Source organism: Polypterus senegalus, chromosome 4, assembly GCF_016835505.1.
Source record: "Polypterus senegalus isolate Bchr_013 chromosome 4, ASM1683550v1, whole genome shotgun sequence".
Taxonomy (NCBI): Eukaryota; Metazoa; Chordata; class Cladistia; order Polypteriformes; family Polypteridae; genus Polypterus; species Polypterus senegalus.
Genome location: NC_053157.1, coordinates 171,532,163 through 171,604,251, shown reverse-complemented (window position 1 = coordinate 171,604,251; position 72,089 = coordinate 171,532,163).

The following is a 72,089-nucleotide window of genomic DNA, read 5'->3' as shown; positions in this document are numbered from 1 at the left end:
GAAACGAATCGATGAATGAAACCTGTTATCTTTACAACGATTGACAAACACGGAATGTAACTTGCATACAACACATCCTACAAATACGAACCTGATTGAAAGAAATAATGATAATCAAATCCTTGATGACAGCAACACTCAATAACACTCACAAAACAATTACTGTATATTGACAATCATGTTACATTATTTTTAAAATGTTCCCTTTTCTTTTTCATAATTTCTTTAACACACTACTTCTCCATTGCGATACGTGGGTATATATATATATATGTATATATATACCCCAATCTACATACTCTCAAATAGACAAGCCACATGCTGTGGCGCAATTGTAGAGGCTTTGCCTCTAGCGCTGACATCTGAGGTTCAATTCCTGAGTGGGGATGCACTGAGTATTTACGCGCACTTCCCGATTCATTTTACCCTCGCATCCCCTTGGTTTGAAACGTATGAGAAAATATGCGGTTAACGCAGAATCATGTTACGTTGTTTTTAAAATGTTTCCTTTTCTTAGCACAAGCACAGCTGAGAAGCTTCGATGCATGTACTCCATAACGCGTTAAAAAGTAACGCATTTAATCACACTTTCAATTCCAAGCAAAGGGGAACTTTTGTCAATGCATGATTTCCTGGTATATCGATTACATTGATGCACACATCAGAGCTACAAAAATGTTAGAGTCGGAATAAAGCGCGTTCCTACGACTGATCGGAGGAAAATTTCATTTACTACCCGACCGAAGCCTTGATAAAAGCGTGGTTTTTTGCACAATGAAAAGCAAGCAAAATCAGATGCATTACAGAAAGCGGACTTTGTGGCTCTTACTGGGGATCATTGGACTTCCGTGACCGTTAGTAATTCTAATTACATCTAATTACAAAATGTTCAATGATCACACTGTTTTAGCCTAATGTACAAAATAATTTTGGCTAAGGTTACTCACAGTTTAAAGATGAAGCTGGTCAAATTACCTTTTATGTTTCTGACTTAATTTTTAAGAAGAAAAACTGCACTTTATGTTGAAATTTTGGTAATTATTATTTAAAGACAATACCATTCTGAAAATGTACTTAAAGTACGTAAACTACCACTTTATTTTTAAGTCTGCCCAATTTTAGCCAGGGATGATATTTTTGTTTCTGTTTTGAATTGAAATGCAGTTTAAAAGCATTTTTTTTTCCAGAAATTAAAATAGCTTGAGTTTACAATATTCATGTCCATGTCAATACTTGTATATGTATATGTATATATATATATATATATATATATATATATATATATATATATATATATGATGTGTATATATATATGTTTATATATGTGTGTGTGTGTGTGTGTATTTGACAACACAATTACATTGACGATCATGTTACGTTATTTTCAAAATGTTTCCTTTTCTTTTTTATTACTTCTTTAACACACTACTTCGCTGCGAAGCGCGGGTATTTTGCTATCTATACTAATAAAAGGCAAAGCACTCACTGACTCACTGACTCACTCACTCATCACTAATTCTCCAATTTCCCGTGTAGATAGAAGGCTGAAATTTTGCAGGCTTATTCCTTACAGCTTACTTACAAAAGTTAAGCAGGTTTCATTTTGAAATTCTGCACGTAACGGTCATAATGGTCAATAACGGTCGACAACATGTTGAACTTTCTTATTTACGGCCCCATCTTCATGAAATTTGGCAGGCGGCTTCCCTGCGCTAACCGAAACTGATGTACGTACTTATTTCGATGGTATGACGCCACTGTCGGCCGCCATATTGAACTTTCCAACGTCACTAATTTTCCAACCTCCCGTGTAGGTAGAAGGCTGACCCCATCTTCACGAAATTTGGTAGGTGGGTTCCCTGCGCTAACCAAAATCGATGTACGTACTTATTTCGGTGGTATGACGCTACTGTCGGCCGCCATATTGAACTTTCCAATGTCACTAATTCTCCAACTTCCCGTGTAGGTAGAAGGCTGAAATTTGGCAGGCTCATTCCTTACAGCTTACTTACAAAAGTTAAGCAGGTTTCATTTTGAAATTCTACATGTAACGGTCATAATGGTCGATAACGGTCGAGAACATCCGCCATGTTGAACTTTCTTATTTACGGCCCCATCTTCACGAAATTTGGTAGGCGGCTTCCCTACGCTAACCGAAACCAATGTACATACTTACTTTGATGGTATGACGCCACTGTCGGCCGCCATATTGAACTTTCCAATGTCACTAATTCTCCAACTTCCGTGTAGGTAGAAGGCTGAAATTTGGCAGGCTCATTCCTTACAGGTTACTTACAAAAGTTAAGCAGGTTTCATTTCGAAATTCTATGCGTAATGGTCATAACGGTCAACAACGTCCACCATGTTGAACTTTCTTATTTATGGTCACATCTCCACAAAATTTGGTAGGCGGCTTCCCTGCGCTAATCGAAACCAAAGTACGTACTTATTTCAGTGGTATGATGCCACTGTCGGCCGCCATATTGAACTTTTCAACGGTCTTTGTTACTTATGGGCCCATCTTCAAGAAATTTGCTACGCGGGTTCCCAATGCTAGCTGAATCCTACTTACGTACGTATATTTGTCCATAACCTGCAGCTCGGTCACCGTGTGAGGCGGCGTTGGGTCCCCCACCCCAACGCCTCCCACGTTGTTGGCTGCCTGCCTATATAAGGCCGTCCGTCACTCCGGTCTCTACATTCCCTTTCTTGCTTCGTCACGGGATTCACGTCTCCTTGCTGATAACTACAGCCTTTTTATTTAATCCATGGCTTCTCCGCTGTTTTATTGTTCATTTATTATGATTATAGTTATTGTTTAGGTATTTTAGACTTACTTTACATTGTTCAGGTCCCCATTTCCTTTATCATTCGAACCGTACCCCTATTAACATGTCTGTCGAGGTGATCACCATCGATCAAAGAACTGTCACTTACCGAGTGGTTTCCATGCCCGGAGATGGCACCTGCCTTTTCCATTCTCTGTGTTACATATTGCACGGCCATATCAGGCTCACTCTTGATATCCGGAGGAACATTGTATCTTATGTATTGAATGACTGGGACAGGTTCAAGGTGTGGACTGATGATGGTACAGGAGATAATTATACTACACAGGAACACTAGAAGAGTGAAATGCTTAAGCCCTTCTCCTATGGTTCTGCATGTAAGTTGATGGCTGCCACTGAATTATTCAGTTGTCGCTTTCAAGTGTACCGAAATGGCCAAATTTTTTACACCTTTCAACAACCGCTAATGCCTCTTAAACATCTTAGACTCACAGGTGACGATTTGAGTAGTGGACACTTATTTATTTATGAATGTTTAAACTCTCAAAAGCTGGATGTTAAATTATCGATGAAACTGGTTGTATACTTACACACTTCAACACAAGTCCTACAAATACTGTCGTAATTGAAACAAAGCATAAAACTCAAACCGACAGCAGCAATCCAAGCTGCGAGATTTGAGACAAGGTTACTTTTCACATGGCCAACTGTACGTTGCATGCTCAAGAGTAAGCTCAGCGCACAGCTTGGTCATATTACAACCGGAGGGCCAAACTGACAATGTGGTATACAAAGAGATCCTTAACAAATAATTATTGGTATATTTTCCCTAAGTTTAAAAAGGTTTAATTTTCTTCTTAATAAAAATTTTAAGGCAGTACATCGCCGCTGCGAATCACGGGTATTTTGCTAGTAAGAGATAAAGGGGATAAGGGAATAATCAGAGAAGAATTCTAATAGAAAATATCAATATATGAAGATGATATGGTACTTTAAATACAAGACCCACAAATATCTTTACCATTAGTCTTTAATGCATTAGCAGAACTTAAAAAGACATCTGGACTCTCAAATTAATTGGAATAAAAGTATGCTTTTTCCAGTGTACTCTCTAGCACACCACAATAGATTGGACATCTATCTGTTCATTCTATCAAAACAGTTAAAGTATCTAGGGATAAATATAACTATTAAATATAAAGATTTTTTAGTACAATTTTGGTAACTGCATTGAATCAAACAGGATGTTAACAGACTATCCACCCTCCATCTAACCTTAGCAGAAGGAATCAATACTGTCTAAATGAGAGTCATTCCAAAGCTTCTTTTTTATTTTGGAGCATCACTATATACATTAACAAATTATTCTTTAAGAAACTAGACTGAATTATAACCTCATTTATTTGGAATTTAAGACATCCATGCAATCAAAAGGCAACTCAACAAAAACCAAATGTAGAAGGCAGCATGGCACTACCTAACTTTCAATTTTATTACAGGAAAGCAAATAAACATACTATAAAGACCTGGGGCCTCATGTATAAATGGTTCATACACACAAAAAATGTTGTGTACACCCATTTCCACGATCACATCGCAATGTACGTATAAAAAATAAACTCTGTATGAAGCCATTCACATTCTCATGCCAGCTCAAACCATTACTTGCATGTTTCCAGCTTGGTTTGCAAACTGGCAGCACCCAGCGTTAAAGCAGTGCTGCTGCTCCTGTGTGGTTTTCCTGTGTAGGTTTTCCTTTCTTTTTATAAGGTATCTGATTGTAATCTACCTGTAACAATATAATGGTGCATGGAATGGTCAAACTATTCCAAATACCATAGCTGATTTAGTGTTGTTACTCTCAGTGCACCACTCAGAGTATTTTAACCCACTGTATCTGAGTTTGGAATCACAACTCTACAGCAGCTGACCAGAAAGAGGATAATCAGGATACAACATCTAGCACACGCTGCCTCAGGCATAGACAAAGTCTGTTTGAACTTTTACATGCAGCAAACGCTTCAGAGCCTTTCCTGTAGGGACCTTGCGATTCAGAAACAGTTTAATCCCAAGAACTCTAAACGCACTCAATCAGTCCATCAAGTACTCCCGGTAGAACTGTTTGTACTTATAAGTATAATGACCTCACTGTAAACGTGCACTGCATGCAATTGTAATATTGCACAACCTGAGCCACGTTATGAACCATTTCACTATCTGCACTATATGTACTGTACATGCTGTGAAAGGCGCTATATAGCGCCCGACCCGGCACAGACCACGCAGAGGCACGTGTACAAAAACACACAGGCTTTATTTTTTCTTCAACTGTGTGACACGTCTTCCCCGTGCCACACAGCCCAAACACAGTCCCAAAGCACAAACTCACAGCAAACCACAATTCTCCACCTTGCTCCACCACTCCTCCCAGACAAGCTTCGTCTCCTTCTTCCTCCCAACTCTGGCCTTTTATAGCCCACCCGGAAGCGTTCCAGGTGATTAACCAACTGGTCCTAATTGCACTTCCGGGTGGGGCTGAAAGCTCGTCCAGCCGGGCTGTGGGAAGCAGGCAGCTCCCCCTAGCGGCCATGCCGGGCCCCAACCAAGCTGTGGAGGACTCCATCTCCCATGGAGCCCTGTGGGCGGCTGGGGAGTCACCGTCTGCCAGGGAGGCTGCCACCAAGTGTCCCGGGGGAGGTATTGGACTGCCCATGGCGGCTCCTCCAGAACATAAGTAGCAGGGGCCTCCCTGTGGGCATAGGACTCGGCTGTCCTTCACAATGCATATTGTACTTATGCTTACATATGGTATATTCTTCAGTTTTATTATCATATTGTCTCTCTATTATAAAAAAAAATCCTGGGATAGAAAGACTAGGGAGACGAGACGTGATCTTCTTGTGAAGATCATGGAAGACACTTAAAAGATTCGCGAGACGAAAGAGATTGGCCACGGAGTGTCTCACGGGGATCTTAAACATGAGACTTGGTGCCATGAAATTGACCCAGGACCATCTCGCGGGGACGTACAATATGAGATTCTTGCAAGACACGCCATACTTACAACCAATATCAAATAACGGGCCGCAAAACACCCAGTCGTGTAAAGGCTTTGAACACACACAGATCCAGGGCTCTCAGCGCATATAAATTGTATAAGGACAATATGTTATAGATTAAAAACATCGATGACTAAGCGAAGAAGAAAGAGCAGCGCGAAGAAAAGAGACTCAAAAGTGCTGGAGAGGAAAAAATGTGAAAAAGAATAATCTAGGTGAAAATTCAGAAAATAAGGAAAGTAATAATCAGCCCGGAACAAGTAGAATTGAAAAAAAAGCATGTTCAATTTCAGAATTTAAAGACAAAGTAAAAATTCATAAAGACATTTAAAAACGTTTCTGCTATACGCATGCAGAGCAGGTAAGAGATTATGAAAGCAGTGGAATTTGAAAGGCTCAAAAAAAGTTGCCGCAATACAAATACAGAGAAAGTTAAAGAATATGAAAGTAGGAAAATTAGAAAGTATCACAAAATGAAAGTAAAGATTGCAGTAGCATAAACAAATGGAATTTATTACTCAAAAAAAGGTAAAATAATCAACACGGACCAGGGGCCTAATGTATAACGCCGTGCGTAGAACTCGCACTATAACATGGCGTAAGCACAAAAGCCGAAATGTGCTTACGCACAGAAAAATCCAGATGCAGGAATCTGTGCGTACTCCAACTTCCACGTTCTTCCGTTACATAAATCCCGATTAGCGTGAAAACTAACGCTGCACGCGCATTATGTAACGCCCCAAATCCTCCCAGAATTACGCCTATTTGAATATGCAAATCAATATAAATCGCCCTTAAACGCAGCCTTCTGTGAAAAGACAATGGGAAAAGCACAGGGAAAATATAAGAATTTCAGCGAATACCAAGTGGAGGCAAAGGAAAAACATACTATTTGTTCAAATAAACCGTGGTATAATCAACAAAATGAAGTTGATCGAGTGACATAGCGTGTTGGAGAAACTTGAAAGCTCACATTCACAAAATCGCACAGTCCGGAAATAAAAAAGAAGTCACATATCAAAGTTGCTGTGAAAAGAAGAGTTGTAAGCCCACTGTCTGAGTGTCATATGAAAGTTTATTAGGGTACAGAGAAAAAAGGCACACGGTGGGGAAAAAGCACGAAATGTCAACTTCAATCTCGACATTTCCACTTTAATCACGTAGTTTATTTTGTCATTTAGTAGAACATTATAAACTTCATCTTAAAATCGTTTAATTAACCAGTTTCTCAAATCACATCATAATTAAAGTAGCACGTTAAATGCTTTGTTTTGTATTTGATCTTCTACTTGTATGTGCTCTATGTGTGTGAATCACTACTTGCTTCTTAAACTGTCTCTCTTCCTCCAACTGAACACAGAGTCCATTACATTTGTGATATTACAGCTCTCTGAATAACTAAAATACTGAGATGTATACGTGATGTCATTTTCATGATGATAGGAGTTAAAGCACGTTATTAAACATGTGTTTCACTTCGATGAAATAATTTATTGTCGAAATTTGTCGCTGCGTTTTTAGCTGTGTTGTTATTTTCTCTTTCTGTTTTATATTCAATATATATTGGCATAGCCGTCACTGCAGTCAGTGCTTTTCTTTCCCCAAGTAACCGATCGCCACACAATCAGCTCTGTAATAGACGTTAAGCCATCTGTAAGCTTAGCACCGATTCTTCAAAACGTTTAAAGAACATTGAAATATCTTTGTAGTACATGTTTAATTATTCTATCCTTCACGACACTCCCAGTGAAGAATATAGATTATTTAAATGAAGTTAAAGTTTTATGTGTATAATTTAACAAACATATTTTGCTGCATTTCACCTTAAAAATGATATCGTCATCATATGTAAATACGCGCTTTATAAAGTGGCTCAGGTTGTGAGATATTATAACTGTAGTGCAAGTTTACAGTGGGGTGATTGTACTTATAAGTACAAACCATTCTACAAGGAGCAATTGATTGAGTGCATTTAAAGTTCTTGGGATGAAACTGTTTCTGAACCGCGAGGTCTGTACAGGAAAGGCTTTAAAACGTTTTGCAGTGGCTGAGACAGCGTGTCCTTAAAGCTGTATACCGATAATTCTCTTTCCGATCAGCTGCTGCTGTGATTCACACTCAGATACAGTGATATAAATACTCCGAGTCGGCAGTGAGAGTAATATGGAAAAAGATGATCCGCTGTGGCAACTCCTAACAGGAGGAGCTGAAAGAAGAAGAAGAAGAAGAAGTGAGAGTAACAACGCTAAAGCAGTTATGGTATTTGGAATACTATGGTTGTTCCCTGAACCATTATATTGTTACGAGTTAATTACAATCAGATGCATTACACTAATAAACAATATGCGGTTAGTTTCTGTGTATTTATAAAGCCGCGTCATGAAAATAATGAGTAATCACACAAGAACAGTACCATTGCTTTGACGCTGGGTGCCGCCAGTTTGCAAAACCGAGCTGAGAACTTGCGTACGACAAGGCATGAGGTACCGTGGAAAAGTGCGTGGCTTTACGCCAAGTGTAGGTTTTATACATCGCGATTTGAACGTGGAAAAGTTCTTACGCAACATTTCTGTGCATACGCACTGTTTATACATGAGGCCCCAGGTGTCATTAAAAGCGAGGTCAGAAATAAAAGACAAAGAGTACAAAAAAATAAAAACAGTGGAATTGAAAAGGCTCAAAAAAAACGTAGGCGCGATACACACGCAGAGCAAGATACAGAATATGAAAGCAGAAAAAAACTAAAGTGTCAAAAAAAGAGAGTAAACATCGCATTAGCGCAAACAAAGAGAAATTATTACTTGGAGAAATAACGAAAACGCGAATAGAGATCAAATATATGGACATAGTTGATATGTCAGAAGTATGTAAATATTGTAAGGCTTTGAAGTTTAAGTCAGAGAATTTCAAAAACAGGGTTTACCTCACATGCATTTATTGGTTACTTTGCAAAAAAAATTATTAACTGCTGATGATGTAGATCGCTTTGTCTGTGCTGAAATTCCAAACAGAGAAAGCAATCCAGAATTATGGTATAAAGTCATTAAACACATGTCTCACGGACCTCATTTAAAAGATTGCATGTTGGGACTCGAAAGATTCCAAATATTGTTTTTACAGAAGTTCTGAAATAAAAGTGAAACTATTGAAATAGCAACAATTCAAAAAAAAAAAAAATCTTAAAAGTGTGTATCCAGAAAACCAAAAACGGGGGTTGGCGAATGAAATGAGGAGGGGGAGAAGCCCCCTAGTTATTATTATTATCATTTTATAGGAAAATAAGTTTATGGAGGATTTGCATATTGAATATCATTGTACCATACAATAACAATAAAGGACTTCAAGAGAGCGCGTATTTACAGATGATGATGACTGGCTTCTCTTGGATCTCTTGATATCATTTTTAGAATGAAATGCAGTAAAGTATGTATATAACGATATGCAGATAATTTTTAAACTTAATTTAAATAATGTATACTGTGTGACACTAGAGGGGGCTGTCGCTCCTCAAACCCACACAGACAAACGTCCAAGACACCAAGTAAAATCTAGAAATATTTGAATTCTTTTCTTTTGAAATATATTGTGCTTTAAGCACCTCCACCACCACAATACACAAATCAATAATCAAATATATAATAATACAATCCTCCTCTCCTCCCAGCAGCTCTGTCACACTCCCTTCCAACTCCGGCTCAGCTTGCTGGGTCTTCACCAGTCCTTTAAATAGTCCATGACCCGGAAGTGCTACTGTCCTTCTGTCCATGTGATTCAATAGCACTTCCGGGTTGGATAAAGACGTATATTTTTGTTCAGCCTGGAAGTACTTCTGTTCTTCTGTCCCCATGACTTGGGAGTACTTCCAGGCTACAGGGAAAATAAAAATCCCCACATCTCCCTGCAGCGTCACACGATAGCATCCATGGCATCCAGCAGGGCTGAGAAGCCGAACTCCATCTCCCATGGTGCCCTGCGGGAATCCGGGGCACCTCCATGCCCCAGCGAAGACGCCATCTAGCGGCCTGGACGTGTCGGCCAGGATGAGCTGCTGGCTGTCCAACACAACTGTTAATGATCAAACCTGAGGGCGTGGTGGTGCAACAGTAGCGATGAGCTTGCGCCCCATTCAGGGATTGTTCCTGCCTCGCACTGTATGTTTGATGGGACTGCCGTGACCTTTGGATGGATAGATGGATGGAGTAATTAAATATGTACTACGAAGATATTTCATTGTTCCATAAAAGTTTTGAAGATTCAGCGTTCTAAGCTTACAGATGGCTTGACATTTATTAAAGAGCTTGTGTGGCGATCGGTTACTTGGAGAAGAAAAGGAAGGACAGGAATCAGGGGTTAGTATGTTTGAAAGAGACAGTACTGCTGCAATAAATTATTTCATCGAGGGTCGCACTTGGCACAGCAAGCATCTTGCGGGACACAGGAACGATCTGTGGAGGGGGTGCCATTTTGTTGCTACCACTGCGCCACCATGCCCCTATGTTTAATCCATCCATCCATTATCCAACCTGCTACATCCTAACTACAGGGTCACGGGGGTCTGCTGTAGCCAGTCCCAGCCATCACAGGGCGCAAGGCAGGAAACAAAACCCAGGCAGGGTGCCAGCCCACTGCAGCCTATGTTTAATACATGCTTTAATTCCTATCATCATGAAAATATCAAGTATACATCTTAGTATTTAAATTGTTAAGTGAGCTGTAATATCTTGAATGTAATGTATTCTGTGTCCTGTCAGTATAAGAGAAAGCTCATTCAAGAGTACATAGAAGAATACATAGAATACAAAGCATTTAACGTGCTACTTTAGTTACAATGGGATTTGAGAAACTAGTATATTAAATGATTTTAAGATGAAGTTTATGACGTTCTACTTTAATGACAAAATAATATTCAAATAACCAATCGCCACACAGTCAGCTCATTAATAAACACCAGTTCTTCAAAACTTTTAAGGGACATTGAAATGCTGTATATTCGTAGTACATGTTTAATTATTCCATCCAGCTATCCATCCAGGGTCACGCCAGTCCCAGCAAGCATACAGCGCAAGGCAGGAACAATCCCCGAACGAGGCACCACCTCATCGCTACTGTTGCACCACCACGCCCTCACGTTTAATTATTAACAGTTTAGAATATTTAAATTAAGTTAAAAATGTATCTATATAATGTAATATATATAATTTACTGCAATTCATTTTAAAAATGATATCAAGAGCTCCAAGAAGATAGTGCCTGGAAATATAAATTGACTTAGAAGCCAGTGGTCATCATCTGTAAATACGCGCTCTCTTCTGTTGAATTGAATTGAATTCCTTTATTGTTGGGTACAATGAGATTCAATATGCAAATCCTCTATAAACTTATTTTCCTATAAAATGGTAAAATTACAACAACACCATCTTAATGACAATAATAATAGTAATAATAATAATAAAATGAAAAATATACAATATGAAACTATAAGTGGCTGTAATCCAAGTTTACAGTGAGGTAATTGTACTTATAAGTACAAACACTTCTACCAGGAGCACTTGATGGACTGACTGAGTGCATTTAAAACTCTAAGGGGAAAAAACTGTTACTGAACCGTGAGATTCGTGCAGGAAAGGCTCTGAAGAGAATGAGTAAAGTTCAAATGGACTATGTGCATGGCTGAGGCAGCGTGTGCTAGATGCTGCACCCCGACAATTCTCTCCGTACTTGACACAATCTGCCATAGAACTTTCCGATCAGTGGCTGTACCCACACTCAGATACGGTGGGTAAAAATACAGTGAATGATGCACTATGAGTAACAACGCTACAGCAGCTATGGTATTTGGAATAGTTTGGCCATTCCATGCATCATTATATTTTTACAGGTTGATTACAATCAGATGCCTTAAACTAAAAAACGATATGCTGTGAATTTCAGTGAATTTGATAAAGCTGGGACAAGGATGTAAATCAAATAAATAAAGGGAAACCACACAGGATCAGTAGCACTGCTTTGATGATGGGTGCTGCCAGTTTACAAAACTTATCCGAAAACGTGCGTACGCAATGGTTTGACTTGGCGTGAGAATGTGCATGGTTTTACACCAAGTTTAGTTTTTATACATCATGATGTGAGCATGGATGATGGTGTACGCACCATTTATACATGAGGTCCCAGGTCTGTAACCAGCAGCGAAGGGGATGTAATCTGCTATATACCACATCCCCTTTTTATAATCTTGGTAAGGAGCTACATTGAAAAAATGTACGTGGATATCCAATAAAGATAAAGGGTAATAGCTTAAAGTGTGGGTGAGTGACCGGAAAAGGATTAATAGAGTCTGATGGCTGTGGGGAGGAAGGATTTCCTGTGACATTCAGTGGAGCACTTGATGCTAGTCAGTCTACTGCTGAAAACTCTCCACTGTCCAACCACAACACTATGAAATGGGTGATTAGTATTTTCAATACTAGACCGAAGCCTAGACAACATTCTCTGATCTGCGACAGTTTCCAAGCTGTCCAGTTCCACTCCTCCCACAGGCAGCCTTCTGAATTAGTTTGTTTAGTCTCCTGATGTCTGCCACTTTCATGCTCACTCCCTAAGCAGCCACAGCGCAGAAAATGCCACTGGCAACCACACTGTCATAAAATATCCGCAACATAGTGCTGCTGACACTAAAAGATCTGAGCTTGCGTAAGAAATACAACCTACTTTGACCCTTCTTGTATATGGCCAGCGAGTTCCTGGACCAGTCTAGCTTATTGCTCATATGCACCCCTAGATACTTGTACTCCTCAACTGTCTCCACCTCCATAACCTTAATAGACAGGGGAGTGACTGGAGATCACAATCTTCTTAAATCCACTACCAGTTCTTTAGTTTTACTGGTGTTGATCTGCAGTTGATTCAGTTCACACCAGTCAACAAAACTGTCCACTACCTTCCTGTATTCCGTCTTGTCTCCATGTCTGATACTACCAACTATTGCAGTCATCAGAAATTTCTGCAGATGGCAGCCCTCTGTGTTGTAACTAAAATCTATAGTGTACAGGGTGAAGAAGAATGGTGACAGAACTGTTCCTTGTGAAGCACCAGTGCCATACAGCACAGTGTCAGACACAGAGACTTGTAGCTGCACAAACTGTGGCTTTCCCGTCAGATAGTCCATGATCCACGAAACTAAGGAAGCATCCACCTGTATTTTCGATAGCTTACTCCCCAGTCTGGCTGGGTGGATGGTGTTAAAGGCACATGAGAAATTGAAGAACATAATCCTGAGAGTTCCTCCTGGTTTGTCTAGATGACTGTAGGCACGGTGCAGCAGGTAGGTGATTGCATCTTCGACTCCAATCCTCACCTTGTAGGCAAACTCGAGAGGGTCCTGTGCTGACTTAAGCTGGGGGCGAAGTATTTCCAGGACTAGTCACTCAAAGACTTTCATGATGTGTGCGGTGAGTGCCACTGACCTGTAGTCAGAAGGGGCAATAGGATGTGCCTTCTTTGGAACAGGAACCAGACAAGATGTTATCCATAGCACTGGCACTTTTTTAATACTCAGGCTTAAGTTGCAAATCCTAAGTAGTACACCACAGACTGTTGGAAATTACAAGCATGCCTTTGTTCTTAGTTGACAACAGTGCTGCAGAATGCTCAGTACTGTTTTTTAGTCTGAATTGGTTATTTGGGTGCTAATGGACAATATTTTTGATTTCTTAGGTCCACATTTCACTGTTGACCACTCACCCTATGGCTGGACTTGTGCTGCTGATATTGATCTTGCACTGAGTACTATGGGGCACAGAGAGACTGCCGCTGTATCAGAAATGCTTTTATTCTCTAGAAAAACCAAATCAATCCAATTTCCAGCTTGCCTAATTGCTATCAGGTTTTTAATACTGCCTTCCAATTGCATATTTGTATCACCAAATCTAAATTAATTGTACAATTTTGGCAGGAGAAGCTCTCTGAATTGCTGGAAAGAAAACCTAAGCTGTACATACTGCAGAATACATGACATATAAATTTGCCCTTGACAGGCAGAGAACAGATTTAGTGCTGCATTTATTATCGTTTTACCAGCAACTTAAAACTGCTGGTCTTGCAGGGGAATTCAGCTAGTTGACTGCAAGACATTTGTGGTCATGCTTTCCTCATGACGTGGACAATTGACTTCATCTTTTGGTTTCTTGCCTAGTCAGATGTTGGTTTTCTACTCTAAACTGATTTTTTTTTACTCATCTTGGATGATAGTAGTTTTCCACTCCTAGTAAATTATGAGATAATTTTCTCTTCTGCTGCTAAACATTCACTCTGTTCGAGCATGTGTGAGACGCTCTTGTGTTTTATGTACATGTATACAGATACACAGAGAGTGGAAGACTTCCCATTTGGAAGCAGGTTTAGAAGGACAGAGATACCACCAAGGTGGGAGGGAGAAGAGCTAGGTGGGTGGCAAGAAGTTTAATCAGGGCTTGTTTATCCACTCAAGGATAGTCGGCAGAGGATTAGAAGCTAGTACCTTTCCACCCATTCACTAATGGGCACAAGGTTACAAGTGTGATTGCATGGGTCTGTTCCCTTAAAATAATGTAAAACTAAGAGGATCCAGCTTTGTAATGGAACACCAAAAATTGCTGAATTTAGAATTTATTGACTCTGTTGTACAGCTAGTATGCTGTGACTGCAGAAGTGACTTTAAGGCTTGCTGCCTCAGAGCAAAATTGTGATCATGTCTGGTGGCTGTAAGTAAAAAGAAACTGGATTTGAGATGGAGAAAAAGAGAAAGAAAAATCAGAGTGTGAGAGAAAGAGCAAGAGAGAGAGAGAGAGAAAGACATAGAGACACAAGAGGTGAGACACAGAGTGTGCTTTTGAGGAGGGAAAGATAGAGCAATACAAGTTAGGCCCAATAAGACAAAAAAGGTTGTTTTTTGCTTTCTTTGCTTTGGTTCTTTAATTTCCTCCTTTGTGAATCCCTGCCTTGTGTTTATTCTCTTAAGAAAGACATACTGTTTTTAGTTTAATATTCTTATGTTGTTTTTGAAGTTACTGAGGGCTGTGACAGAAACTTTATCACTCTATATGGTATATATATATATATATATATATATATATATATATATATATATATATATATATATATATATATATATATATATATATATATATATATATATATATATATATATAGTAAAAGATGTAAAAGCACACAGCATAAAGGTTTGGGGTTTTCCGGCCCTGTATATTGCAGACAATCCACAATAAATCAAAAGAAAGCAGGTCAAAATTATAAACTAAACAGTTCATATGCGCGACACCGAATCATGGCGTCGGCGGCCATTTTATGAGGGAGGAGCCGGAAGTGGAGGAATGCTGGAAAGGAACCATGAGGGAGGATGGGATCAATGACGTCAGGAAAAGATGGAGGAGGAAGGGCGGAAGTAACGCACTGCTGGCAAACCGGCTTATGGTGGCGGAGCGTCTTTTTTCCTGAAAGAAAGCAAAGGGAGAAAGTTAGTACCCCGCCATTCCCTGCCGGCGAATGTCTTCCCAGGTGTGTTAAGATCCGTCCGCAGTCTCTTACTCGAGCATGCGTGACACGATCCCCCCCTTAGCCCAAGACCGTCAGGGGGCATCGGCATGGGCCTGAAGGGTGCCCCGACGATAAGTGACGGTGAATTTATACGGTTGTAAATCCAGAAACCACCTGGTGACCCGCGGATTCGACTCTTTATGTAGGGACATCCACTGAAGTGCATCGTGATCAGTCACCAGAGTGAATTCGCGACCCAGCAGGTAATAACGGAGATGGGTCACCGCCCACTTAATGGCCAAGGCCTCCCTCTCCACTGCCGCATACCGGGTCTCCCGGTCCATCAGTTTCTGGCTTAAGTACTTTACAGGATGTTCGACACCCTTGGCTCAACACGGCGATGTTTTTGGTGTTAGCGGAGCGCAGGGGGACCGCCTCCGGGTATCGGGTGGCGTAATCCGCCATAACCAATATGTATTTATGGCCACGGTTTGAGGGCTCCAGGGGTCCTACTACGTCAACCCCAATTCTATCGAAGGGGACATCGATCAGTGGTATAGGGACGAGAGGAGTGCGGTCCCTTCTAGGAATCTGGCGGGTCTGACACTCCGGTCAGGATTGGCAGAAGTGCCGGACCTCCTCGTTATCCCAGGCCAGTAAAAACGGAGCTTAATCCTCTCCAAGGTCTTTTCGGCTCCGAGGTGGGCGCCAAGGAGGTGAGAGTGGGCTAATTCGCATATCTCCCACCGGAAGGTACGCGGAACTAGCAGAAACTTCCGCACCTCGCCCTCGTGGGTCGCCACCCGATACAGCAGATCATTTTCAAGCACAAAAAAGGGCTCACGTGGTGTGGAACCGTCGGCTGGTGAGCTGCTTGGCAGAACCACTGCATTCCGGGCAAACCGCAGGAAATCATCGTTCCACTGCTCCCTCTTAAATGAGGCCGGCGTGGATCGAAATTGGTGATCCAAGCTACCCAGAGGGTCATGTGACCTGGACACGGAAGAGTTCCTGGCTAGTCCCTTCCCCGGCGGATTCTTCCGGGTCAGGGTCCGTCGCCGAGGAAATGTCCCCCGAGGCGCCAGCGCCACTAGGGCCTGCCCCAAAGCACGGCGTGGAGACTGCGGGAGGGGCGCCTTGCCCCCTCATAGCCAGATCCAACGAGGCCCCGGGAGCGGTGTGTGTCTTACAGCAATTTTTTTCCGACCAGTCATGTCCTAAAATCACCGGATAGGGTGGTTCGGGCAACACAGCGACCATCAACTTAGTTAACTCCCCCTTCCAGGTGATATAACATTGTGCGGAACGATACGACTTGGTCCCTCCATGCACACAAGTGACTTGTAGGTAATGTGTCAGCCACTGTCGCGGTAATACATAACGGCGAGCCACAATGGTTATGTTGCTGCCGGAGTCGAACAAAGCCACCACCGCGTGCCCATTTAATAACACCACTCCCGTGTTCGGACTCGCCAAGGGATGCGACGGGGTACAGTACCTCTCCGTTGATGCCCAGGTGCAGTCCATCGGCTCCACAGCGATGGTCAGGGGACAGGTTGGCAGCAGATGGCCGGTCTCACTGCACTTGTAACAGCGCGGTGAGGCCAGCTTTTCTTTTGGTCTTTTGAGGCGCTTCTGCAGCGCGTCGAGGGGGCTCGGGGGTGGCCGCCCTTCCCTGTCGGTTCCCATGAGCTGGCCTCTCTGACCCCCCGACTCGGAGGACCGCGAGCTGACGCTCGAGGACTTCCAGGAGTCCTGGCATGTCCTCATAGGGATGCCGCCGGACCTGCTGGGCAAGGGAACTGGGCATTGCATTGACCAAGCCCTCACAGGCCACCTGCTCAACTACCTTCCGGGCCTGGGATCCCTCAGGCCTTAGCCACCGCCCCATTTTGCCCCAGAATTCGAAGGCCTGTGCTCGGGCGGGTTTTTCGGGGTCAAATTGCCAGTTCCGCCACTCTCCCGCCTGCTGGCCCGGCGTGATGCCGTAGCGTGCCAGGATCTCCGGTTTGAGGAGGTCGTAGCTTACGGCCTCCTCCTCGGGGAGGTCATAATAAGCCCACTGCGCAGGTCCCTTCAGGTAGGGCACCAGAATGGACGCCCACTCGGACCGCTGCCACTCGTTCCGGGTGGCCGTCCGTTCAAAAATGCCCAAATATGACTCTACGTCGTCCGCGTCGGTCATGGGTACCAAAGGCGGAGGCGTCGGTCTAGGCGGGTCGGGCCTTACCCTCTGGGCTTCTGCCAACCTGGCCTTCGTAGCCTCCAACTCCCGGGTGGTAGCGGCTTGCGCTTGCTGCAGGGAAAGTATCTGAGCGTTCATCCCCTGTAGCACGGTATTTAGGTCCTGTCCTTCTGTCATTCTTTCGGATCTTCTATCCTGCTGACTACGCCACTGTTATATAATATAACCTAGGATTATCAAACCTACTTTCCCTGGCTTCTACTTATTTCCTCTTTTATGGTTTTTTTGATTAATTTTGATTTTTTTTAAATATTTATGTCATTTCTGTTGGATTTGTTTGTTACTTGTTGTTGGTTTTCTGCATTTTATAATGTGCTGCCATTTCAGGTTCATGGGTGGAGCTCCCAATAGGCGGAGCTAACATGACATCACAGGTGCTGGGTCCTCTTTCTAGCGTTATATTCTCAGTCAGAAGCCAGATACTACTGTGTAACACTGAGTTTGAATTTGGAGTTTGAAAGTGAGTAGTTTTTTCTTTTTTGATTTTCTGGTTGTCAAAGATTTTCCAAGTTGCTTTATTGCATTCTAATCTGTCATGGTGTATTTGGACTTGCTCACTAGATTGCCTTTTAGGTAAATCATTTTTGCCTTCTTATTCCTCCTTTTTCCAGTGTTTTTCTATTTTAGCTAATAAATCCTTCTTTTATAAAGATTACAGTTTGGAGTGACTGTACAAGCCAGGTTTTTGAGGTTTCTTTTCTCTTGTAAGGCATTTTTGTTATGTTCGGGACTTTTGTACATATTCTGAAGTCAGTTCCACATTTTTTAGGTCGGTGTAGGCCATGACCTGCAGATAGCAGTTAGAGGGCTAAGAACAAGAATTTACTCAAAGATAAGTGGTTTTCAAACTGGGGTCCGCTGTGCTTCAGAGACCTTGGCAATCCCGGTGGGGATGACATTCTTAAGAAAAAAGTCCTTTCCAATATTGAAGATTATCTTTGAATTACCTCACATAGTTTTTAAAACATACTGTAACTGAAATTGTTCTGCAGTTGTTGGATGAAAGTAGTCATATCAATGTATTTATAGTCTATTGTTTTTGTTCTCAATCAGAGGGGCTGGGGAGTGGGCCTTAAAAGTAACTGTTAGTTACACAGCAGTCAGAATGTGTCTCCATATTATGCTATGCTGCATTTCATTTCCACCACTCCATCTTGTGGTACTCTTACAGCGAGTCTCTACTTCTGTCTTGCTAATCCAACTTGTTCGCCTATACAGTGCCTACTGCCCATGCCAATTCGTGTTTGTGGAGTTCAAAGTCACAGCTCTGTCTCACTCCCTACATTTTTGAGATGATCCAAGCTAGGATGGAGACTGCCCAGAAATAATGTGCTTAGACCAACAGATTTTTGCAAAATAGTGCATAGTAAATAGGCGAGTGCTCACCACAGCATAAGCAGTCTTTCCAGTGTCTCTCTCTGTCTCATTCACTTGTTATAATATTTTTAGCTTTGGTAAACAGTTTTAGAAATTGGCAAACTAGTTTACAATATACAATGAGGAAAAAGATGTGATAACAATTATTAATAATAAAATGCACATATCTAACATTTAATTTTAGCATTAATAATATAATATTATTCAACATTGAAAAGCTTTTAGTGTTTGGTAACCTTCATCCTTCTTTAAACACTAAATACGGACACAGTCTAACTTAGAAGCAAAACTAGGTCGCCTTGAAGCAGGCTCAACTTTAACAACGACATGAAATAATTTGTGAGTTGTTTTTCTCTATTTTTAACCTAAAGTTACAGTATATGTTCGAGTAATGTGTGAGTTACTGTTCTCATGCTTTTGATCTGGATTCATATGTAGGCCTTTTTTATTCCATATTAAACAACACTACTGTTTTTACATAAAAAAAATGTATTTCAAAAATATTTGGCATGTACATGAAAAATGTAAAAAATCAGACTCACACCAAAAAAAAACTGTCAGTACTTGAATCCAGCAGGTGGCGCTAGCTCCCTGGTTGGAATAAGTTCTTTTGTAATTGCAGCATGTTACATAACCCGAAACTATATAGGTATAATATAAAAAGGTGGCAAGAAATTACATAGGAGAAATAACATAGCTTTCTTTATTGATGGTTTACAGGGCATAACGGATGAAGGAAGCCATGACAAGACCATTACCAAAGTGGGAGCTCGATGTATACAGTCTGCCATTTTTGTCACTGTGCTGGAAGGATTTTCAGGATCGGATGACGTTATCTCCCATTCATCCGTTGGCTTCAAAGGTGTGCCGAGCAATGTTCCAAGGCTTTATACTTAGGTAAATCATGCCTTTCCAAACAAGGAAAAGAAGATCCAAGGTCATGCTGACTCTGACACACAGAAAAAGTGCACATTGTCCATTTGCAGTTGTTCTTAACTTGTCTTCTAATGCTTGCCTAATAGTTCTAAATGATGAGCCCCTGTGTGCTAGATCTGGCCTTGTGTTAGCTGTACATGTGAGTGGATTTATAAAATATTTTTTTACAGAGCACAGTGACACATTAAACTTATGTACTTATTACAATACTCCCTTATTAAAATTCCAAACTGTAATATTTGGGGAGGGCGTACACCAAGGAGAAAAGGTTCAATACACTGGTCTACAGCAGAACAATCATTTGATTACATAATTATCAATAGTCTGCTATAGTTAAGTATTTGCTTTAAATGATAGGTGTGCTATTGTCTAAAATCATGCTGTAGGACCGCTGTTAGCAGAAATCAAGGTCCAAGATAATGCCTAAAGTCATAGAATTTGGTTTATATTATTGGGACAAGCTGACCTGGTGGTGCAACATTTTAAAGGGTCTTGGCTTAAACAAGTTTGGGAACTCCTGACCTAGATGACTAAGTTGCTTAGAGAATATGGTTATTTTAACCACCTCTACAGTTTCTAAAAAAACATTTAAATTGTATAAAATTGTTTAATTTTTAGTACATTTTAGATAAAAAATTTTCTGAAAAAAATGCTTGGCAAAATTTTATTAACTAAAACAATTACTTATTACCAGTAGGACCACAATTCAATTCATGCACACAGTGTTACAGTTTGAAATCACCCATCTATTCATTATCCAACCCACTATATCCTAACTACAGGGTCACGGGGGTCTGCTGGAGCCAATCACAGCCAACGCAGAAAACAAACACCAGGTAGGGTCCCTGCCCACCACAGGGCATGCACACGCACACACCAAGGACAATTTAGGATCGCCAATGCACCTAACCTGCATGTCTTTGGACTGTGGGAGGAAACTGGAGCACCCAGAGGAAACCCACGCAGACACGGGGACAACATGCAAACTCCACGCAGAAAGGACACGGGAAGCGAACCCAGGTCTTCTAACTGCGAGGCAGCCACGCTACCCACTGCACCACCATTCCGCCCCAGTTTGAAATCATTTTTTGTTAATCAATTTTGACATATGGGTTCATTATAACACTTACCAGGACCACTTTCGCTACCTCATAAGCACACCACACTCCTTCTTAAGACTGCAATAATCCTTGTAAATTGAGTCTCAGCATGCATATTTTTTCAAATATGATTTCAGAAGTTGGTTATTTTTTGTTTTTTTCTAATTTAAGAAATATATAAATATCAATGCACCTTGTCCAATATGAATATATTACTTGTGCAAGGGATTCAGATAAATTTTGACACATTTTCCTAATAACTTCCTAATACAGTACATTTTTCTAATAATGTAACACTATTTTTTTCCCCTGTAACTTAATTCTAGCAGAATTTCCTGTTTTTGTCAATTATTTGCAAGGGTCAGATCTGTTGAACTGTTAAGCTACTTCCTGGGATGTAGTTAATTTCTGTTTTAAGAAGAGAAGAGAAAGAAATTTATGCTATTCTCATGGACTGATAAATGGTACAGGTGTAAGCTAAAAATATGGGGGAATCGGTTTTGTAATATACAATACTATGCAAGGATTTAACACAATTGTACAGGTTTCTTGTTTATCACCTACAGAAGCCTCTGAAGCTAATGACAGACAGAGTCTGTAACTGACTGTAGCTGCTGTCATGCCCATTGTGTTCATGACATAAGAAAGACTTTCCTGTGAGACCTCAGCATTGATTGGTACTTAAATGAAATGGTCCTGCATTCCCATTCAAAGCAAAACACCTAAAGCTATGAACCTGTCAGGTTATATTATAATAGTGTCTTTATTTCTTGTTTTAAAGATATACAATATAGTATAGTACATTGCTTTAAACCATCTTCTACATGTATTAACAGTGTTTAAATAATATATTATACTTTTATGGAGGAAATAAGCAGGTCTTTGTCAATTCTCTTACATTTAAAAAACATTTTTCAATCCTTGTTGATAAGAATTTTAGTACATTTTGCTGCACACTCATTTGGAGGAAAAATACAATAAAAGAAAACAATATAAACTAGTCTGGATTATCAATGCAGGTCTCATAGATATTAACATCTGCCCATATATTAAAAAGGGTGAATATCTCCTTCACATAGAGTTGGAGCATATCATGATTGTATACTAAATCCTGACTATGCCTTACCCAAGAATATGGTGAGACTCATGTCCATTCTCACCGCAAAAGTCAGGGTTCAGGCACAAGAAACTGAGAAAGATATGATGTTTATTGACAAGATTTTCTTTTTATTCCCCTTTAGGTGATATTGGACTAAATCAGTGCTTCTTCTTCTTTCGGCTGCTCCCATTAGGGGTTGCCACAGCGGATCATCTTTTTCCATATCTTTCTGCCCTCTGTATCTTGTTCTGTTACACCCACCAACTGCATGTCTTCTCCCACCACATTCATAAACCTCCTCTTAGGCCTTCTTCTTTTCCTTTTTCCTGGCAGCTCTATGCTTAACATCCTTCTCCCAAATTGAACTAAATCAGTGCAATAATGGTAAAATTAGAAGCTTCAAGAACAAATGCTGCTTTGTTGTGTCTATTGCTGATACAGAAGCCCTCGATAGTTGGCTATGCTCCCAAGAATAGGGTGAATGATTCTTTAATAATGGTCAAACATAATAAACGTATAGTAACCATGTAGTAATCATTCTTTACTTTTCTTAAGTTCAGATCTGCTTTTCCTTGAGGTGATCACATTGTCATCATCACAAGATGATGTCAAACACACAAACTTGGGGATTGTTTCACAGGTGCACAATCACTAACCCAGTTTCCTCTTAATGCTGTCAGAATGGAGGAGAAGCCCTGAAAAATGCCTGAAGTCACCTATGCTTCAGTGTCATAAGTTCACCAAATATATAAACACGTGGTACTCCCAAAGATGGCATTCATTCAGGAACTTATTTCTTAGGAGGATGGAGCTTTATCACTGAGCAGCACATTTTTTGAAGCTCATATGAGTGAAAGAACAGGCCGGTATCAGAGGTTTTTTTTCTCATTTGAGACAGTTGTGCTGGACTTTAAAAATGGTGTCCTCTGGAGTCCCAACTTTTAATCTGATCTGAAGTTTTTTATTTATTTGTAGGAACAGTTGCAAGTTACTGCTGGTAGAATTCTCAAACACTCCCAGGAAATCCAAAAACAAAATCTCTTTAATGTGTCCTGGGTTTTCTCCCAGTTGGCTTTGACTACACTTCCTGAGGACACCAAAACTACATGGCCAAACCACCTCAACCTCTTAATCTAGAGAAGCAGACATTCCTAAACTTCTCACTAATTGTTGCATTTCTCAGCCTGTCTCTGAGAGTTAGCCAAGAAAAATCCTGCACAAGATCCTAATTTTGGCCATTTCACTTTTCTTTTAGTTAATACTCAGAACGTGCCCACATTGAATGGACTGAGTACTTAGCTGCCATTTTACTATTACATTCTATACAGTGTAAAGATCTAAAAACATTCTGGTGCTGTAGTGATTTGTACGTCAATCTCACGATCATTTCTCCTCTCATTCTTGAACAAGGTCCTAATATACTGTAATTGAATGCTTTTCTCTTAGGCAGCTACTCATCTGTTATCTGAAGGATGCAATTCACTTGCTTCCAGGAAAATTTCTATGACCTCTTATTTGGAAATGCTTTTTATCATTCCATCTCTAATTCATTCACCTACAAACTATTTTCTGGGGCATGTTTGAGGTAGCATTCTGACAATGGCAAGAGGACAAATTGCAGAGCTTTAATGTTTAGGTTCATAACCAAGACGTTCTCTAAGACTTTGCTATGACTTGATGTCCAGTCCATGAAAATCACAAAGAAAAGACAAATAGATGATATTTGACTTCATGCAAATTATGCAGAAGTTATTTCCACATTTGCCCTGAGCCCCATATACTTGTAGCACATTGCAGGTCCACAAAGCACATGAAGACAGCATTACAAACCTCTTATAAGACGTCAGATGTTTTTGCGAAGTCGAGGAGTTGTTCCACTATTCCACAACTAAGATGGAATCTGCAATACTCTCCCTGGGTTGGATGTTCAACTGTCAGAAGGTCTCTGTTCCAGTGCTGTAGTTCAAGAATTTTTCCAAAGTGGCAAATGAGTGTGATAAATATTGTTCCCTTTTTGTAAAATAGAGACCATCCCTGTAACTCAGGCCCAATGCACTATCAGCATTGCCATTACAATCTTTGTAATCACAATGCTACCTTTAGTCTAGAAGTATAATTTCCCAACCATTGCTTTGAGTAGATGGGGTATTTTTCGTCCTTTCCCAAGGGTTACAGTTCTTTACTGCCAGAGAAAATACATTCTAATTCCCAAACATTTTTCCCACGGTCAATTTCCATCATGCTCTACTGGAATTACTCCTAATCCACACCCATAGCTTTATTAAGGAAAATGCTCAAGATTGCAGATGCCCTTACACACTGTCTGAACAGCTGTATTTAGTTACTGCTTTTTTGACAGATCTACATTACTCTAATGTGCAGAAAAAACAAGGTTGAAGAAATGTAATCTCCACTACAATAAAACCATCCAATAAAATAAACATGACACAAACACTTCCAAGATTTTTTTCTAGCTACTGGATCCCCTACAGTACCTTCAGAATGTTTTTAAGGATTGGCCAACTATTACTGTATCATGTTGCCACTTCAAAATTATGTTTTTTGTTCTTCTTCTGAGGAGTAAGTCTGGAATCCTGGGCAAGAGTGAGTATCGTCTCTAGGAAACAACTACCAGTGAAATGGGAGTGATAAGTAACCCAACTGGCCTGATTTTGGCATTTTTGTTTTGTAATCAATGTCTCTTTTGGATATTTTTCTTTTATGTCCATTTGTAGTGCTATTTTTTTGCTCACTGTATATATCAAAGAATGATACTATTAGAAGAAGGCAGTAACTACCTTAAAAAAATGTATTTGTATAATATGTCTGTTGGTGGCACCCAAACAGTTGGCAGCTCCACCTTTTACACTGGCATAAAGAGCTTTTCTCAGAAAACATAATTTGATATGATGCAACAACAGGGATTAATTCCAGCACTCAAAACCCTAAGGAATAACAAAATAAATACAACACATCGTTTGTTCATACAGTGTCAAGCTGTTAGTCCTTTTCAATGAACTATAATTAAAACAAGGCAAAATTAGCAGTGCACAAAAATAACTCTCTGGAAAAAGGAACTATTAGCAATTAAGCTAAAACACAGAGACATGTCAAAATTAATTTAAAAAACATTTGTTTGATTTCTTGTCAAAAGCAATTCAGTTTTAAAAATCACTGTTGTAATTCTACTTAAAGGCTCAGTTTTTAATTCTATAAGCTTAACGTTTAGTAATTTGCTTCAAATAAATAATGGAATAGAAATATCCATCCATCCATTATAATGAAACAAATGTACACCTGGCTATTTACAAATAAACAAAGTTGAAGAGTAAAGAATCAGGTTTTCAGCTTAATAATAATAATATTGAATCAGAACATACAGAGCCAAGACCCACATAATGTACTGACAGTATGAATGCACTACAGTTAGTACAATTTATTGGGGTTTCTACCAGAGAATAAGTAACCCCTTGTCTTGGCACAATAAAGACATACTTTGAAAAATGACACACCAGAGGTCAGTGCCTCAGTAATTATCTATGAAAACAAGTCTGAAGAGCATTCCTTTACCTTACCAATTCAAAACACAGTTTTAAAGAAGGTAGAGGCATGCCAGAAATTAAGTTTGAGTTGCCTTTTTAGTTCAACAGATCCCCATGGGATATGTTAAATTATAATATTTGAGTACTCTATAACAAAATCATGTATGAACATTTGACATGTATTTGTTTTTTATATAGTGAAAATGCTTTCCATGTGCAGCACTAAAGTTGTAATATGAATAATTAATGAAAGGGAAAAGTGTAAGTCAAATAACTGTCAGAACAACACAGAAACTATAAGTGAATTCGCTGCTAGTCTTGGAATGTTGTTTGCCCAACAACATATTACTACTTAACAAGAAAATGGAAATGACATAATTAGGGTTAGGAAGTAAACAACAAAATAACATTATTATAAGTACAGGTTGGGCATCCCTAATCTAAGTATTTTACTATATTTTGGACTGCTAAACACCTACCCTCAATTCTTCCAGTCTGTGCACTTTTAACTGCTGGAGATTCTTGGAGAGAAATAGAGCAAAAGATCTGATGCTATGAAAAAAATAAAAAAGCTAGAATAGAGGTTTGGGGCAGCCACCCCAAATAAGGCTTCAATAATGGAGCTTTGGCAACACAGAAGTGTACAAGTTGAGTTCCAAACAGAAACTGAGTCACAATGGAAGATGACTGGCTTTTAAAGCAGGTAACTGGAAGTGATGTCATGTGGAGCCAGAACCGGAAATGACGTTCTTGGAGTCGGAACCAGAAGTGACATCATCGTAATCAGGCAGAATTTTCCATGTCTGGTCTGCAGAGATGGAATAGAAAGATTTATTGCACCCTGCCATCCCCTGGACTGGCGTGGAATTACCTTTCTTTGGTCCTTCTAGCTGCCTCCCATGCGCACATGTGTGACACCATTCAGGATCTTAGTAGCACAAAGTAACTGAAGCTTAATGATTCATTTGTTTATTGTGAAGAGTGTGTAGACAGAAGAGACACGTACACATACACACACACACACAGAGACCACTGCGACTACTTAGGCCAACGCATTTGACAAGCTTCTGTGTGCTACAATATCCTTGTGTCATTTTGACTGCTGCATCACTATAAGGCATAACAGCAGGTAACGGATTTTTGGTAAACATTGTGGTCTATGGATATGCAGCTTGTTAAAGTGCCGAGGCTATATTCTGTCATGGCATGTTTGCATTTCCAATTAGGCAATAATGTTAAACTATTTCAGTTATTTGTTTAGACATGCAGTTAGGAAATAGATGCTGCTTTTACTGGTGTCATTGGGCACATTTGTATATTTAAGTTTTTGGAGTATTGAAATCTGCATCACCTGTGGCTCTTTGCTATCATATTTCTTAACTGCAGTCCCTTTCGACTTCCTTTTGCGGCATATCGTTTACTTCAAATGAATATTTTGCAACTCATATTTTCACAAACATAGCTACCAATTCTTTCAACTTTACTCCAATAATATTGTCCAAACTAAACAACGGCTCAAAAGAAGGTAATTCCCAGTTGGACCAAGGGGTGGCAGAGTGCACTGATCCTTTCTCATTCTTCCCTGCAGACAAAATGTGGGAAATAATGCCTGGACCCTATGACGTCACTTCTTGCTCCACCTGGAAGACGACACTTCTGGTTCCAACCCCAGATGACATCATTTCCCCGTTCTGACTTTTAAACCACCTTGTCCGTACCATAACCTTAGTTCTGTTTTGGACTGTTGTCTATAAAGACCTTTTCTCAACCAATCTTTAAATTTTCAGCCACTTTCCAATTATAGAGGAGGTTGACCCAAACCTTTTTTACGTGTCAAGGCTTGATTATTACCACAAGATATTCAACCTGTATTATTATAATAACAATAATAATAATGCTTTGCATTTATATAGCCGCATGTCTCTCTATTATTATAAAAAATCCTGGGACGAGACATGACTTTTTCAGAGAGATACTTTCATGTCCCGCGAAACGAGACTTTGTGCCAAGAGATTTAACCACACCAGGGGCTGGAAATAAAAGACAAAGAGCAGATGACAAAGTAGAACATTGTAAAGAACTCAAAAACGTTGGCGTGATACACATGCAGAGCAGGTTAGAGATAATGAAAGTACTAAAATTCTAAAGTCTCAAAAATTGATAGTAAAGATCACATTAGCGCAAACAAATGGAAATTATTACTCGGTGAAATAATGGACCAGCGAAAGAGATCTAATATATTGTTTGGATTTATACTTTAAGTCGGAGACTTGTAGATTGTCTAATTAGTGTTGCCATCAGGGAAAAATAGTGTTTCTTCTCTGGCTGGCGTGTAGCACAGGCAAGGGGGGTTGGCGAGCAAAGCAAGCAGGGAGCAAAGCCCCCTAGTATTATATTATTGTAATGCTTAAAAGCTAAAAAACTGAAACTAAATCAGAGGTCCCCTCCTCCATTTATAAAATGAGAATAAGGTCAATTAACAAGCTGATAACAAAGTTTTACCTGTCCTTAGCTCCATAATTATATATATATATACATATATATATATATATATATACATATATATATATATATATATGTGTGTGTGTGTGTGTGTGTGTGCTTGTGCGTGTGTGTGTGTGTAAGTTATTAACATTAAAAATGGTTTATAAAATACTGCAATATACCGTAATTGGAAAGATAGCTGACACTGATAACTGGGTTTGCTCCATTTATGTAATAAGAGCAGAGCAATTTTAAAATGATTGCTTGTATCAGTGGGTTGCCATGTTTGACTTTACATCATAACATACTTTTCTCCACATGGTGCATTCTAAGGCAATATTTATCAAGAACACTTTATTTTATGATTGTTTATACATCCTTCTTGTACAACAATAAAACCTAAAGCATGGAAGTGACTTCTTATTATTTTGATATCTTTGACTTGAATCTTTGGAAGTGTGATTTAATGCCAACACTATATGACTACAATCATAAAATTATTATACAGTAAAATTATAGAATATGCAAAAAGACTACATTTTCAAAGTATATAAAAATTACTCACAGAAAATCCATTTGATTTATTGTTCATGCTGGCTTGACCTTAGCTGTTTTGCAGTTGCCCGTACAATGAAAAAGGCTAGAATTAACTATTAACTGGTTGTTTTTGTTTTGGTATTTGGAAATATACAAAATGCTATATTCACTGTAGAGATTTAGGGTATTTGAAAATAAAGGAACATAAAAACTAGTTGATTTACAAAACATCTATATTTCCATAGCCTAAGGTAAGGATCTAAATGACTTTCACAAGGGGCTGATTGTGATGTCTAGATAAATGAGTTAGAGAATCTCCAAAACGGCAGGTCTTGTGAAGTGTTTCCAGTATGCAGTGGTCAGTAGGAAGAACAACTAGCTATAGGGTCATAGGCACACAAGGCTCAGAAAAGTTTTTGCTTATCTGGCTTGAACCTAAAGAAGAGCTGCTATAGCACAAATTGCTGAAAACTTAATGTAAGCCATCAAAAAAATGAGTCAGAACACATAACACATCACAGCTTGCCACAGACTGGTCAGATTTCTCATGCCGAACCATGTTCACCACTGACTGTGCCTATAATAATCACACGAGTGTCCGAATTTGAATATGGAGCAATGAGAGGTGGCCTGGCCTGATGGATAACATTTTGTTTTAGATCATGTTGGTGGCTGGGTGCATGTGTGTCATTTGTCTGGGGAAGATATGGCTGCAGGATGAACTATAGGAAGAAGTCAAGCCAGAGGAGGTAGTGTGATTCTCCAGGCAATATACTGCTGGGAAACCTTGGTTCCAGGTGTGTTCATGTGGATGTTATTTAGATACCAAATAATACCCGCTTTGCTTGCCCATCCCCCTCCCAAAGCCCAAGGCGCACTACACACCAGCCACTTCACGTCTATGCTGCTCGTGTTGTGACGGGGGGGTGGGGGTGGGGTTAGGTGGATGCTGAATGGATGGTAAGGAGATGTGGACGGATCTGTCCTTTTGTCTTACTGCCTTGTCTCGCGGGACGATAAAGTGTCTTTCGCAAAATGTCAAAGTGTCTTCCGAGAAGATCATATCTCGACAAAATATTTTTTTATTATAACAGAGATGTACCTCCAAGCTAAAAATTGTTGAGACACCATGTACATCCCTTCATGGCAGCTGTATTCCCTGATGGAAGTGGCCTCTTTCAGAGGGATAATGTACCCTGCCGCACTGCAAAAACTGTTCTGGAATGGTATGAGAAACATGACACAAAGAGTTCAAGGTGTTGACCTAGCCTCCAAAATACCCACATCTCAGTACAATCTATGGAGGCTCCACCTCACAATTTACACTTAATTTGACTTAAACGATCTGTTATTAATGTCTTAGTGCCATACAGGCTCTACATACAGTTGTTTTGGGGCATGAGAGGGACCTTGACAATATTAGACATGTGGCTTTAATGTTGTGGCTGTTCTGTGTATATATACTGTTTAAAATTGTTACTTTTTTAGTAAGTTCACTGTCAACATGTGAAGAAGGAAGAAAACAAAACATAACAACTGTTTCTCCTATAACTGATTGACTAAAACATAAATGATAATGATAAAACAAGCTTGTTAGGCATGTTAGAGGACAAGAAGACAAAACAAAGTCCCTCACCCATGCAGTCCCGCTTTCTGCAGAGTTTTACAGTTACAGGGTGCAAGCAAACCTGTAAAAGAAAAGAGTAAAAGATTCTAAAAAGATACCACATATAAAATGAATTTCTGGATCAAATAGGACACTCTGTTCAATTCCTGAATTATTTAGCATTCATCTTCTTAGCAAGTATTATTTTAAAAAGTAATGATATAGTTAATATTTACACATTTTCTTTAATCTTTCATTCTCATAGATCTTTAAAGCAACATAGGTGAACAGGAGTTCAAAATATTTCTTAATTAAGTATTTTGATTTTTGCTGCTGATTAAATTATTATGGAAAAAGTGGCATTGCTTAAAGTAGCACAATGAAATCTGTTTAGACTCAATTTTAAATAACAAACCTTTTCCATTACATTTTATTTGTTGATGTTTGTAGCTTATATTTCTGTTGAAGGTTGACTTTTGCTATCCTTTTTTTTAACAATTTTGTTACATAGCAATTTTTACTTAACTTTTCCGTACTGGATGTAAACCCAAAACATACCAAGTGATGACTTGAGACAATGTATTTCATAATTCCTATTATCATATTATGTAAAATTGAAATTTTATATCTATATAAATAATTCTGTAAGGGCTGCAAGACAGTGAAAGCAAGACAGAGAGCCACGCCCGCCAACTCACATAGCCCCCCTCCCACCAACTCTAAGACCATGGGATATGCTCGACAGAGCCCCGCCCACCAACTCTAATCCTCCCAACGGATTGTGGGATACACACGACAGAGCCATGCACGCCAACTGTAACCATCCTCCCGCGTCCAGCGTCACTCTCAAGGCATGTGCCCGCACGCAACAACTCATCAAACACAGCCTCAGTCGCTTTCATCTGTGCAAAAGTCCACACGCACCTCTTAGCCACGTTGACTTTTCACAGCATGCAAGACAGAGAGCCACAACTGCCAACTCAGAGCCCCGCCCGCCAACTCTAACCCTCCTCCCCCGTCATGGGGAACGCACGACATGGCCCCGCCCACCATTCACTAAGGGCACACAAGACGCACCAAGACAGACAGACATGCCCGCCAACTCATAGAGTCCCGCCCGCCAACTGTAAGACCATGGGATACCATGGGATACGCATGACAGGGCCAGGCCCGCCAACTCCTCTGATGGCCAATGAAGAGCATTACAAAAAGTACATACTACGGTAGGTAGGCCAATGTTATGTTCTTTGACAGGAATGGCGGTATCTTCTTGAAAAGCAGCGTAAAGCTGAATGTGATGACTGTGCATGGGGTTTGTGAGTTGATACTGAAAGGAACTGGAATGAGTTTGTAGGTGCTTCTTGAGAGCATGAGTTGTTTTGAAGCATTGCTGGCAATGTTCACATTGCATAATTCGTTCAGTGGAGTGTGATTTTAAATGTGCGTTGAGATATTTCTGCATTCGGAACGTTTTCGAACAAATAGTGCATTGAAAGACCTGTGTGGAATGCGTTTGATCAGTGGAGTGTGTGTTTAAATGTGCTTTGAGATATTTCTGGAGCGTGAAGGTTTTTGAGCAAATGCTGCATTGAAATTCCAGTGTGAAATGCGTTTGTAAATGTTTTTCAGTAAGAGGATAGTGGGAAGGTGACGTCACATCAGCGTGGCTGCAGACAAAGATTGTGTTGAATGAATTTGCACATGGTTGAGGAGATCCGTCTCTGTAATGCACTAGACTTTCTGTTACCACCATTCACCGCAATGTACTGAAGTGTAAGATTATCACATTTGCTACCTCACAAACTGTCCTTATTCCCCAGATTTCACTGACCCCATCAGATTCAAATTTGCCTTTTACTTTTACACACAGACAATTTCCTGTTATATTGGCGTTTGCAATTACAATTAATAAGGCACAGGGCCAAACTTTCAAAAAGATATGCATATATCTGCCAAAACTTGTTTTCAGTCACGGATAATTGTATGTTGCTCTCTCCAGAGTTCCATCTTTTCATTCGCTGACAGTTATATCCTCAAACCCTTCCCATTTGGACAACTGTGTCTTTCAGGAAGTGTTCACTCATCAATAAATAATTATATGTAGCGCGGGTTGGCTTGTATACTTTAAATATATGTTTTATTTATCATTACTTTATCAATACTGTTTTAAGAAATTAATGAAGGAAAATAAAATTCTAATAGATTTTTGCACTAATTTAAAACATATTGTGAAAAAGTCATATCTTTGCCATGTTTTACTGTATCATTAGCCCTCTCATTCAGTCTTTAATTAGTCAATCAACATTTATTTATATAGCACATTTTCATACAAAAAAAATGTAGCTCAAAGTGCTTTACAAAATGAAGAATAGAAAAATAGAAGACACAATAAAAAATAAAAATAAGTCAACATTAATTAATATAGAATAAGTAAGGTCCGATGGCCAGGGTGGAAAGAAAAAAAAAAAAAAAAAAACTCCAAAGGCTGGAGAAAAAAAAATAAAATCTGTTGGGATTCCAGACCAAGAGACCGTCCAGTCCCCTCTGGGCAATCTACCTAACATAAATCAAACAGTCCTCTTTGTATTTAGGGTTTTCATGGAAGGACTTGATGATGATGGTCACGTAGATTCTGGCTTTCAGTCCATCAATGTTGGTGCAGCATGATGCTTTGAGTAGGTGGTGGTGGCGCAGGCCGCCACCACAAAGAAACCGGAAAAAGAAAAAGAAGAGAGAGTAGGGGTCAGTACGGATTTTGGAGCCACTATGAATAGAGAATATTATAATTTAAGAGAAAATTATCCTATAGATAAGTGAAACAATGGCTTGTTAAAAACTTCCAATAGTTGGGAAATGTGCCTTTGCATTAACAAGTAAATGTATAGTATAAAAAAGTTTTGTGACAGTAATTACATGCTGTAAAAGTGTTTAACTATTGGGTCCTAGACCCTGCATTCAATGTATTGAATGTAATTTTTTTTACTTACAACTCTAACTACAAATTACATTTGGCATACATTAATTGATCTTTTTATTTCCTGAGTTATTATCAGACGCTGGCTGCTTGAATGCCTTACTGACCTGTTAGCTGCAAGTACTGACTGGATCTATGAAGAACTTCCATCCTTCCATCCATTATCCAACCCACTATATCCTAACTACAGGGTCACGGAGGTCTGCTGGAGCCAATCCCAGCCAACACAGGGCGCAAGGCAGGAAACAAACCCTGGGCAGGGCACCAGCCCATCGCATATGAAGAACTTATAAAATTATATTTCCTATTAAGAAAAATGAAGACTTTGACAATACTCCTGTACAGCAGGCACTCACTCACAGGGAACAAACATAATAGGGATAGATAAACAAATTGATCAGAAAAGCAAGTGTTGGGAATTTGGCTGCTTTCTGTCTCTAGAGGACTGCTCAAGAACAATGCAAGATCCACTGATTCTCTTTGCTGTAATCTTTTTTGAATCAGTATCAATGAAAGGTATAATGATTTATCAAACATTTGTTCTTACATCCACAAAAGCTACATTTACTACACCTTGCCGCTCCCAGTAGACTTTCAGTTTATAATGAGGATGGTTCCAACAATGCATTGCTTATGCATTGCTGGTCCCAATTGATTTTGAAAACAAGCCTGTGGATGCAGCAATGCATGTACTAAACAAAGTTGTGATGTGACACACTCTATTAAGTGTGAATGCAAAAACACTTAATCTACACTTGTAGCTCATTTTTACACACAGTAATTTCTATATTATGCATTGAATATGTTCAGCTTCTCATTATTAGACAGACAGTGAATAACAGTACTGCCTAAGTCTGGGTCAGTTTATTATGTGAAATATTAGTTGTAGTTTTTCAGACCAATATTTAAATTCCCAGCTTTCGACAAAAGATGCTTTTGTTTGCCATTGTGTTACATTTCAATTATGTAGTAGTGTCAATAATTTGTTAGAACAAAATTTTGTTTAATGTCTACTAGAAACAATGTTTGAAAAATTAAAAAGATCACAGGACAGTCAGAAATATTAAAGTCATTAATCAAATTGTAATGTCCATTCTGAAAGATTCCCTCGCCAAAAGTTTAATTGGTGCTGTTTGCAGAGTTAGGTGGCATGCCCAAATTCAATTGACAGCCATAAAGTAACTGTGATTAAAATAATCCTACTGCGCCACTTCTGGGCTTCACAAATTCAGAACCCAGGCTTATCTCCAAAGCTAGGCTAAAAGGCTCCAAATGAGGCATAATATTAAATGTAGCCTGGTTCCAAATTCCAGATACAGCCTTTTCAGTAGGGATGCTCAAATCAGATTCTTTTTAAGGTCGATACCGAACATGAATTGTTCAATTACCAATAAAAAAAATAAATAAACATTTCCTTAAAATACATACTTTAATAAAATAAGCACACAAATATGTATATATTATACATGTGGTATAAACAAAAATGAAAATCTTATAATAATTATTAGTTGTCATATCATTCATCACCTGGCAACTCACACACAGGTAAACACACTTGAGCTGACAGAATTTCTACCCTTTCTGTGTTAGGGGGGAGATGGGATAGCAGGCTGGTTGCTGCTTGTGTTGATCAACACATTTACAATACAAAAGATTCTGATGGGAAGGTGCGGACTGAGTTAAGGTGGGCCAGGATTACGAGTTTTTTCATAGGCTTTGGTAATTCTAGTGTTAACAAAGTGAGGGTTTATCACCAAAATATGAAACAAGAAAGTACTTGGAAATTCAAAATCAAAAAAGGCACCCTAAAAGCAAACATAATTATTGATGTCAGAGCAGCCATTTTATGGTCTACTGGGCTCTTAAATAGCACTGAGAGGGGATTACAGCTGCATCATCAGTTGGCCCCACCCCCATAAACTCAACATCCAAAAGATAAAGCACAAACTGGGGGATTTTTATTGAACCTATTTCAAATCAGTAAACATTTCATACAAGCAAGTCAAGTTTTACAAAACTAAGTTTGAATCAAATCAACACCCACCCATGAGAAAGAAAGTTAGTCCAACAGAGTAAAACTTTAATAGTAGGAGAAATAAATACATAAATATAAATAGAGAATCTGCTTCCTCGATTTAAATGCTTATTCAAAAATGTTGTTGATTAGATCCTCCTAGATTTTGAAAAAGGTTTTGCACAGATCCTCTAAGTGAGAATTTGATTTTTTCCAATTTCAAATAATATAAAACATCAGTTACCCACTGACTTAAAAAAGGTGAGTTAGGATTCTTCCAGTTGAGCAAAATACATCTGCGTGCCAATAGTGCTGTGAAGGCAATCACAGTTTGTTTATCCTTCTCCACTTTAAGCCCATTTGGATGTATACCAAACACAGCTGTTAATGGATTAGGAGAGATTTTGACTCCAAGGCTGTCTGAAAGGCAATTAAAGATTTTGGACCAAAATGATGTTAATTTGGTGCATACCCAAAACATATGGCCCAATGAGGCTGGAACTTGATTGCAACGTTTGCAGGTTGGATCTTGCCTTGGAAACATTTTGGACAATTTTATTGTCCAAAATGTAGGATGTGAAGACATTGTCTATGTACAGATCTCTAAGTAATTTAATCCTAAATGTCTTCCAGATATTAAAAACTGTGTATGCAGACCTTGTCTTTTGCTATGAAGTGCCTCATTTGGACACTTGGCATGTTCTTGATCTATTTTGGTAATTTTACTGATCAGCTCTAATATCTTCTTGGTTTCCAATTTATTTTTGTGGGAAAGATATTAAATAATCTGTCCTCTTAAGAAAGCGTTCAGAGTTTCCCAGAGTATTCTTAAAGAGACAACTTAGGATGTATTTGTCTCTAAAAAAATCGATTTGCTTGGATTTAAATTCTCTCAAGTTCTTGTCTACTAATAAGAGTGGGTTAAGACACAAGCTGCAAGATGAGTATGTGGGGCATAGTGATTTTAGCTCCATGATCAAAGAAGCATGGTCAGAGATAACAATAGCACCATACTTACAAGATTTAACCATCCATCCATTATCCAACCCACTATATCCTAACTTATAGGGTCATGGGGGTCTGCTGGAGGCAATCCCAGCCAACACAGGGTTCAAGGCAGGAGGCAAAAAATTGTTATCTATATAGAAATAATCAATTCTTGAGTAACAGTTATGCACTTTTGAGAAGAAGGAATATGCTCTTGAGTTTGGGTTTAGAAATCTCCAGGAGTCTGATAAAGTTGTGATCATTTACAAACTGTGTAATTGTTTCTGCAGTGTTAGATTTCATTGCCCCTGTGGCAGGAGACCTATCTAGGTCTGGATTTAACATACAATTGAACTCCCCAGCCATTATAATTTTATGAATGTTCACATTGGGAATGGATACAAATATGCTTTGGATGAAGTCCCTATCATCGATACTGGGTATGCAGATATTTATCAAAATCACTTTACAATTAAATAAATTATACATTACAATCACATATCTCCTTTCAATATCAGAAACTACATCTAATACTACAAATGAGATTGTTCTATGTTTAAGAATTCCCACATCACTAGTTTTCTTTGTAAAGCCTAAATGGAATATTTGGCCAGTCCAGTCACTGTGCAGCTGAAAATGATCTTTATTTAATAAGTGAGTCTCCTGTAATAATTCTATTTTAGTGTTTAAATACTGTTAGGTGAGTGAATACTTTCTTTCTCATTAATTTATGACTGAAACCTTGACTGAAGCTCACAAAGTTAACTATTTGGTCACGGTGACATTGCTTCTGAACTTTTTTGTCATTTTATAGTCTTAATTTAAGATAAGCAAGCTTTGACCTTAATTTCCATTTTTTCCAGGAGTTATTGCCATGAAGCCTATTGTTACATTGGCGCTTATAACGATTAGAAGGATAGATTAGAAATAACTTGCTCTCTTCTCTCCCCATCCCTCCATTTTGCTTCCCCACATGAGGCTTGACCATATAGTTCACAAAGTCCCAGTTCTCTGACATACCTAGAGAAAGAGCAGGTCCAATACAAAACATGACACCTAGCAGTGGCATACGAGGATTAAAATAGAGATATCTATTGACAATAAGGTCCAAATACTGTAAGCATAAAATATAATCTTAAGAAGTCTTAAGAGAGTAAACCCAGGGAATGATGTTAAACAGTAGCTCTGGATAAGCCTAGCAATCCCTAATGCAATAAACCAATGGTATGATGTTAAACAGTCTCCTTAAAAAAATACAAATACTGTACGCATATAATTGTAATTATAGCTTAAACAAAAAGTAGGCGAGATGAGAAAAGGATGTATAATTACGGTATCAATGTCATTGCAAGCAGATCAAACACCAGGTAAAATCTTCTTTGCCATGCAAGGACCGGCTGCGACTCACGGTCATATTTCAAAAATGTGTCGGGATCAGTTTTTTTGGCTCTTTTTCTGCTTCCTCCGTAGAAGTAAAAATGTGGAGCCTACATTGAATGTCCACTTTCAGTTTGGCAAGTTACAAGAGGCTGTATCTGATCTCAGCTTTCTGTAAGCGATGTTTAATGCTGTAAAATGCAGCACGTTTAGCAGCTGTTGAGAAATCAGGGAAATACGAATGTTTTTATTTTCAAATTTGTTTTGTTTCTGTCTGCGAAGTAACATTATATGTAATTATATTTTTTCAAAACGCACTATGAGAGTCCCGGGTTTTGAGGATTTCGAACCCCGTATGCGGTAAGCTTCTGCTATCTCGGTGTCTGATTTGAAGTCCTCTCCAGTAATTTTAGAGAACAGTTCAGCTACGTATTTCACTGGGCTTGGACTTTCACGATTCTCTGGGAGATCTTCGATTCCACTATTTTTCCCTCTGCATCCATCTTCTAGCGCAGCTAGTCTTTCTCCAAGCACTTTGCATTCGGAATTTGCAACCGTTGCTTTTCCATCAGCGGTGTTTGCAAGTTGTTCAGCTATTTCAATACGAGTCGTGAAGGTTTGATTAACGTTTTCAAACTGGGCGCCGAGTGCTCCAAATGTATTCTCAAATTTAGACGCATTTTCCCGTATTTGTTCCTCAATTTTTTCTAGCACACCTTTAAAGGTTGCCTCAAAGCGATTACTTAAATGTTTTTCCTGGTCTTTAATATCCTGAAGCAGCTTCTCGTTTGCCTTGTGTATGTCCTTTATTTCTTTCCTTATATCATCTATATTACTTTTCCTTATATCATGTATTTCTTTCTTTATATCATTCTTGAGCTCATTTATGTCTTGTGCAGTGGCCAATGTGGCGATCATTACCTTCAGCTCGGACAGATCGATTCGGTCTTCTCCGTTCTCCACGGGTGATGTGACAAGCCCAGACGATGATGCCGACTCGCGAGGAGTAGTTGACAAGGCGGAAGATAAGGTCATTTTCATTTTCAATGAATCTTCTGGAATCGACGAGTTTTCCAGGCTGGAGTCGCTTGCACATTCTCTCCCACTTTCGCTCTCGGCTGGAGACGAGGCAGCGGCGTCAAGTCCCGGGAAATATGTGTTTTCGTCTATCTGTTCCAGGTCAGTCCCTGACAGGCCATACCCTGAGCTTGAACTTGATGCCTGTCTAGGCATGAATGAAGCTTTCGCTGTTTTTTCTGCTTCTTTCCGAGCCAATTTTCTATCGCTCATGCTTATATATGCTTGAATATACTGTAATTGAAACCCATCGGGTTGAGTAAATACAGGATACGTCGGGATGATAAAAAAAGTAAAAATAACACCGCTGCTAACAGAGTTCCACTTCAGACGTCCATCTCCCGTAATGGACGAGACCAAACTCCAGTACCAACAAAAATATTAACTATAAAGCGAAAATACTTGAGCTATGGAAGAAACCCTGGCTGTACCATGATACAAGTGGAGTCGTTAATATGAACAGAATTGACCTCTTTAATCAATTGCTCTATAATCGTATTTTTTGACACATTGGCTAAATTTTCTATTTATTAGAAGAAGTATTTACTTCAATTAATAATTGGTTACACATTGGAAAAATCTATAAACTATAACTTGCATGGCCCTGCCTTTTTAAAATAATAGCACATTATTATGTATGATGTATTATGTAATAACATGCAAGAATGATCTAAAAGGTTATGCAGTAGTCAGCAGGTAGTTTTTGATGCTACCTACTTAAGTTAATGGGGAACAGTCCTGTTTTTCTGTCTGTTAGTAGTTATGTAGGAGCTTTCAAAAAATTTCATTGTATAAGAATGCAATAGCTTTCATTAAAAGAAGCGGATCGGTGACCTCACTGGTCCAGTAATGAACTGGAGGAAGAACTCAAACCCTATGATTCCCAGAGTGATGGTACATAGCCATCCCGCCCCTTAAATGCCATGTTGATTCCTCAGCTTTTGAGTTTCTTTCCCCCAGTATAGTACCAGGCCAGTGGTGTCACGGGACAGATTTTTTTGTGGTAATGTATACAGAAATGGCTGTATCATTTCATACTGGAATTTTTTTCAAAACCCTTACACGAAAAAGTATTTTTTAACATATTGTAGCGACATTCGTGTCAGGTTCAAAAGGAAGAAAAAAAACAGACGGACGAATTAAGGATCACACAACAGTTTACTTGAACAGTAAAGAAAAAAAAAAAACACAGGATTGTAACAGCAAAAAAATGAACGTCTTTGACTTTGAACTATTTACAATCTCCTATAGTTCTATCATAGTTGTGGTCTTGAGAGACGTCGTTAAAGAAAAGCAAAACAGAAAAAGAAAAACGCCGACTTCGTAACCCCACAACAGCTACCTTCTAGCCCCTTCTCCCTCAAGCACAAACTCTCCTCCCGTCCCCGGTCCTGCCCCGCGCCGACCCCCTCTTTCCACGTCAATTATACCCCCGCTGTCAGTCCTCTGCGCTGTAATCCGCACTTCCTCAATCGGACCCAACTGTCACTCCAAAAGGTCGTTAACCTGACCGGGACGTTACAATATAAAAGCATATTATAGTGGTTCCCTTATAGCCGATATATACAGGTGAGTCAGTGGCAATGAGAGTTAATCTTTCACAAATATCTTTGAAGGTTTCATGCAACAGGGATGCATTTTAGGATAACAAAATAGACTAGCCTAAAAGGGGGCTAATATGGCAAATTTTGGGGCTTTTTTCCCCACTGTGGAATATTTGATAAAAGTCTAACAGACACAATTATTTGTGAAAAAAACAAAAGCAGAAAAATATTTTTTTATGGTCAGTATGTAGAATTCATAGAGCAAAACAAAGTCAACCTAAATAAGACATTATTGATATTTCACCATTGCCTTTGGGGTACATAGTCAAACTATTATTCATGAGTAAGCAGTGTAAAACATATTATTTATTTATAAAACTTATTCTTCTAGTAGGAAAACTCTTTGAGATGTCACATCTCGTTTACAAGAAAGCCTTAAGGGACAGCTGAGCAAGTTTAATCTATACTTATTTTGCAACTGGAATTCAGTGTACGCTTTCTTTATATAAATATATTCCTTTTTCATGTTTTTGTATATAGCTGTATAGTTTGATGCATTAGAAAATAGTGTTTCTTTATCTGTTTAAATTGACTTACTGAAAAATATCATTTACTTATTGCTGCAAGATGGTTTGGAGTATGACATTTAAATTACATTAAAAGAGATGCTCTTCCTAGTCATTCCCCAGGCAGTTTATAAAATGAAGCATTGACACAGTTATAGCAAAGTTGGAATATGTCTATTTTTTTTTTTTTTGCAAAAAAAAACAGGAAAAGAAACATGTTAGCATATGTTACTGTATTTCCTGTACCATGAAGTACATAAAAGATGAAAGTGTAGAAAGAGAGCAAAACATGCTTGAGGATATTTCTGTGATATTCGCAGTGAGAGACCAGCTATAATAACTCCTGCATTTGTTTTCATTATAACCTAGCAAAAGAAATGGAAGTAGGGTGATAAATAGTGATTTGGTCAGAAGTCTCTTTGTCAATTGGCTAGTGTGTCCATGGCAAGCACAATGTTGTAAATATATAGTTAACAGAATCTGTTTGACCTTGTACAAATTATTTTTGTCAAGAGGTCTGACATATTTCTGATTGTTGAAATGCATATCCATTAACCAGTTAATCTTTACTGTATTTAGTGACATTTCAAATTAATTACAAGTACAGAAAAATAATGTGTATTATAAGTGTGACTACTGTTAATTAACCATCTGTATTACTTTATTCTGAATTTGTTATAATGTCTGTTTTTTCATATGTAGCTCCAGCTAACATAATGAGGCTTCTATGTAGTGTCTGTCAAACCAAGACTCAAGTAATGATTTAATACTAGGCATACTGATCACGTTTATTGTTTCCATCACCAGTTAACAAAGGCAGATTCTCTGTTGCTTGCCTGCCAGACAGTTTTATCTCCTTATGAGATTCCTGAGGCAGCTTCTCCAGAGGAATTCTGTCCTCTGTTTTAAGGATGACTAAACTAAAATTCTTCTGAATTGAACTGCTTTGTATACTGCTATGCTCATCTGGCCAATAAAGGGGATGCCCTCTTCTGGTATATGAAAAAAAATGTTAACATATTATTAACTCATGGTTGCATATAAACATTTTGTGCTGTACAAATATCAACACAGCTGCAGAGATTATTGTAATAAATATCATACAAATGAGGCTATAAAAAGACAAATAAACAAATAAAACATTACATTTAAGCAAAAAGTATATAGAATAATTATTTCAAAGCCATGCATGCATCTGTTGTTTCATAACTTTTTTGTGACTTGAGGTTGCTTTATTTATTCCTTTTCACAATTTGGCTTAAGATGTATTGAATTTATTAAACATGTAATAGAAAATATATATTTAAAAAGACGTGTTGGTGGTCTCATACGGAAAGGAGCCCTGATTATTAATCCTGATTGTATAGGAGAATTGCACAAGCACACTACTAGCAGCTAAATTGCATTAGGGTTGACTGGTTGGGATGAATAGACTTCTGGAGTGGTGACTTTCTGGTTATGGAAATACCACATAGCTAGATCACAATTATGGCTTGGTCCCATTAACAATAGCTAGATCACATTTATGGCTTGGTTCCATTCACAATAGCTAGATCACATTTATGGCTTGGTCCCATTCCCAATTCAGTCCCATTAATTCAGTCTCTATAAGAGCAGAGAACAGCCACACTTTGTTTTCATATATTTTTCTTTCAGAAACATTTCATCTGTTATTTACAGTTATAAAAGTATATCAGCAGTAATGTTCTTTTCTTTTTTTCTAAAGGATGTGCATCTACTTATAAACTAAATTGTATTTATGACAGTTATCATGTAGTAATGATACAAAATGAAGCGCAGGTGAAGATGATAATCAAAATGTCATCTGATGTGGAAGCAGAAGGTATAAATTCAGGAAGCACAAGAGAGATGTTCCTAGAAGGCAGTGGAGCAAAGGATGTGACAGGTTTTTGGCCAAATGATTTATGTGGTAAAAGCTTTGGAAGAAACTGTTGTTAGTTCTTTTTTTGGTAGACGTGGATTCATATAAGATGTAGTGTAAAATGTGTGAGAAGAGTACTAGATGATGATATGCTTGGGCATATGCTTTAATGTAGAGTATTGAAAAAAAGATTTGTTTTGGAGAAAGCAGGAAAGATTTGTAATCTAAGTGACATTTTGAATGCATGAAATTGGGGGCTGGTGGGGAATGTACAATGACACTTTAGCCAAGGAAGAAAGCAAGGAACCTTCACAGAAGTGATTGAGGACTACCTAAGAAGAACGGGCCGCAGCCCTAAGGGTGCCCAAGACCATAGCAAGTAGAGAAACAAACTTTTTTGAGACAGCATCCAATTGTAAGGATTTAGGTAATGGAAGCATGAAGTGCATTTGCTATTGTTTGTGAAGCTTAAATTTAGCATTTAAGATGCTTTTTAATGTTTTCAAATTCAAAGTGATTTTATTCTAATATTTTGTGCTGTAATGGTGGCCTCATTTAATTGCCTTTTGGGATTAGTATTTTCTGTTCTTTATTCATTTTCAGCAATTAACTTATGGGTGCCTTCATACTCTGTGGCAACAACCTCTGTTGCTAGTCCTGTGACATCTTACTTTCCATACAAAAGATGATGGCACCCATTTCTTTGCATCCAAGCTACTGATTGCCATCAAAACAGCAATGACATTAGCAATAGTTACAGGAAATTTATACAAGATATTGCTAGGACTATTAGTTATCAATTACTTCTAAGTGAGGTTTCACAATCATTTTCTCTCAAACTCTCTTCCTGGAAATTCTGAACCTCATCTGTTTGTTGAGCTGCCTGCCCCTTTTAACTGTTCCATCTCCGAATTGTGTTTTCTCTTGTATTAATTCTATTGCACACAATCCTTCTTGTCATGACCATAATATGTGTTAAATATATAGAATTTATTTATATTTTTAAAAGCATGGCAAGGGAGAGTGGCAGCATACAACATATTGGTCAGACAAGCAAGTAAGAATTTCACTATACTCTGTACACATGATAATTCTATTACTATGATTACTACAATTATGTTTCTGCAGTAAGGAGACTTAAGACTTATGGACCGATTAAGTATAAAGTAAACTTATGTTAAACTAACTTTAAAACCAATTCATAAAGGTGCCAATTCTGTTTTAATGGCCTACTTACATCTCTGTGACCCAAGTTTTAGTAGTGTAAGGATGTGTCCACTCTTAAAAGTCATACGCATTAGCAGTCACTCAAGTAACATTTCTTTATTTCAATTGATTAAGCTAATTGCTATACAGTACAATACAGTAAAACTTTTTGTATAGTATTCTTCATTGATTACAGGCATAGAGTGCTGTGAACAAATTCTCAAGTAAAAGAAAAGTATATATTATACTAATTACTAAATAGAAAACTAACACATATAAGAATACAGGTTTGTTATAACACACAGAAAAAATATAAACTGATGAATATAAAAGGAAACTAATATTATCTGTTTATTAATTAATTAGATCATATGAAAATTTGTAAAAGAGAATGTCAGAGATAAAGTTAGACAAATTCACAGTCCTGGAGACATTGGATAAATGGCTGGCTACCCTCTCCTGGGTTTTCTATCGTGGAGTCTATGCTATCTGCCCAATATGATGAGAGAAGCTTTCCATCTGATGATTCCAATATCGTTTATCCAAAATGACTTTTCCATACATAGAACAACTTGGCCGTAGAGCAGTGGTACCAAGTGCTACATCTAGATACTGAGAAGAGAAACAGAATAGAGGAGGGTTAATAACAGTTTACAAATACTGTATTTCTTATACTTCTGAACAAATGACTTACAAACAGATATGCAGTATACACAGCTAATCAGTGGCTCCAGTCATGGTAGGACAGGCTAAAGTAGGGAGACTTCAGCCTGGATTTAAAAGCTGAGAATGATGTAATGTGTGTTTTAAATGACATGCTAGTGTCAAAAATAACACCTAAATTGTGCACTGATTTAGTAAAATTAATGGTGATTCTAATTGAGTTAAACAGTGACAGAATATTGTTGCAGTCAACATAATTTCCCAATAAATAGCATTTCTGTTTTTTCTGTATTCAGAGACAAGTAGTTCTGCATAAGAGTGAAAATTAATTTTATGTTTTCTGATCATCATTGGAAGCATATAAAGTAAAAACAGTAAAAGTCCCAGTACTGAGCCCTGCAGAACACCATATTTAGCTTCTGAGTATAATGATGGAGTACTTTTCAGCATATTTATGTTTGCATTTGTAACAATATGATAGAGAAGAGCTAAACCAGGTAAGCACAGTGCCTGTGAGCCCAATGTAATTTTCCAGCCTATGTAGTAAAATAGAATGGTCAGTGGTATCAAATGCTATGCTTAAATCTAACAGCATGATTACTGTATATTCTCCTTCATCAGAGGATATTCAAATGTCATTTACAACACGGGTTAGTGCCATTTCTGTTCTACAAAACCAGACTGGAATTTCTCAAAGAAATTTTACTGTGTAAGGTGAGACTGAAGCAGAGTGGTGACTACTTTTTCAAGTACTTTAGTGTGAAAGGTTAAATTTGAAATGTGTCTATAATTGTGAAGTATACTTGGGTCTATTTCAGATTTTTTTAAGCTTTGAAATGTGTCTATAATTATTAAGTATACTTGGGTATACAGTATTTCTGATTTTATTTAAGTAACAGTCTATTAACTGACAATTTTTATTCATTTAGGTAGGATTTATGGTAGTTTATGGATCAAGTAGTGATTTTCATTTTATAAATTAAAGTTATGACTTCCTATTCTGTTACCAAATTAAAATTGCTAAAGTGGTATGTGTAAGACAAGACAGGGTTTGCTAATCTAGTATTGAGTTTACAAGGTGGCTTTGAAATCTTAGATCTTATTCTTTCATTTTTCTCATTAAAGAAGTTTGCCCTGCTAATGTCTGCAGGTATTTTTCATTGTAGTTCAGAATTACCATGTCGTAAAATAGCCACTAATCTAAAGAGTACGCAAGGATTATTATTGTGGTTATGTATTAATCTAGAATGTAGAATTAATCTAGTTTGAGTGGGCTATAAGGAGATATTTTTTTATACTTTATAACACTCTCGGTTCTCTCGGTTCATGCAATTCAGAAGACATGCAGCTTTGTTGCGCACATCTATACTTCAGTATTCGACATTCAAATTTATAAAGTTGAGTATTCTTATTAAACCAGGGTGACTTTCTATGCGCTTTAATCATATTTGTTTTAATGGTAGCTACTATATCCAAAACCAAAGCCATATTATAATTTGATGTTAGCTGTTGCTAATTGTTTTTCCCAATTATGCTTCAGTTTCCCAAAATATCTACAAATTTTGATGCAGAGTTACAATATAGACATGGCACTGTCCTTGCTTTAACTCTTTCAGGGCTGATAGATAGATAGATAGATAGATAGATAGATAGATAGATAGATAGATAGATAGATACTTAATTAATCCCAAGGGGAAATTCATATAATCCAGTAGCATCATACTGATACAAAAAAAAATATTAAATTAAAGAGATGTCAACTTTTGTCAAAATTCAGGGGTAGAGGACAGTAATTGGCTGTTAACTGCAACAAAACTCACCCTTATGTTTTAGTTTGATTCAGTTTTGCTTGAAGTAAAGTTACATAGCTTTGTTGATTTGACTTAGATTCCCTGCACGTGCATGAGTAGTGAAGAGCAAACAGCTTCTAAAATGGCAGCGACATCTGTCGAGAGACTAAAGCAAATGTGCAAAGCAAAATACTCCATGGATGTTTTACGTATTATTTCTGAATCGGACTTTGACTTTTCAGACTTGGAGTTTGATGCAAGTGATCTGGAGATGGAAAATGAAAGTGAGGTACCTGCATCAGTCTATCGCTCCCCAGCTAATTGTGGTGCTGAACACATTCGTGTAGTGGATAAGCCTAAAGCAGCATTCACCTTGGTAGACCACCACTTACGATGACAAGAGGTACAAACCATATTGTGTTACACTATGACTGCCACCATCGTCCACCTGCTGTGCGAAGACAGAGAGGTAGCCGCCCAGCCATGCGTTTTTGCTAGCCATTGAGCTGCCCCTGCGCAGCCACTGCTGCCAGAGATGCCGAACAGGAGCCAAAAGCAACCACAGCATGCAGCCACAGACATTCATCTATCCATTATCCAACCCGCTATATCCTAACTACAGGGACATGGGGGTCTGCTGGAGCCAATTCCAGCCAACACATGGCGGAAGGCAGGGCGCTCACACACACACACCAAGCACACACTAGGGACAATTAAGAATCACCAATGTGCCTAACCTGCATGTCTTTGGACTGTGGGAGGAAACCCACACAGACACAGGGAGAACATGCAAAGTCCACGCAGAGAGGACCCAGGAAGCGGACCCAGGTCTCCTAACTGCGAGGCAGCAGCGCTACCCACTGTGCCACCATGCCACCCGCAACAGACGTTTTATGTTGATTTCTGTGTGAAACCAGTGCATTGTGTGCTTTTCAGAAAACTGAATTTTTGGAAAAAATATTCAGCCTTCAATTCAATTCAGTTAATTTGGGAATGTACTGGCAAAGGCAAATGTAATTAAGTAGCAATCAGAAATAACTTAATTTAATGGTGAAATATTAAAATTTTGAATGAGTAATAATTAAATCTAGTGTGTGGTTATGAATCTGAGTGGGGTTATTGACAATGTGGCAAAACCCTAGTTCAAAAAACAAGTACAGCATTTGCTAAAAGTTTCAGTTTCCACATCAATGTGTATATTAACATCCCCAAAAACACTACATGATCATAATTTATGGCTAAATAAGATAAAAGGCTGCCAAATTCAATGAATATGGCCTTCGTTGTCTGTGGACTAGGATTGCAGTTATGCTGAAATCTGTATTACCTCAAGGTCACATCCTCATATCTACTGATTTATTGAAGGATTGTGTAACCTTTTTACTAAGCCAGGGTACAGTCAGACGATACAAATCAGATTTTGTACTTAATATAATATCAATTAATAGAGCAGCTTTATTTCCAAGTGAGCGAATATTTAGTAAGCAGCCTTTTAAACTGAAAAGATGTTTCTGAAATGGTGTTATATTTTTTGGTTTTAGTTTGAATTAAATTACCAATACTGGTCCTTCTTGTGGAGCATCTAATTTTAATTCTTCGTTTAATTATGATTTTTATTGTTTGGTTATTAAGTGATTTAGATTTTCCTTCAAGATTAAACTTACAAGATGTCCCAGAACAGGAATTCTGGGTAGCAGCTATAGGATAATAGCAGGTAAGATAAATAACAGCCTGTGATTTAAGATCACAAGGCTACAGCCTGAATTGTGCTTTGAACAGTCAGCTAGGCAGTTTGGCTACCATATTTTGGGGTAAAACGAAACATCCCCTCCAGTTGTAATGAAGAGTGTCTCTCTTGAAAAATCCATGCCTTTCCCAAAATCATCCCAATTAGTCACAACTGTTGGGCTTTTATTTACAGACCAGATTTTTAACCAGCTATAAATCAATCTGCAATAAATCTCATCCCCCTATAAAATCTTAGTAAGGGGCCAGATAAAGTTAAATTCAAAACATTTTCTTTTAGATTTGGTGCATAAAGTTAAAAAGTTCCACTTTAATACCTCAGATTTCTGCAAAGTGATCTCAGTAGTGCCAACATGCAACGGTAAGGTAGACACTTCACTGCTGGCCGGAAAGACCACTTTAACCTGTATACTGTATCAGGAAACTTCACACCTTGGAGGCATTTAACATTTGACTGCTGGATTAACACAGTTTGGAATTCTAATATTCTGCAATATATAGTTGCCAGTAATGAGCACTTTATTGTTCCCAGCCTTGACAAACATGCTAATGAGTGCTGATAATCTGTTCTGGGTCTGAATTGGTGTCTGGGTGCTAAGGGACTAAATTTTGATTTCTTAGACCCCCATCTCACTGTTACCCACTCAGGTTGTGGCTGAACTGGTGCTGCCGATCTTGGTCATACACTTAAAACAGCCAGGCCTGGAAAGACTGAAGTTGAATCAGAAATGGCTGAATTGTCGAAAACAAACCAAGTCAGCCTATTTTTCAACTTGCCAAATCGAAAGATAGTCCAAATATGGTCCTCCAAATCATGCATTTTCTTGACTGACTGTAAATTAACAGTACATTGTAGGCAGGTGAACTTAAACTGTACATACTGCAGGACAAACATCATATATATACATGCAGTTGACAGGCAGAGAACAAACTGAACTTACAGTTAGCACAGAATTCATCTTTATTCTTCTGTTGGCTGTCACTTCTGTGCCTTCTGAGTTGAACAGGTTTGCAGGGAGACCCTCACATTCAAGCTTTCATCAACTGCTAGGCGATCAACTTTGTGCTGTTTGTTTCTTCTGCTAGTCAAATATCAGCTTTTACTTCGGGTGTGATTTTTCTTTACTGATGAATTGAATTACATTTCACTCCTGATGAGTTCCTTCCCTTCTGGGGCTATAAAACACTTTCATTTGTATGTGAGACAATGCTGTGCTTTGTTTCTGATGCTGTTTGTGCTATGTGAACAGTGAAAATATATAAGGCCTACGGTTAAAGTCAGCTACACTACATTCATTCTTTCTGAAATTGCTGCTATGATATAGAATATTATTATTGTTCCTCGTGTGCTTAATTGTTCAGTCTGGTGACATTTGTTTTCAGGCCAGTAGTGGAATCTGTACAAAAATGTTAAGATGAGCAGGTATTGTGTACATTTTTCATGTTCTTTCTTTATCTGAGTCAAGCTGTTTAGCTGGCCACACTGCATGATAGTTAGAATTTAACTTGTGTAAACACTGCTGACAGATGTCTAATGTGTTTGAAACATTTTGACTTGTGTGACAAATGGTTTGCTAATCAATCTCCAACATGATGGAATGGCATGTCCTTGAAGAACTATATAATTCAGTTTAATAAATTTCATTTGTTCCGTATTACGAAGATAAACAGCTCTGTCGCCTTCTAAGTGTTTCAGTGTGGATTTTTATTGTAAATTTATTTTCCTGACTAGCTGTAATGGCTTTGAATATGCACAGAGGAATTCCTTTAAAAAGATATGCAAATGTGCAAGTTACAATCATGCACATCATCTCTGGAGAATTAAGCAATTGTAACTGAGGCCATCATCTCCTTTTACATACAGTACATTGAAGCTCTCTATTTTAACAGCCTCTGTGTATATCATTTTCCAAATCATTTATTTCCTTACTATTCTTATTTTTACTAAACAAGACAATAAAAAATCACTGACAGATTCAATTATGTGTTATGAGAAGGTGATATTGTGACACTGGGGAAAACAACGTCCAAGGTTAGAAAAGTAGCCTTGCCTGTGGCAATCTCAGCTCAAAAAAGGCTGACTGCCCCCAGATGTTTTACTGAAGTCTACAGGGGAATCAGGAAGTGACAACCCAGCAGGAGACCTCTGCAGCAGAGCATGGTAACAGGGGACAAGGCTTATACAGTAGAGAGAAGCAGAATGGAAAAGAGTGGGAAGCTGCCTTCATGACTGTTTTACTCACTTGGTCTGTTCTAAAGACACCTGGGGCATGCCATGGGCTTTGTATGTCAGACGATATGAATTAATACTTATCAAAGTGGATCTGAAAGTTAAAAAAAAGTACACTTTGCTGGTAGTTTGTCTGATTGAAAGCAGGGTAAACCCCATTAAGGGAATCTGTAGTATAGGTTAAAATATATAAGCCATATTGTCATTAATGTAGTATGTAATAATATGCCGTGACATACTGTAGACAGTCCTTGTCTGAGACCTTGTACACTCTGACCTTACTATGGAAAATATAAACAATTGTCATTTATGCCGAACTAAACAAATCTCCTATATTATCTAGAAAGCATTTAAAACTGATGACTATTAGGGTAGCAACATTATTACAATTTTTGCAACACTTTTTAGCTGTATTACATTCACTAATATGGAGGATTGCCCTGACACCAATCTATTCAAAGTGGTCTTATGGATCTGGGGACAGTTTTCTTGCAAATAGAAGCTATCTATACTATTATTGTATCATGTTGCTAAGGTTTGGAGTCATGCCCAGATGTCAAAAACAGGTGTGCAACTCGCAGGAGGAAATACACTGACATCGCCCTCACACAGTCCTTTTCCTATTTCACACAGCCTGCAGTCTGAACTGACGGCTCAAGATTCAAAAAAGATGCACTATTTAATATGTTATATATGTTATATCAGTAGTTTGATTTCAAAGAGATATACAGTATAGGGACATTTAAAATCTAAAGCAACATGCTTTAATATTTTTGATGACATATCAAGGACATTCAAAAATCAAATTCAATGTTCTTATTTCATTACTGGGTTGTAGGCAGCTTGGGCCTCCAAAAGTACCAATGCTGTTTCCTTAGAGGTTTGCTGATAACTTCCGGTAAAGCTGCATTTCTGAGCCTAAGCCGTAACTTTTAACGACCAGACACACCTCGGAAACTTCTCCAAAATGAACAGCAGAAGTCCCTGGACTTTCTCCATGAATTCAAAATGACAAAAAGATCTGATCCCGCTAGGTGCTTTTCCAATAGATAAACTATAATGTGTTGTCTGTTCTCCTGCTGTGGCACAGTGACTGGCATCATCAGTATCACTGCATACATTCCTCTCTTTCTTATGGACATGTTGGGTTCTATTTCTGTCCTGTAGCTGTAATTTCTTGAGTGCAATTTACCCTTCTTTTAGATAATCCTATACCAAATCTTTTGTCATATTCATATACTGTAAACAATGAACAAATAAAGATTGCAGCTAGAGGTTCTAACACTAGCTAATAAAAGACAAGGGTATTTTGGTACAAATAAGTACATTATGTATTGAAGAAAAAGTTAGTGATGTTCTGCATGACGACTACAAGTCATTTGATGCTTTTATTAAACTCACTGGTCTTTTTTTCAACAGTTTTGGGGGAAACGATATCTTAATAGAAAAAGGTAAACAAATAAAAGCAAACAATCAAACTGTTGCACAGTACTTAGTTCTGGTTTTGTTTTTATCCCAGTGGGTAGCATGATTGCAACATTTTGAGTTTTGTCATTAAACTGAAGCAATCTACTTAAAAACTAATAAATGATAATGTGTCTTTCTCACATATGTGGTTTCTGTGTATCTAAAATTCATTAAATAAATATAAATTACCATTTGAGCTTTAGTGTTTGTGCTGAGTATTATCTACAAAATTCTGTGGATCAGGCAGGCAGTTTAGTAATGGAATGGCAGCAGTCCTACACTACATTACTACCCCCACGCCAAACAAAACTTAAATGATTGTTAATGGTAATGAGTTTGAAAAGATGGTCATTCAAAAATAATTTGCTTTAATGCAAGTCAACACCCACATATGCTTGTCATCTGAATGCCATCATACCTGACCCTTTCCTAGATTGTAGTGTGCACACTTGGACACTCCATACATTTTTATTAGCCAGAGCCCAATGGTGCTACCTAAGTGACTAGGAATTCTATGGAGTTTACTAGTAAACTCATACCCATAAGCTTGGTTTAAGTGCTGGGTCCTGATACCACTAAATTGACAATCTATGAAAAGTTTGAACTTGAACCAGTGTAACTTTGGCTAGAGAGAGACCAGTTGCATTGGTTTGGGTAATTAGTGAGCTAGATCACTTAGAGAGCATGGGCTCAAGAAATACTGACATGATGGCCTAAGAGCACATTACAAATTCCCAGGAGAATCTAGAGACTCATTACTAGTACTGAATCTGTTAGCATGGCAGGTCTTATTAGGGTAATTTAGGAAAATGCTAAGCGAGTTAGCAAACAAACGAGAATTTAATGAAGGAATCCCAATAAAGTAATAAGCATGGGCCTGCATCACTATTATATAATTTCAAACTTAGACTGACTTGTTAGCATTTTATATGTTACATTTTATTTTCACTTTTAAAAATGAATACTGTATAGTGTGTATATTTATCTTAGTAGGTTTTACACATTGTCACACATGTGTCCATGGAAAATAGCTTATGGGCTTGAATAATTGTACTTACTCGTCAAACCAAAGGTTGGTGCTTCTATCCACTAATCAATACTCTTCTCACATCAATTCTGGTTCCTCAGATGTCACTTCCGGTTCCATCAATATAATTTCCAGTTCCTGTGGATCCACTCCTTCCTGTCCACTCATCATGTAAACTCCTGCTTTTGCCATAGTTATCAGTTCTGTTTGAGCTCATGTCTGTATATTTTCCTTTTTGCATTTGCTTCAGGTATGCAGAGTGGCTATCCCAAACCTTTATATGTGCTCTTGTGCTTATTTTACAACATTTATTTAATTGTTTTTGATCCTTTATTTCAGTATAGGTTTGCAAGTGACTGTAACTGCCAATATTAGGCCCAAGTCAAGAACAAACCCTAGATTTCTGTACAGGCTGCCAGTCCATTGCAGGTACACTCATACTACAGTTGGGATTCATAACCAAAAGTCTCAAGAGCTGTGAGGCAGCAGTACAAATTACTGTGCCTCTGTATTGCCTATTTTCAGTATATCCATACATCCATCCATTTAATAAACCTTTATAATCCAGTTTTATATAATGAGATAACTCTGAACATGAGGCTAGTTAACTACAGAGACCCAATGATAAACACTGCCATTTTAGCATCACTAGTTAATCTAGCCTTTACATTTTAGGGATGTGAGAGGAATTCTACACGCAAAGACTGAAGCAGGTTTCTTGCCCAGGTCCATGTATTCATGTGGCAGCACTTTTGACTATACTGTCATCATAATGGATATTTATAATACATATTTTTACCTTACAAATGAGAAATCTTTGTCAAGAGATGAAGAAAACCCCTTCATTTAAATGCAGGAAATTTTGAGGTGCTGATGTAATTCGCTATAACTTGTATACCAAGGAGTCCAGAACAGTACAGAAGGCATTATGAGTTAATACTTACTTTTTATACTGTACTTACTTTCCTATACTCCTAAAAAAGGAAAAAAACATGGTTTTGTTTTCTTTTAATCCCTGTATCAGTGAGTCAGTGCTTTTCCACAATTCCTTGTTCCAGTAGCAGAAGAGATGGCTCAGCTGGTCCAAAAAGAACTCCAGGGAAGCCAAAAGTATAAAAAAAGAGACAGGGGTTTTATCAAAATATTAGCCAAGCCCCTAGTATGCATAAAGCATACTGATTCTAGAGTTAAATACTGCAGAGGTGTCAGCTGATTCAAAAGAATTACCCAATTCATGGGGCGTGGGTGTATTATTTTGGAAATAAGTATTGATTGCTCCAGAATTTATTACTGTTGCTTGATTGCCAGTGGCAGACCTACATTTTTGGGGCCCGGAAGCTTGAACTGTTATGAGGCCCCTTCACAAACAGCAATGAGGTCTGGGTAACCACTTTTATCTTCTTCAATGGTGTTGCTCCACTTAAGATCATTATAAATGTTATTATTTTTTTGATACTTTAATAACCTTTTCATTTTTGTTTTAATTGTTATTTTGTATTGGCAGCATGGTGGTGCAGTGGTAGTGCTGCTACCTCGCAGTAAGGAGACCAGGGTCCACACCCCAAGTCCTCTCTGCATAGAGTTTGCATGTTCTCCCTATTTATGTGAGTTTTCTCCTGGTGCACCAGTTTACTTTAACAGTGGGTAATGGTTTCAGCTTGCTTGTGCTAGGATTCTAAAGTTTTAATTCTAAAATTCGAAACAAGTTACTGTATAGTGTTTACTCCTTTTCTAAGAATGCATATGTGATGTGTGAGACATTGCCTTGCACCCAAAAGATGAAGCTGAGTCTAAGAAAAATCAGGTTTATTCAACGTGAAACAGGAACAGCATGGTTATTTATTGTAGCGTATGTAGATTAAATAAATAATCCGCACATAGCAACATTAATACGAATAACTTAATTACCATTTTGAACAGCCGTAATGGTCCAACAATTTAGTTCTGCTCATCCTAGACCTTAAATATGGCCTTATGAAGTGTTAGAGCTTTAACCAACAGGACGTTTTCCATCAATGATCTTATTAGTGATAGGAAAATCTACTTTATTACATTAAATGAAACGTGGCTTAGCTCTGACGGTTTAGCAGTTTTAATCGAATCTGCACCTCTGAATTACAGCTTTACTCATGCAGTTTACCAAGATAAGAAAGGTGGCGGTTTAGCAAATATTTATTCGAGTCGGCTAAAGTGTAAAGATGTGAGCTTTGGTTCATTCGCGTTTTTTGAGTATTAATAAGTTATTCGTATGTTGCTATGTGCAGATTTTTTATTTAATCTATAGTCTGTTTTTATAGTTTTAATAAAGTGCACATCTAGAGGTTAATTGGTAATTAAATTATTTGCATTTATGCTGCACTATCAGGATTTATTACATGAACTGACGTTGGTTATTAAAGTGTTGAAGTAGTGTGCATTTCAGTTAGAGAGTTTGTTACAGAGTTATCATGTCCTAGCAAGGAATTATGGAAAGAATTAGGATTAAAAGTACATAGTCAAGAGAGACGAATTACCTTACAGATGTTTTCAGAGAGGACCCAGGCGCCGAATCTATTAGGATGCAGACCATCCTGCTTGAAGAAATGTGGCCTACCCCCTGTTGTCCATGAACCCGATGTTTTGTAACTCGCAAAACCCTATCAACCAGATGTGGAATGCCAGCAGACGACTCTACTCATCTGATCTTCTAGCCAGTGGTAAGGGCCCCAGGATGAAGAATCTTGCAGCCGGGGTCCTCTCCTTCATGGTATTAATAAATGCTGCGAAAACCACCGTAAAAATCTCTGACTGTTTGTATTTTGCGTCGTTAACCCCAGCATGTATTATGATGGCTCCCATCTGCCCTGTTTTTGTGCCTTTCGAAGACTGTTGGCACTCTTCTCATAAGATCTTGTACATGAGCACTGGGAAAACAAGAAACAAAAGATTTCTGTTTAGGGCAAGAAATTTTTAGCTTTCGCACGATAGAATCTTAAATACATGACCCGAGGTTGCAGGCACGGTGGGGGAGAGAAGATGGTCGAACTGGTTCTGGATGGAGATGCTTGCCTCGGCTGATGGAGGTGATCTAGCCTTAAACCCCCGCTTGCATAGACTCTGAACTCACTTGGCCCTGAAACTGAGCAGCACGGTGTGGAGTCAAGGTTGTTCAATCAAGATATGATGTGATGATTTCAGATGGCAGGGAGGACTCTTTCAGCAGGAGAGTCTTTAGTTCTCTTAGGTGCCTCTGTCTGAAAAGGAGTTTCTGAATCTGATTCTCGAGGGCCTGGAGTTCTTCGACAATGTGCTCCATCTCACCATCGGCCATTGCACTTATACACTTGCACATGCACTTATTATATTTGAGTTGTAATGTGCTGATTTTGAAAGCTGTTTCAGCCACCAAAAGTCTATTGGAACTCTATTTTTATCTACATAATATTGTAATTTACTATTAAAAAGAATGTACTGAATTTTACAGCATGCACTCAACTAACACATGTAATTACATTCTATTGTCAAAGTTATTATTTTAAAATATACTTCACTATTATAGAAATACTAGCAAAATACCCACGCTTCGCAGCGGAGAAGTAGTGTGTTAAAGAAGTAATGAAAAAGAGAAGGAAACATTTTAATAATAACGTAACATGATTGACAATGTAATTGTGTTGTCATTGTCATGAGTCTTGCGGGCATATATATATATATATATATATATATATATATATATATATATACACACACACACACACATATAAACATATATTATACACATATATACATACTGTACATATATATATACACATATATACACACACACACACATATATATACATATACATATCTACATATATACTGTATATACACATATATATATATACAAATCTACATATATATATCTACATATATATATTAGTGATGGGACTCGATTAAAAAAATTAATCTAATTAATTAGAGGCTGTGTAATAATTAATCTTGATTAATCGTATGTAATCACACATGAAAATTTGCCCCAAATCGCCAATATTTTTTTTTTTTAATTTAAAAGGGTTTTAGTGGGCGACAGGATCAAATAATAAACATGGACATGAATATTGTAAACTCAAGCTCTTTTAATATCTGAAAAAAAAATGCTTTTAAACTGCAATTCAATTCAAAACAAAAACAAAAATATCATCCCTGGCTAAAATTGGGCAGACTTAAAAATAAAGTGGTATTTTAAGTACTTTAAGTACATTTTCAGAATGGTATTGTCTTTAAATAATAATAACAAAAATTTCAACATAAAGTGCAGTTTTCTTCTTAAAAAATAAGGCAGAAACATAAAAGGTAATTTGACCAGCTTCACCTTTAAACTCTGAGTAACCTTAGCCAAAATTATTTTGTACATTAGGCTAAAACAGTGTGATCATTGAACATTTTTTAATTAGATGTAATTAGAATTACTAACGGTCACGGAAGTCCAATGATTCCCAGTAAGAGCCACAAAGTCCGCTTTCTGTAATGCATCTAATTTTGCTTGCTTTTCAGTGTTCACAAAACCATGCTTTTATCAAGGCTTCCGTCAGGTAGTCTTTTGAAATTAAATTTTCCTCCGATCAATGTAATCGATATACCAGGAAATCATGCATTGACAAAAATTCCCCTTTGCTTGGAATTGAAATGAAAAGAAATTTGCCTCCGATCAGTCTTAGGAACGCGCTTTGTATCCATTATTCATAAAGCTTCAATTGGTGATCTGTCTTTCTGCGTTAACCTCATATTTTTTCATACGTCTCAAACCAAGGGGATGCGAGGGTAAAATGAATTGGGAAGTGCGCGTACATACTCAGTGCACCCCCTGTCGGGAATCGAACCTCGGAGCTAGAGGCGAAGTCTCTACCATTGTGCCACGCCGTGTGGTTTGTCTACTTGAGAGTATGTAGATCGGGGTATATATATATACATATATATATATATATATATACACCGCCGCCGCAGGAGAAGTAGTGTGTTAAAGAAGTTATGAAAAAGAAAAGGGAACATTTTAAAAATAACATAACATGATTGTCAATATACAGTAATTGTTTTGTGTTATGAGTGTTGCTGTCATCAAGGATTTGTTTATCATTATTGCTTTCAATCAGGTTCGTATTTGTAGGATGTGTTGTGTTCAAGTTACATTCCGTGTTTATCAATCGTTGTAAAGATAACCGGTTTCATTCCTGGATTCGTTTCTTACTGCATCAATAAACAGCTTGTCTTCCTCTTTATCTGAGATGTGACACACTGCATGCACAGGTTTTTTTTACACTGTCCTCCTTTAGCGGGACATTGACTTTTTCCACCGTGTGCTTTGTTTCCGCAGTAGCTGCACTTATGAATATGCTTGTATGTATCAGACGCTTCATATTTTTTTGCTGCCTTCTCAATTGTGTAATTCGGTTTTTGTTCAGCACTCTTTGGAACCGTTTCTTTTTGTCTGTGCACTGCGTCATTTCATGTGAGCCGCTCGGTGTACATGCATCGAAGGTTCACAGCTGTGCTGGTGCCATCTCGTGCGATGTCCACAGCTGTATTTAATGTTAGCTAAGACCCGGCACTTAAAAGTTTCTCTCGCAATTTCGCTGAGTTTGTGCCAAACACCACCCTGGCCATCTCATCTTCCTCTGCATAAGCACAGTCCTTCACCCGTGAATATTTAGCGGCAGTGTTTCTATTGGATTGCCGCTGACGGACGGCCTTATATGGACCGGCACTAAATTACATGGGAGGCGTAACTCCGCCTCCCATGGGAATCGAGCAGAAGTCTATTATAGTATATGGACAAAAAAATAGGTTCCAGTTATGACCATTACACATAGAATTTCAAAATGAAACCTGCCCAACTTTTGTAAGTAAGCTGTAAGGAATGAGCCTGCCAAATTTTAGCCTTCTACCTACACGGGAAGTTGGAGAATTAGTGAGTGAGTCAGTGAGTCAGTCAGTGAGTGAGTGAGTCAGTCAGTCAGTGAGTCAGTGAGGGCTTTGCCTTTTATTAGTATAGATTAAATGAAACAAAAATGTGACAACTAACTCTTTCATGAAGTAACTAAACAAAAATGTTAAATGTTCCAACTTTAAAAGCAGTTAACTAAGTCCCTAAATGACCTTGGCTGTTACCTCGTGCATACATTTTCTAACCTGTTTTCACAATTTCGAACTGAAAATTACACTTTCTATCTTTACACAGCTGCATTTGTTGTTTGTGCATAATTGTCATTTACCCTGGTTTTTCTTCCACATCCACAGAGCTGACTCCAGATTGGTCCCATGTGATTGTAGGTGTGAGTGAGCTCTACAGCAGACTGACTTGTCCCAGGCTGTTTGCTGCCTTGTGCCTAATGCTGCCAAGATAAGCTCCAGAATTCCATGACCCAGAAATAGATTGAGCTGGCTAAAACAAGCACGTTCAACAGTCAAATCCTTTACATTTTCGTGTTCTGGAATAAGGCAAAAAAACAAGCAATATCTTATTTAAAACTTAAAAAAGGTATGTTTATAGTATTAAATACATGGTTAAGAATTTTTATTTTCCAGGAACAAGTAGATCCTCATGCTAAAAGTACCAGTAGTTTCCATTTCTATATTGTGTAGGTCAGTGGTTCCCTAACGTTTTTAAGGTACTTCCAACTTTTGGGCGAGAATTTTATTGGCAACCCCCACTACTGTACTCAACCCCATTCATATACAAACAGCAGCTGACTGGTGGTAAAATAATTACCAAATAATAGACATACTGGCACCATCTGTTACCCTTTGTACTTTGTGTTTCCTGGACTTTCCACAACGTTCAAGAAAGTACTTTCTAAGTGTTTTTAATCACTGCTCAGTGCCGCTGGAGTCTTCTGGAAATTTCAAATCAGCTTTGCTTTATATAAGCAAGTACAATATTAACTATTCAATGATAAGTATGAGCTATACCCATTTTGTTAAAGATAGTTCCTTTTTTTAAAATGATCATTGGATCCTTCTACCTCTGGCAGTGACCAGAATAAAAAGAAAAATAGATTTGCAGCGATGAATATCTCAAATATGGTTTTATTGTTATTTCCAATAAACCCCAGTTTGTAGTTTGTCAAGAAGTGTTGTATGAACCCATCAAAGCTACTTCAACATTTACATATCAAACATCCAGACAAAAAAGATGAGCCTGAGGAATTCTTTAGAAAAATAATGAAAACTACCTCCACAAGGAGCAAGCCATTCTTACTTGAGCCACCACCACTAATGAAAAAGCATTACTAGCAAGTTATCAAGTTGCATTTTACATTGCAAAAGCCAGTAAGCCACATAAAATTGCCAAAAATCTGATTTTACCGACAGCTGTTGATATGGTGCAAATAACTGTTGGTGAAGAAGAGGCTGACAAGCTCAAAACAATCCATCTCTGCAATAATGCAATCCAAAGAAGAATACGTGATACAGCGAAAGATATTCAAACACAAGTTCTTAAAAATATTAAGAAGTGAAAATACTCATTGCACACAGATATTTACAACTGTGGCAGTGGTGGTCATAGTGCGACACAAATCTGGTTTGTACCTCTTGTCATTGTGAGTTGGAATCATCCCAGGTGAACATTGCTGTAGTCATGTCAGCTACACAAATGTGTTCAGCACCACAATCAGCTTAGGACCGATCACTTGGGACTCATCAGTTGATGCCAGTACCTCGCTTTTGTTTTTGATTTTGATCTCCAGATCACTTGCACCAAAATTGGAGTCCAACAAGTCAGAGTTTAATTCAGAGATAATACGCAGAACATCACCCACTGGTATTTTGTTTCACGCATTTGCTTTGCTCACCAGATACCATTGCCATTTTTGCTGTTGTTTGCTCTTCGCTCCTCCTGCACACACAGGGATTAGACATCAAGCCAATGAGTCTAACATTCCTCCAAGATAAGGGAGTCTATCTTTAACGTAACAGTGAGATTTCTTGACGTTTACAGCTGATTATCACCCAAGCAGATATCCACCCTCAATCCCTCCTGTCAATAAAAGTTGACATCTACCTTAAAAGAGTTAACTTTTTAACTTTTAAGGGTTTTTCTTCTTTTATTTTAGAAGTCTTGTCTTGACTGCTCTTTATTGTGTATTCAAGTTCGTGATTTGTCATTAAATAAAAGTAATAGGGTGCTCTCAGATTTGAACCATCTTTTCCTTGCATTATTCACTACTTTATTCTATATAAAATGATAGTTAACCTTAGTAAAAATTCTGAGCAATGCAAAAATTCCAATAAATCCACTTTAGTCTTTTGTACTTTTGAGAGTGCATAGGTTAAATATCAGAAATCTTCCTATATACTCAGGTTCCTTCCTTCAAGACCCATTAAAATCAGAGCTACTGTTCTATATTCTTTCTTTTAAAGCTACTAATAGCTTTCTTACTGGTTGTTCAATCCCGCTGAGCTACTTAAGCTTCCATTTCTTCTTTTTTTGTGGGATAGTACCTTATCAACTGTTAGCTAGAAAGGAAGCACCACATTTCAGAATTCCTTTGTACAGAAAAAAATATTGTCAATGGGACATCAAACATTTTTAAAAGAGGAAAACAACACTGCCTTCACCACCCACTGTACAGAACATCATCAAATCATAGCATGATGATGCAGTGGACAGCAATATTGTCTCATAGCACTTGGACTCTGGTTTGATTCTCAGCTGTTGAAGTTACCGCCTTCTTTTTATTTTTATGTGTTCTCATCATCTCATCTTCTCAGTCGCTTTTCCTGGTGAGGGCCATAGTGGTAGACATGTTCTTCTCAGGCATTACATTTTTTTTCCCTACATTATAAACACATACTGTTTAGTAGATTAGTCACTTTCCCTAAATGTGCACATCTGCCTTATAAAAGAGTGTTATGCTTGCTGCACTTGGTAGCTGCGTTTCTTCTGTTAAGACAGGTACAGGCTTTAGTCCCTAAACAAAGTGGGTTTAACAAATTGATTGATATTTCTATTTAATTCAGGTACTAGGAGTTTCTCTTCATCTGTTAAAACGTGCATCATTTTCAAAGAGAACCAATTTACTTTTAGTTCAGTTTTGACCTAACATAACTAATTCTCATCTTCCCATCACTTAAATCTCTATTGTAATTTTAACAGATGGGACTAGCAAAAGTCTCTAGGTACTTCTGGAGAATTGTCAAGCATTACTAGGTAAATGAAAGATGTAATCCCTACAATGTTACTTAGATCTACCTCATAAGATCTCTGTGGTCATACCCGATGAGAGTCTGGGAGGTAGGTATCTTCGCTACATGTTCAAATGCTCCATTTTGCTCCTCTTAATCCAGAGAAATAATGATTCTACTCTGATTTCCTTCCATATTGTTCAGGACCTAACCATTCCACAAGAAATGAACTTGGAAAGCCTGTATGGAAACCTTAAATTGGCTGCTAGTACTCTCAATAGTATTTTATCAGTCAATATCCTGTGATAAAAATGCAACACAGACGTCATAAATATTTGGGGCAGCCACCCATATATTGTTTTTCTGGCTGCAAAAGTTACGTTTGATGAAGCACGATGTGCATAGAACAGAGTCCAAAACAGAACTGATCACAATAAACCAAGATGGAGGCTTTAAAGGCCGATAGAGCAAATTATATCATCAAAAGGGCCGGAACCAAAAGTGATGTCAGCCAAGGGGCCAGCTTCGGCAGTGACGTCAAGAAAGGGGTCAGCTTAAGAAGTGACGTCAGCAAAGGGGCCAGCTCCGGAAGTGATGTCTTCTGAGGCACCAGAACCTTGCAGGATTTCCCGGGAAAGGTCTGTAGGGAACTGAGAAAGACAGTGTCGAGGATGCCAGGGGCCACGACCCGGCCAGGACGCCTTGAAGGACCGGAAGTGGACGTGCGCCCATCTGGGATCACGTGGGGGCCGCCTTCCTGATTGCTTTGGGGGCCACGGGTTCAGGGCATGGAAGCCCCACCCTGTAGGGGCCCGTGGGCACCGCCAGGAGGCGCCCCAATGCCTTGGGGACTTGTGACCTCAGCACTTCCACCACACCAGGAAGTGCTGGGGGGAAGATTTATAAGGACACCCGGAGAGCTGCCGGGAGAAGAGCCGGCACTTCCGCCACGCTGGGGCGTAGCCAAGAGGGGAATGCCGGGAATCACCTGGAGCTCATCCGGGAGACTATAAAAGGGGCTGTCTCCCTTCCTTCAGGGCTGGAGTCGGGTGGAAGCAGGACGAGGCAGAAGAGAAGGCATTGTGTGGCCAGGACTGTGTTTGGGGTTTGTGCACTTATTTGAACTGGGTCTGAGTGACCATTTAATTGTAAATATTGTACATAATAAACATGTAGTGGTGAGTAACAACATGTCCGCCTGTCTGTGTCCGGGTCGACTCCACAACAGTCAGTGCAATCTGGTTGAATGTTTTATTACAATTACTCAGACCCTTTAGCTGTGACAGACTTTTGTCACTGTCCTGCTCCACTGACAGACTGAGGAGATCGTTCCTCCCCCACACTATGCGACTCTTCAATTCCACCCGGGGGAGTAAATGTGAACATTAATTTTATTTTAATTTTTTTTCATTTTTATTACTATTTAATTTAATATTGTTTCTTTGTATCAGTATACTGCTGCTGGATTATGTGAATTTCCCCTTGGGATTAATAAAGTATCTATCTATCTATCTATCTATCTAGCTAGCTAGCTAGCTAGCTAGTTGCATGTGTTTGACAATCCGTAGTGCCCAGACTTCATGAACAGGGGTGAGAATGGCCAAGTCTAGTTGATAAAAATGTTCATTTGAAAAGATAGGTGTCATTGTCAGGAACATATAAATATTATTTAATTTTTTTTCTTTTATTATTTGTTTATAATTGTATCATTATGATAGTGACACAACTGTCAGTGCCATTTTGTAAGCTAATTTTTTTAAGTTCACCACCATTTTGTACATTTATTTGCATGGGCATCACCACTTTTGAGTTTCTCATTTTCATATGTGCTGCTATATTGTGTGTTTTATCACTATAATGCTACAAGTATAAGAAGAATACATTTCTTAATGACCCCTCTTTTCTTTGTACTGCTCTTTCATTTGGAGTCATGTCTCAGGCAATGTTCATGTCCTCTTGTTAAGGTGACCTGTCAATTGTCTTGATGTGTAGCATCTTATATCCCTGTACAAGAGTCTAAAATCCCGCCTTGGATTGTACTGGACTTCCTAGTTTTCCAGTTTCACTTATTGGGTGAATCCTGGTACTTCTATGTCTAGAGACCTATTGCAATGAGAAAATTACAGTTTCTGAGGCATTGGGAGTTTTCAATCCCACTTGTTTTTGTCTAGTTTGTACAGTACAATATAAGGTTACAATATATGCACTGCTCAGAAAAATCAAGGGAACAATTAAATCACATATTGGATCTCAATGAATTAAATATTTAAAATCTTTACTGAGTTATACTATGAAATTCATTTCAGTAAAAAACAATGTAACTGGTCAATGGAAACTAAAATCTATTGGGGGGCTGTATTCAACATCACAATGAAAATCAAGTCAAAAATCAAAATCACTGAATGATCCAACTTGTGTGACTTTCATCACGACAATTCATAATGTGATTAAGTAGTTTGTATGGCCCACACATGCATGTATGCACTCTTAACAACATCTGGGCATGTTCTTGATGAGACAGTGGATGGGGATTCTGCTCCCAGTCCTGAATCAGGGCGTGAGTGCCTGGACAGTCTGTGTCTCTATTTGTTGGTATCAGATACACCAATACATAACATCCCAAATGTTCTCAATTGGATTCAGGTCTGTGGAACATGCAGGCCAATCAATGGCATCAATGCCTTTGTCATTCAGGAACTGCCTACACACTATGGCCACATGAAGCCAGGCCCGCTCCTGCATCAGGAGGAACACATGGCACACTGGAGCAGCTTAAGGTCTGACAATGCCTTTCAGGATTTCATCCCAGTACCTAACAGTCAGGGTACTGTAGCCTAGCACGTGAAGGTCTGTGTGACCCTCCAAGAATATGCCTCCCAGACCATCACTGACCCACCGCTAAATAAGTCATGCTGGTTGATGTTGCAGAATGCATAATGCTCACAACAGTGTCTCAAGACTCCTTCACATCTGTCACATGTGATCAGTGTGAACCTGTTCTCATCTGTGGCAGAACTACCAATTATGGTATTATCTGGTAAATGCCAATAGAGCTGCATGGTGATGGGCTGTGAGCACAGGTCCCATTAGAGGACATTGGCTCCACATGCCTCCCTCATTGAGTCTGTTTCTAACAGTTTGGCCCGAAAAATGCACATCAGTAAACCATCTGGAGGGTCATCTTGTAGGGCTCAGTCATGCTCCTCCTGTTCCTCCTTGCACAATGGAGAATTTACCAGTCCTGCTGCTGGGTTGATGCCCTTCTACAGTCAGCTCCAGCTCTCCTTATGTATAGGCTCATCTCCTGGTATCTCCGCGATGCTCTTGAGACTATGCTGGGAGACACAGCAAACCTTCTTGCAATGGCATGTATGGATGTGTCATCCTAGAGGAGTTGGACTACCTGTGCAACCTGAATTGGCTGCAGGTACCACCTCATGCTACCAATAGTTACATGGACACTAGCAAAATGCAAAACTACAGAGGAACCATTCTGGAAGGATAAGGAGAGAGCAACTATCTATGACCACCACCTTGAAAAATCAATCCTTTTTTGAGGGTTGTCTTGCTGTTGCCTCTCCAGTGCACTTGTTGTGACTTCCATTTGCACCAAAGAAGGTGAAGTTAATTCGTAATCACTTACAGTATGCTTCTTAACTGGACAGACTGATATCAATGAAGCTTAATGGACTTGGTGTTAGATTGTGATGATTAAGTGTTCCCTAATTTCTTTGAGCAGTGTATATTTTGAAAATATGTGTCATGTTCTAAATATATGTGTTATAGATATGCTTCTGAATTTTGGCAACCTAAAGATGTCCAGTTTGTATTCCCATGCATTAATTTGTCTTCTGTAGATTGTACTATTATTTTCTTAATGCTTACACACCAATCAATAGTAGATTGGCTGCCTGTTTCATTACAGGGAAGGGTTTAACACAGATGTAAGACTAAATCATAGGTAACAATCAGCCTAACCTGTACATCTATGCGATATAGAAAAACATCAGACTACATGAAGAAAAACCATCATGAACATTCTAACACAGGTAACAGGATCTGTAAGCAGCATTTTCAAATTATTCCTGTGACAATCATTATTAATAACTCTATCCCACTATTTTTAATTCTGTTTGTTTGTCTACATATTTGAAAGCCTGTATTTCTAATCAAAACTCTGCACTTTTCAAATTAATGTTTATAAATCTTCTGTGTAATTAGCACGCCAAACAAATGACAACTTTTTACCATAACTGTAAAGTAAATTATCTACTCATTTGGGCTGACAGGTACTAAATGTAGTACACTTACCCAATTACATTTAACTGTCCAACTGTGGCAGTGAGCAACTTTTTCATGTAATAGAATAGTTTTATACAATAGTTTTATATAAACCTTTGAATAGAAAAATTCTAAGGTTAAACTGATTAAAAAGAAAACAAAACGCCAATCACAAAACAACACACACGTACAGCAAGAATAATTATTGTATCCTGTTTATATGGCAAGCTAAATGTCTTGATGTTCAAAAATGTCTTCTTCTGTAAAGTATGCTTTAATAAGGCTATTTTTAGTCTCTTACTTTTTTTACTTGTCAGGAAGAAAGTTTCACATCTTACATATCAGTAAATATTAAAATTTGTAATTAGAACATTTAAATTAGTTTTCAGCATATTTAAATTTAAAATGATATATTTTAATTAACACAAAACTTTCAGCAGGCCATGGATTAATTTTTGTATCCATTATGTGTGCTTATTTCTGGGCAATTTAAAGAATATGGTATATGGAATAATTCAAGCAATATGGTTAAATTAATAGGAAGAGTGTGCTGTATGCAAGTCTATTTATATAAAGCTAGAATTAAAAGCAAAGGATCTATCCATCCATCCATTATCCAACCCACTTTATCCCAACTACAGGGTCATGGGGGTCTGTTGGAGCCAATCCCAGCCAACACAGGGCACAAGGCAGGAAACAAACCCCGGACAGGGCGCCAGCCCACCGCAGGTCACACACTAGGGACAATTTAGGATCACTAACGCGCCTAACCTGCATGTCTTTGGACTGTGGGAGGAAACCAGAGGTAACCCACACAGTCACAGGGAGAACATGCAAACTCCACACAGGTAGGACCCAGGAAGTGAACCAAGGTCTCCTAACTGCGAGGCAGCAGCGCTACCACTGTGTCACCCAGCAAAGGATCATATACTTAAAAATATTTTTTTTAATGAAATGCACAGCAATAACCTTTGAGTTTTTATTTAAATATTGAGAGATAACAAGTCACATAACCATTCATATTAAAGTATATGTGAAAAGTTTATGGCATCAAACACACAAAAATAGCTAATAGTGTATAATGGTACTGTCAGGTCAGGTCAGGTTGGGGAGCATGCACTGGTATAGCATATTGCTGCACCCAGCACACAACGAAACAGCTCAGGATCTTGGTTGACAACACTCCAGGCAGACAGGCAGCCCAGTCCCACCCTCTGGAAATGACCATCTATGTGTTGCTGCCAGGTGTTATGTGGGCATCCGCTTGGTCTGGTCCAGCCACTCGGGTCCTCAACAATGATAATCCTGTGAGCCGGATCACCTTAGGGGAATCACGCCACATGGCTGTAGTGCTGTAATTGACACTCCCTCACAATGCAGGTACTGTGCCTCATTCAGGACTCTGTGAGTAACTGCTCATTCGACACAAAGTCAAACCAGTGGTACCCAAGAATTCTGCAAAGAGACATAGTAGTGAAGGAGTCCAATCTTTGTCTCAGGTCACTGGATAGCATCCATGTCTCGCAACTATATAACAAGACAGGAAGCACAAGGACTTTAATTCTACAATCCCAGGAGCCTACAAAAAAAGTCATAATGCCGGGCCACCTTAAATTCTTTCGTACCTCTTTGTCTGCGTCTTTGTTTTGCACATGTGTCAATCAGCACAAGCAGCAAGCAGCCTACTATCCCATCCCCCACCAACGCAGCTAAGGTGAGATACAAAATTCTCAGAGCTCAAGCATGTTTATCTGGATGTGAGGTGCCTTGAATTGTAAAGGGTAAATAATATATCGTTATTTGGAATACATACATTTCATGTGTGTTCAGTGTCTACAACAATCTGGGTAAATGTTGAACGCATAACTAAAACAGAAACTTTTTTCATGTTATAGTAATAATGATAAAATGCTAAAATGAAGTCCTTTTGCATAAATATCAGAAGTGCCACAGAATCCTTTCCAGCAACCTCGTGACCCCTCCATGCTCTCCCAATCCATCCGCTGACTTCATAGGAAGACTAACCATAGACATGAATGTCACTGCAGAGGTAAGTAAACTTCTCAATAAGTTTGACGTTCTTTCCGCAAACAGACACACTGCTGATGGCTGTGCCCAAGAGGTCATTAAAGGCAAAGATCTTGGTTTTTATCCAGGACACTCGCAAGTCCAGACACTCAGACTCCTCGCTCAGTCTCTCGAGTGCCCCAATCAGAGCCTCCATTGACTCTACAAAATCACAGCATCTTCAGCAAAGTCAAGATCAGTGAATCATTTTTCACCAACAGATGGCCCACAGTATGGGGGCAAAAAGGTATAGTGAGATTTTAAAATCGGTTACTGAAAAACCAAGGAGTATTTGGTATTAATGTCGTTTAAGAGTTCTTCATTAATTATATTACAAATAACATTATGATTTGCTCAGAATGTGCAGCCTATGTTTCATGAAAACACAGATAAGGAACAGGCCAATTGCAATTGGAAGACAAGGCAAGAGGCTAAAATATTGAGTAAGGTTGAGAAAGAAATCAAAAAAGAAATATATTATGATAAAAGAAAGACATACATTGTTCTAACACTACATGTTTCTGGAAGTTCAATTTAGCAAGAGGACTAAGCCACTAACACTCAAGAAAAATATAAAAGGGATCCACAAACAAGATATTGGGAGGTACCTGCCACCATCTTAAAGGATACCACATGTATTTCAAATAATTAAGTGAAAGCAGCCCAAGACTGCTGCAACCACAGTCGTCAGAAAATAATACTAGGATGGGGTTGTGATGACATTAACAAAACCAAGCAGTGGTTACAAATAAAAACTAAACAACCATAACTAATGATAATTTCAATAAAAATAGAGATAATTTTCAAACAACCAGAAGGTGATCAAGTAAAATGTAGGCCATCATTTGAATCAGGTCTTATTTCAAGCAGGGATACAATAGTAGCATAACATTGTCAGTGTTAATTACTTGAACGATCAACTCACATTTGGTTATTTTGCTTATACCAATATGTTAATAGTCTAAAATATTGTGGTGTGAACCACTGGGGTGCGTACAGCCGCCCTAACCCTGACACAGAAGGCAGAGACACAAGTTTGCCACACAGCACACAGTTTATTTAAATGTGGGGGTGCTTCCTTCACTCCCCAAAGTAACACAATAGCCTCAGCACAGTCGCTTCTCTTTGCCAGTCTGTTTCTTTTCCCAGTCCTTCCGCCTCCATTCCTCTTTAGCAAGCTTCATCCACCTCCTTGCAACTCTGGCTCCATGCTTTAAGTGAGGTGGCTCCTTTTATCCTATTCCTGGGAGTGCTCCAGGTGGCTCATTAGTATTACCTGGAATCACACTCAGGTGTGTTGGAAGTCCATTGTACCGCTCTGCAGCTCCCCCTGGTGGCCCCCATGAAATCCAATAGGGCTGTAATAAACTCCAAGTCCCGACATGCCCTACTGGAATCCGTGGTGCCTCAGCCACCCAGGAGGGCTGCCCTCTAGGATCCCAGGGGAGTCACGTGTGCTTTGTGCTGACGTGTGCTTTGCAAACGCTAGAGCAGGGGTCTTCAACTAAAATCTATCGAGGTCCAGTCAGAGAAAATTTCTTGAAGCAAAGGTCCGGTCCGTCTGAAGATCATGTTGTCTAACTATTTAGTATCATGTCTATTTAAGTAGCCTAGTAGTTGTATCAACATCTGCATGTAATTGATACTAGACTTTCAAATCAAATTAGTTTAGTACAATTCATAATCCTTTTGACAATATTTATTTTCAAACACAGAACTGAACATTTATGTATGACTGCAAATATGTACTTTTTTGTTCTGTCAGTGTATAATTTCTTCTTTAATTTAATAAACAAAAGTAGGGCTGCACTTCAAAATAAGACAAAAATAAATTATGAAAACTGTGCATGCTTAAATAAAGTGCTAAACTTCAGAAGAATACAAAAGGAATGGAGAAAAAGCTTAACATTTCCCCTTTTCTGTTTCACATTTTGACTCAAGTCTCAACCAATTTCACAGATAACAAATCTCAACACATCTTAACAATGTAACAGGTTTAAATGCCCATTTTCTTCCCCTCTCATATTCACTGCCACACTTTTTTGCTCAGTGAGAGAATTGAGCTCTAGCTTGTCCTGCCAGGGTTTTAAACCTGGGCTTGAATGGAGTCAGAGCCATTCTCATAGACATGTGGAGGTGTTCATTGTTGAGCCTGGAACGATATTTAGTTTTTAAATACCCTATTTTCGCTGTCCACTTTCCTTCTTTTAGAGAGCCATTTGCTCCGTATATTTCTGTCCCTTTCGCCGTGTCACTCGTCTCTTCTTTATCCAGCACAGTCTCACAGTATCTCTCAGTAGTCTTTATTTTTATCGCTACATTTCTTTCGAACGTTTCGGTTCCTGACCTTGCCTCTAACACACGTTTCACTATCTTTCTTCTTTTCGACCGTATCTCTGAAAAATCCCTCCTCTGTTTGCGTACATGGATTCGTAAAACAACGTTCACCGACTAGAATCCGCAGACTTGATTGGATGAGAGGTATCACGTGAAATGGCTTAGCGCGTATACTGTGTATTTCCTCACCATTACCGTAAAGATTACAAAAGCTGCGCCGGATAAAAATAGAAGCGCCCCATCATGTTTAAATGATAACCTTTTGTTTTGGCTGTAAGTCAAGGTCCGTATGAGACAGCTTTGCGGTCCGGATGCGGACCGAGGTCCGCCTGTTAGTGACCTCTGCGCTAGAGTCTGTTGAGAGTTGTTGGTTTGTTCTGTGGTGTGAGATTTACATTAAAACAATACATTTTGCTCTTAAAAACTTGGGTTTTGGTTGCCTCTAAGGAACCGTGTGGGAATTTTAAAGCTTTTTTCCCTTTAGAAGGGTTTTTGCTTTTTTCGCCCGCACAAGAGCAAAAGTAGCTGGGTGTTTGGAAGTGCGCTTGGAAAAGTTATTTGTACTTGTACTTGTTCTTTTTCTTGTTATCTGTATTTGAATTAGCATCGAGGCGGCAGGGTAGAAAGCAGCAGTAACTGATATCGGCATTTGTAAATAAATAACCGCGTCGTCGTAACAGCGATTCCTTAGTTTAAAGGAAAAGAAAAAAAGCAGTAAAAGGTGGAAACTCAGTAGTGCGCAGGTAAGCGGCCTGCGTTAAGACTGCCGATCAGGCACAAGGAGCAGTAGGAGCAAATAAGGTAGTAAAGTTTTATTTATTTGTTTATTTTAGATTAAACAGTCCTTAGCGGTCCAGAGGCAGAACAGTTAAGTGGGCGACAGCGTATTGGTTCATTAATACGGGGGAATACAAACAGTGCGAGTGAAGAGCTTATAAGTAAGAAGAGCGCAAAGTTAGAAGAGACAGAGAAAAGTAAAGTTAACCTCATAGAAAGGCAAACAGCAGGCAGCTGAGAGGGAGAACAGTACAGGAGCTTAAGGGGAAAAGGTGTAAAATATCTGTAGCAGATCTTAGTGTTACCATTTAAGTTAAGGAGCAGCTGAAAGAAGAAGAAATTTAATTTTAAGAAAAAAAAATATATATAGTTAAGGCAGCTTAGTAATCCCAAATCAAATTTTAATAATGAGGCCAGTGCAATGCAAGTCCTGTTGGATGTTGGACTTTTAGATGATGGTTTGGAAGAGCCAGTTGTCTATGAGGGCTACATCTGCAAGAGATGCCAGCTGATCCAGCACCTCGAGCTCAGGGTCGCTGAACTGGAGGAGGAGTTGGCTGACCTGCGTTGTAATAGAGAATTGGCGGACTTGGCCCAGGTGTCCTTTAGAGATAGTGTGCACCCCTAAGGT